The following is a 72,089-nucleotide window of genomic DNA, read 5'->3' as shown; positions in this document are numbered from 1 at the left end:
CGGCGGCGGCAGCGCACCCCTTTAATCCCAGCACTCCAGAGGCAGAGCCAGGTGGATCTCTGTGAGTTCGAGGCCAGCCTGGGCTACCAAGTGAGTTCCAGGAAAGGTGCAAAGCTACACAGGGAAACCCTGTCTCAAAAAACAAAAAAAAAAAAAGTATATACTTTTGTGTGTGGGTGAAATGTTATGTAAATATCTGAAAGGTTCATTTGATTTATGACATTATTTAACTCTAGCATTTCTCTGTTTAGTTTTTGCCTGGTGAAAGTTGGGTATTGAAGTCAGCCACTATCACTGTGTGAGAGTCAATATATAATATCTACCTGCCTCTGCCTCCCGAGTGCTGGGATTAAAGGTGTGTGCAACCACTGCCTGGCAGACTGTGTCTTTTTATTGGGGAATAGAGACCATTAATATTAAACTTTATTAATGAGCACTGTTTATTGATTCCTGTTATTTTGTTGTTATGTCATGAGTTTCCCCCCCCCCTTTAACTTACTGATTGGGATTATTTCCTTGTATTTTCTTGGGTATGGGTAACCTTTTCAGGTTGAAGTTTTCCTTCCAGTGCCTTTGGTAATGCTGGATTTGTAGAAAGATATTGCTTAAATTTGGTTTTATCGTGGAATTTTTTTGTCTATTGTGATTGGTACTTTTGCTGGATATAGTGGTCTGGGCTGGTATCTGTGGCTGAGAGGAAGAGAGGTGGGCTAGGAGATAAGGTTGAGAGGGGCTTTAGAAAAGAGCTAGGGGGATCCTGTCCACACCAAGAGGAGATTCTGAATGCATTGGTGGCGTACTGAGGAGAGAAGATCCTGCAAGTGGGTTGCAGTAAAACAAAGAACGATCTGCAAAGACTTGGATGAAAGGGCTAGGGGGACCCATGTGGTAGAGTCTTCGATGACAGAGTTGAGGTTGGAGGAGAGGCACCAATAAGCAGGCTGATGCCAGGCTGAGGAGGAGAATGAGGAGATCATAATGAAGAACAGGAAGGATAGTGTGACTCACCTACCTGAGTCCCTGACATGTGTGGCCACTGAGGATCTTGGGTAGGGAGTGTTTCTAGGTATTATATCTACAGTTGACACAATGGAGTGGGATGGGCTAGAAGAGAGGGCTGAGAGGGTCCCCAGAAAGGGGGAAAGCTGGGCCCCACATCAAGGTTTCAGGGAGTCTCCAGAAAGTGGGGGTAGCGGAACCTGCAAGCAGTCTGCTACAGGGCTTAGGATGAGACTGGAGAGGTTGTAATGGAGGTCAGGAGGGTGAGCAAAAATCGCCTACCTCATAAACAGTTATTTAGAAGGCAATTTGACAGGAACATCTTGTTCGTTTAGCAGAACAATAACCATAGCTCCCCCACTAGGGCCTCTCCAACTCTAAGCTTTCACCAGGCTTGCAGTACCAGGCATGAGTTCCCTCCTATGAAGGGGGCACCAAGTCCAAATGGACAACAGTTGGTTATCCCTATAACAGACTCGCCACCAATGCACCAATGGGCTGACCTTGCCTGGCCAGTCAGTATTCTTGCACATAGTAAGACCATTGATGACGATTTTCCTAAAGAAGCAGTGGGAAGGGGCTTGGACCTGCCTCTGCTCAGTGTGCTGGGCTCTGCTGACTCCCCATGGGAGACCTTGATTTAGGGGATGCGGGAATGCAGGGTGGTTTGGGAAAGAGGGCTAGGGATGGGAGGAGGGGGGATCTGTGGGTGGTATGTGAAGTGAGTAGAAAATTTCTTAATAAAGAAAAATGGGGAAAAAAAGGAAGCTTTTCTAGTACCTTTCAGCTCTAAGGGCTAGCCAGCAGGGAAGAACCTTCCAATCAAGTTCCATCTTAATTTCTTTCTCACGTGACAAAGACACGTTTCATATTTAGTAATAGTATCTTGCTGACTAGTGCTGGTGGGCCACTAAGAACAGCGGCAATTTTCCATATGGTTTTTAGTTTATGATAATCTGTTATCTAGTAAAAGCCAAGAAGGGTGAATTTGGGCTTTAAAGTTCAAGAAAATTAGTTGTCTCTTTAAAAGAAAGTGAGTCGATATTTCCCATGGTCTTAAATAATCCTTCAGAATGATGGGTTAGGAAACAAATGTGCTTCTATTTATCTATCTGTACTTCAACAGATTAAAAATGTAAACAAAATCTCCCTACATGTCTAAGACACTAATACATTCAATTGTTAATCCACCTAAAAGTGTAAGTAAATCCAAGAAATTTTTAAAAACAATCATGGTGTTCCAAAAGGAACACCAAAATTCTATGTGCTTTGTGATAGTGTCATAATTAAAAAAAAAAAAACATGCTTTCTTCAGTCATCCAATATTTTACATGGTATACCTATAATAACAAAATATTAAAAGTATCAGAAGGGGGTGTGATGCCGCACACCTATACTCCCAGCCTTGAGAGGCTGAAGCAGGAGAATTTAAATTCAAGGTCCATCTGGGCCACCCAGTAGGAATCTGTGCCATAAACCAAACAATAAGACTAAATATATATTAGGCCTCAGTTTACAAAATACTTTCATTCCACCACCATTTTTAAGAGAAACTGTGACTAATCTGGTGCATCATTACAGGTCATTAAGCTAGTTTTCAAAGAGTACACTTATTAGAACAAAGAGCAGCTTAGCTATACCTGACTTCTGCTGCAAGCTTTAGCCTTGGAATGGTTGTACATTGTCATTTGGTCTGGAAATCATCGGAGGCAGGTCACCCATTCTGGAAGCAATGGGCTGCTGCTCTGTGACTCTAGTTCCCGCGCTGGAGACAAAGGGTTATAATCTATTTCAATCATAGATTTGTTATGAAATTCCAGTGAGCTTCATCTCACATTGTTAGGCAGAGAAAATGAAATAGAAATTCCAATTGGTGTTAGGTATAAAATGTAACCTTAATAAAATGCCTCTCATAGCTGCATGATAAAATTCTATTCCTTCCTTGCAGGTTATTCAGATAACACCTCCTCCATTATGCCTTCTATTTGCCCATCAGATATGCTTGGTGATAATATCCTCCTTCCACTCAGCTCGATGCCTCCTCTGAGGTGAGATACTCTATACTCAGGCAGAAATTGAGGTCATATAGACAGGAACTTCCCAATTCATTTTTTTCTTGTTTTCTTCTATTTTTGAGATTAATATAATTACCACATTTCTCCCCTTTCCTGTATCCAAACTGTCCCATAATATTTCTCTCTTTTAAATTCATGGCCTCTTTTTTCATGAACATTACATGCATATATGTATATACATATATAATCTTAAATACAAGATGCTCAGTCTGCACACTGTTACTTGAACGTATGTTTTCAGGGATGACCATTTGGTACTGAATAACCAACTGGAATGTTCTTGCCTGGGGAAGACTATTTCTCCCTCTCAGCATTTCCTGGTTTCCTATAGTTCTTTGGGTAGGGTTGAGGCCTCATGGGCTTCTCCCTGTCTCTTTTGAAATGTCTATTGGTATCATGTTGATGAGACTTGGGTAGGAAAGAGGGTTTCTTTTTTTCAGGTATGTAGCCACTGGTAAGTTGCCCATGAGCCAATAAATAACCCCAAACAGTAAATATTCCCACACTCATGGGGGGAAAAAGCATCACTGACCTGCCTCACTAGCCTCACAGGCCTTCCAGGAGCCTCCAGATCATGGTTGCCCCTCCTCTGATTTCTTAACATCCAGGTGCAGCTCCTCATTCTCAAATATGGAACTTGATTGTGTGCCTGAATTCTAATAAATCAGACCCCAGAAATAACCCTTAGGGAAACTCAGAGACAGAAAGAAGAAAAGTGGAGGGGTAGTTCCTACACCAGATTTGCACACAATTGTGATTCATTCCGCAGCCCATATGAGGTATGTGTCACACTGTACTTCAGCTGAGGCTCAGAGAGATTAAGTTTTCCAAGACCTCACATATACTTGAGAACATAGCCTGGATTCTGAACATGTGTGAGGTGCTGGGGTTCAGGCTGTACAGTGTGTAATGTTAAAATGTAGCTCTAAACCAGGACAACCATGTTCCCCCTTTAGGGCACAACACTCTCCCTTAGGATGATCCCAATAACTGAACTTTCAAACTGCTTTATGAGCAATATACATATCTTGAGAAAGAATTAATACATTCCTTGGGTCTCCCATTTAGATATATTTGAGTTGCACACAAGAATAAAGAAAAAAAAAAAGATCAAAAGGGGAGAAAAGAAATGAGTTGACTAGAACAGATAACATTTGGGACTTTTTTTCCCACCAGACAAATTCAATAAAGATGTCTGCTTCTGTTACCTAAAATCAGCGTGAAAAGTTTGCCCCTCCCATTTCCAGCGCCTTTGTATAGAGCACATAATCGAACTTTATTTACTCTGGCAAAGACTTCTTTCAATGCTTTTATAATATTCAAAGCAAGCTTTATTTTATCCTTAGCAACCATGAGCAGAACTTCAACAATTCTCTACACATTTCGCTATTTTAGGGAGAAAGTTCCGTGAAATGCTAAAGACCTTGATTATTAGAGGGATAAAAGAGTCACGCTTTGCTCTGGTGAAGCAAAACCTTGGCAGGGTCAGAGCCATCTCCAAAGAGCAGCAGTGAAGTTTCCACTCCGCTGTCTCAGATGAATGGCTCTCATTTTGTCGTGTGCTTATCCTCAGTAAGGATGCCAGATTGATTCAAGTTATTTGTAATGCCTTGAAGGCAGAGGATGTTGTAGCATCAAGAGTTCCCACAACACACTATTGTTTTTCTAAGGGAGAATCTTGTCATGAAAACATAAATGTCAACAGAAAGTACACCTCTTCTTTTCACATATTAATACTGCTCAAAAATAAGTAAAGATATCTATCAGAAATGCCCAATGCCTGTGAGAATTTTCTTTTAAGATTTTTATTGTTATATATGTGTATATGTGGTGTGTGTGTGTGTGTGTGTGTGTGTGTGTGTGTGTGTGTGTGTGTAAGAGTGCAGTGTCATCAAAGGCCAGAAGAGGGAGTCAAAACCCCTGGAGCTAGAGTTATAGTTGTGAGTCACTTGACATGGATGCTAAGAATTCTTGGTCCTCTGGAAGATCAGCAAGCTCTTGTAACCATGGAGCCAGCTCTACAGCTCCCTTACATGTGTTTTCTTACCTGCAGGAGGACAGCAAAACCTCCTTCCATTCTTGATTCCAAGTCTCACAGCAGCAAACTATAAAAACATCTATCTGCAACTTTTGGAGTTGGAAATTACAATAAAAAAATATATTTTCTTCATCATCATAAAATAGCATCAAGAAATCAGTGAGGAGATACTTATGTTTGGCAGATGTGAGATTTTGGGATTCTTTTCTCTTTGTCTGTCTTGTTGGTGGCTAAATGAAGGTTTTTTAAAAAAGCACTTTGAGGGTAAGGAAGATAGTTCTGTCAATAAAATTCCTGCCATGAAAGCATGGGGACCCAAATTCAAATTCCCAATATCCATATTAAAAGAGCATGGCATGGTAGCATGTGTCTATATTCATAGTGTTTGGATGCAGAGGACAGAGTCGGGCAAATCCCCAGAGCTTACCGGCCAGCCAGTCTAGCCAATCCATGAGTCCCAGTTTCATTGAGAGATGCTGTCTCAAAATATAAAACAAAAAACTGGTGGAAAGAGAAAGAGGAAGAGTGACTGCCTTTGTCACTGTTCTATAGTCACCACAACCATCACAACTCTTATAAAAGAAAGCATTTAACTGGGGCTTGCTTATAGTTTCAAAGGATCAGTCCATGGTCATCAGGACAGGGAGCATGGCAGCGTGCAGGTGGTCATGGTAGCTGAAATTTCTACATATGGATCTGTAGGCAGCAGGAAGAAAGAGATTCTGGGTTTGGCAAGGGCTTCTGAAACCTCAAAGCCCATCCATCCCTAGTGACACACCTCCTAATCCTTTCAAATAGTGCCACTCCCTACACATTTAAATCTATGAGCCTATGGGGGGATCCTTCTTATTCAAGACACCATAAAAACACTTGATATCATCTTCTGGCCTCCACATTCTCATACATGGACTCATGTATAGAGATATGTGAGACCAAAGATACAACTTAATAGTAAAATGAGCATGCCTAACCTGTATGAGGTCTTGGGCTGAAGCCTTAGCACTGGGAAAAAATAAATGGAAATATGTGATAGAAGTTGGAGATTGGGATAAAAATTTTAATAATACTTTAGATCAATCAGAGTGTGGAAAAGTAAATAGAAAGAAAAAAGCAGTTTTGGCCAAGGCAAAAAAAAGGGGTTGATACGGAGGCACTGTGGGAAAAAAATGGGCTTTGCCAAAAAAAGAACACAATGTTAGAGCAAGGGGTCAGAAAGATTGTTAGTCCAAAACTATTTCACACGAGAGGAAGTGAAATGTCCATCCACACAGACCCTGTGTGTGGACTCTGTCTCGGGAAATACTGGCCAAGGTGGCACAGGGTGACTTCTCCAATAGAAGACACACTCATTTCTTTTGGCTAGTGCTGGAAGCCTGCATGGAGGTAGTCAGGACTGCTGAATTAATGTGATTGGGTGAAGATGGGACCTTCATGGATGTCATGCTCCTTTGTTAAAGGGGGTATGAGGAAGATGACTAGAACTGAGCACAGCTCAGGACTCAGGATCACAGGGGGAGATACAGTGGATGAAGCATAGGGGAGCTGTAGGTGATAAAGGGGAGCAGGGAACCTGACCTTCCATTGTTGATTTCAGCCTATATGTGAACGGGTTTTATCTTACTCCTAGGCAGAGTTCCACTATTTCCTCAAATCATTGAGTGCTCAACCCCAAGAAAGACATTTATATCACCCCTCTAGAATAGCATGGAAGACGAAGCGAAAGAATATAAGAAGCAGGAGACAGTAAGAAGGGTGGGCAAACGCTATCTTCTGAGCATGGCACAGCCGCTGCAATCATAAACTCACCGCAGCTGTGGTTGTCTGCACATGACTGGAATTTTCAGTGGCAAGTTATGAGTGGAGGAGGAGTTCATGGAGTCCTTCCCCTCTCTGCTGAACTCTTGGTGAGTAGGAGATTCTGAGGAGGGAGAAGGAGGAAGAGTGTAGATGTAACCAACCATCTTATTAAATAAGAAATACAGAACCAATGCAAAGAAGAAAACCAAGAGGTCAGAACTAAGAGCTAAAAACCTTATCCTTCCTCTCGTGGTAGTCCTACCTCTCCGAAAGAGACCTACTTCCTGTGTCTGTCTTTTTTTATAGAGTTTCTGTTCTGCCTTCTCATTGGGTTGTAAACCCAACCACATGACCTCCTAGTCACTGCCTGTCTGTACAGACCTCCAGGTCTTCTATGGTTGGTATTGCAATTAAAGGCATGTGTCTCCAATGCTGGCTGTATCCTTGAACACAGAGATCTACCTAGCTCTGCCTACCAAGTGCTGGGATTAAAGGTATGCACCACCAATACCCAGCTTCTGTGATGGCTTGCTATCAGCTCTGACCCCCGGGCAACTTTATTTATTAACATACAAATAACATTTTAATAGAAATAAAATATTACCATAGAAGAGTCATTATCTTTGGATGTGTATGGAATGGTGAGCCCAGCAAGCTTTATTAGGAATCTCTATACCCATGGTTACACTGATGACCCTGCTTGAACTTAGAGTGTCAGGAAACAAAACAAAAAGACATGAACATGGGAAAGGGACCAGTTGGGGGAGGAAGAGTTGTTGGCAGGATTGGGGGAAAGATAAGAAAGGACGCAGGTGAGAGTAATCAGAATGCATCATTTACGTGAAATAAACTGTCAGACAACCAATTTTACTGACAAAATTAAGGAATAGTCTTTGAAGTATTTCATAACCTCCCATAAATTTTAAGTCGTCTTGATTTCCTCAATGTTAGCTGAAGTTGAGGTATAGAAACATAAAGGAAGAAGTCAATCTGGCTAGATGAAAGGGAATGGTAAGTGGTCAAAAAAAAAAAAAAAGAAGCTTGGGAAGAGCAGCCCAAAGGCCCTGGCTGGCTGCGTGGGTGACCCTTGAGACCTGGGCCCCAGTGGGACCATTCACATGAGCACCTCTGACAGGAGTCCAAGCACCAAGCCAGGACAGCCAGGGCTATGTGCTGAAAACCTGTCTCAAGAAAAAAAAAAAAAGCAAATTATAACCTACACATTAAATTAAAGCTGAATAATAATCTACACATCAAATGCCATGTTTTGTTTATCCATTGTTTATTCATTTATCCATGAACGGATTTCTTCTTGGTTGCTTTCAACTACAGTGAGTAATGCAGCTGTTGTCTTTCCACAGAGAGACATGAGTATCTGAGGCCTGGCTTGAAATTCTTTGGGGAATAAATATAGATGTGAACTAAGTATAAATATGTATGAAGAAATCATATGGTAATTCCCCATTTAGCTTTGTGAGGAGGCGCCATACTGTATCCGGCAGCTGCTACATCTCTCCCCATCGCATCAGCAATGCACAAGGGTTACAATTTCTCCCCCACCCTGGCCAGCACTTGTTACTTTTTATATATAGTAGCTATCCTGATTGTTTTTGCAATGTCTTTTTCAGTGCTATTCCAGTGATGCCCGGTAAAATAAAACCTACTGAAGAGTTTTCGGTTGACTGAATGAGTGTCCCATAGAAGGCAATCAGCAAATATTGGTCCCTCTCTTACTCCCTTGGATTTTTACTGATGTTCCAAGAAAGAAGGGGGAACGTTAAGCTGTGGAGATGTGACACAGAACTGACCTGAACTTCTGTTTTGTTCTACGTCTAGATCACCAGCAGATGTCAAAGGTTTCCTCCATTAGGTCTAAATAGCACTACACCTGCATCCAGCTTGCCATTCACATTTACTACTCAGCATCTCGATTACTAAACAAACAAGGGCAGCTGTAATACCCAAGGAATCGGGAGAGATTATACTTAAAATTACATCTCTCCTAGCATTTGGTTTATTGAGTCACTCCAAAGTTTGGGGTTTGGTTTTTTTTTTTCAGTTAACTTAATAAAATGCTTTGATAGCCCTAAAATTCTGAATACTTGACAAGAGAGGTAACAGAATAATTCACAAACAGAATAAGCACACGATGCCTGAGAAATGCTTTCAGAGACAAATTTAAGAAGCATTTGCTCGTTTTCTTTCTCCTCACAGTTAAAAACCATGACTTAGTTCATCGTCTGAACCCTTGTATGTCCTTTGTAATGCTGGATGTCCTCAATGATTACTGAGCTGCTGACAGAATCCACGGATGGCCCCAGGATCCACAAACCAATCGTCAGCTATACAATGTCTAAGTGTTAGCAACAAAACACTGAACAATTGACTAGTAATGAAACAAATCAAACTACATTAAAGAATCAGTGCTCTTGCTAGACAATCTAAAATGCACCCCACAAACATAGATCAATGAAATATTGGAAAATCCAAACCAGTTGTGGCTCACAGCTGTGCATCTGTCCTATGGTATCATGATGTGGCAAATTAAAATGAACCAACTCTTAAAAACTGGTTTTCAGAAGAAACTCAAACATATTTGTGAAAGCAAACAAATCTTGTGATTTTCAATTTGCTTTAATCAAGCTATTTACAAGCATCATACACTCCTGTATACAACTGAAAAATTTCAATACCTTCAGGTTTAAGTAAAACTCTAAAAACCACTTGTGATTGTAGAGTTCACTGCCCTGTGTGGGCTTTGTTTTCTTTCCTTTCTGGTTGTCACAGATTCTGTGATTAAACCCATTAAGTAATTTTATGTGTATTGGCCAAGTGGGAAAGTTCTCTCTAAAGGACTGCCAAGTAGGCTGAGATCTACAGCAAAGCAGCATAAACTTTAAAATATACATGATCACCTGAGTTCCTCATTGAAGTGCTGATTCTGATTCATTAAGACCTCAGTTCTAACACACTCCCAGTAGTGCCCAGGCTGCTAGCCTTGTACTCAGGGGAGCAATAATGTACATGGATGCTAGCCAAATGCAAAGTAAACATAGCTGTGAATTAGGTCAATTCAAGGACTCAAGAAAAGGACAACATTGCTGAGATATACAAGTACCAATTTAATTGAAATATTTAAAAGATCTGCTCAGAGTCCCATAAAAAATGTATTGGGGGGCTAGAGGGATGACTCAGCAGCTAAAAGTCCTTGCTGCTCTTCCAGATGACCCAAATTTTCATCTCAAAATCTGTGTCAGACAATGTCCAACTACCTGCAACTCCAGCTCCGGGGGATCTGACACCTTCTTCTGGACTCCATCAGAATGCACACATACATGCTAATAAAAATAAATCTTTTTAAAGAATGTATTATGGCCAGTGATTGTGTAATATATTTATCTATAGTCCAGGATTTGGGATACTGATGTACGAGATTCACAAGTTTGGTTCTACATAGTATGAGTCAAAGAAGAAGAGAAGGAGGACAAGGAGGAGGAGCAGGAGGAGCAAAAGGAGGAGGAGGAGGAGAACAACACTAATACAAAAAACTTAGCAATGTCGATATTTAATCCAATACTTGAGAAGCAGGAGGATATCTGAGTTCCATGCCAGCCTGGGTCTACATAGCAAGTTTCAGGCTAGCCAGGGCTATATAGTGAGAATCCTAGCTCAAAAACAAAAGTCTTAGCAAAAGAAGAGTAGTTTAATTAATGGTCTTAGGCCAAGTGGAGATCATGTTGGCCTGAAGAAACAGGAAAGGAAAATGGGGATAATGGCATAGTGAGTGAAGAAAACACCTGGGAAGAGCTTGCCCGTGAAAGAAGACAGGTGGCATAGATGATAGAGAGGTTTACAGAATCCTGGGAAGAGTTTCTCCACGATACAAGGTAAGTTCCGTAAAAATGAAAGATTTGTGTTTAGACACCGACCAAGCATCAGGAGAGAGCTAGAGATGCCGAGAAGAAATAAAAAAGCAATGAAGGGAGTCTCTAAAGAGCCAGGAAAGGAAGGAGCCAGGGAATTACGAGTCCCGTTGATTATAAGAGAAAAGACCGGCTATACCTGCCGGGGTAGAGACTCTTGTGGGGACAGACAATGCCATGCCTAAGAGAGCTTTGCGCTTCCAGACGTGCTTTGTTGTACAGGACCTAACACGGTCACCCTGGTTACCCACATTTCACATAGGAGGAAAGGGCAGAAGAGAGAATACCGAAGCATGAGGTCACACAGAGGGATTCTACTCTGTCCATGCCACATCTCAGGCCTCCAAATTTATTCCACCAGAATTATAGATGAGATGTAACCAAATGCCAGTTAATACCTCTTGAGATCTTGAAAATAAGAATATCCTTAGTTACTTATTTTATTCATCAACAAACACAGCACAAATCAGGGGGTCTGCAGCACGAAGTATTTTGTTATATAAATCATTAGGCACATTAGAGAGTCTTCCACCTTTCTGCTTATTGCTAAGAATTAGAATGGCCTGGGTCAAGTCATTAGATGAAACTAAAATAGAGGATGGTGTTGTGATGTTAGGAGATTAGAGGTTGTACCACGGATGTAGTTCTAGCTCGGTGACAGACAGCCAGGTTCATAGTGAAAAGATTTTCCTTGCAGGTACCTGGGATTTGGTGAAGCAAAGGAAGTGACTAAAATGATTCAAAACCGAAGGGGAAGCCGTGTACGGTGCTGTGTACTTTAATCCCAGCACTCGGGAGGCAGAAGCAGGTGGAGCTATGAGTTCGAGGCCAGCCTGGGCTACAGAGTGCACTCCAGGACTACATAGAGGATTCCTGTGTTGAGGTACAAGGGGAAAAGGGGGTGGAGGGAGGTAAGAAGCATCATTATCAAGATCTTTGAATTCAAATGTACTATTCAAATTACCGAATCTCTGAGGCTAGACTTCCATCAGTGGAAATGGCCTCCTACTCCCGTGAGAGAACAAACATGATTTAAGTAAAAAGCTTTTAGTTTTATGGCTGGAGAGGTTGCAATAAAGCCAATGAACTTCCTGCCTGTGACTCTTTTTCAGACCCTGCCAATTCTTGTGTCTGGGGAAGCTATAAAGAATGTCCAGTCTCCTGTCAAAAGAACTGCTGTGGATCTCCAGCTTGCCTTCAGTCAAGCACCCAAGCATCCATAAGCCCGGAACAGAGGCGTAAGTGGGGCCATTCTGCTGTCTCCTGCTGCAGTTACACTAGCCATACCTCCGCGTAAGCAGGGCCATGAGCCGTAGGTGTTCGAGGAATACACTGAGCCGTCTGAACAGCTAATGAAAAGCAGAATCTTTCCTCTTTGGCAGCAATACCAATAGCATGAAGCACGTCTCCTTTGGAGCTTTCCAAACCACTTCAAAAGCATGTTTTCTGGTGTGGATCAACAAAGCTAAGCAAATTGCCCCTGAGTGAATAGCCCCACCAGCCAAGATATTGATGAGGGTGGGCAGCTCGGGACCAGGCACGAGCTCAGGTGAGGTCCTTTTCAGAGCTCTGTTGAACTCCAGGAGAGTGTGGACAGCACTGGAAGAAAGAGGAGCTGATTTTTGTGATCTTAGCCAGCCAACCTAAAGGGGACTAAGCCCTTGCCTCTTCGTGGTGTCTTGCCCAGGCTCACTTCACCCAGACTTGACCTTTGCTCCCATCAAAACCTACCAGTTTGGCGGGCAAGATGGCTTGACGGATAAATGTGTCTTTTGTCAAGCCTGGTGACCTGAGTTTAATCCTTCTGGGGACCCATGTAGTAGAAAGAAAGAATTGACTCCCAAAGTTGCCCTCTGGCCAGCCCTCTTGACAGGTGGTAGCGTAGCCATGACTGAGCACAAATACACACACACACACACACACACACACACACACACACACATACACACACACACACACAAAGTAAATAAATAAATAAATAAGTACATACATACATAATAAATAAATGAATGGGGCTAGCGAGATGGCTCAGTTCGGAACACTGGCTGCTGTGGCAGAGAATTCAGATTCAGTTCCCAGCGGCCACATGGCAGTTCACAACTGTCTGTAATTCCAGTTTCAGGGGATCCAACACCATTTTCTGACCTCCCTAGGTACCAGGCACACATACGATGCCATACACACACGCAGTCAAAAATCTATACACATAAAATACAAATAAAAATAAAGTCTTTTGTTCTATCTCTCACAGCGGAGGACTAAGCCCTTGTGCTTGCCAGGCAAGCGCTCGACCATTGAGCTAAACCCTCGGCCACGATGAAATCTTTTTAAGGGGGTTTTTGAACACTGGAACTTCTATAACCTTAATACATGAATGCAGTATGAAATGAACATGAGAACTGAAGGATCCAGGGTTCAATATTACAGTTTAAAGTGATGTGTTGGGTGTCAAAAGTGCGGACTTGTAATGGTTAATCTTTGTTGCCCACTTGCTAGGATTTTGCATCACCTAGGAGACAAAACTCTGGCGTGTCTGTAAAGATGGTTCCAGAGAGGCCTAACTAAAAAGAGAAAGTCCCCCTCAGTATGTGTGGCACTATCCCATAGACATAGGTTCTGGAGTGGGGACAGAGGGACGAGCTAAGGATCATCATTCATCTTTCTTTGCACCTTGACTGGGGAAGCAATGAGACCACCTTATACTCCCACCTCCACGCCTCACCACCGTGACGGCCGATATCCCCTCTTTAAACTGCCAATCAAAACGTGAAAAACGTGTCCTCTTTCGCTTCAGCTGCTTCCATTGGGTATTTTGTCAAAGCAATGAAAAGAGAAACCAATACAGACTAAGTAGTACAGAAATCAGTGAGGATTGAATGTGAAATATTCGAAATAGTCAATGTGCCCAGGAGTTCATGAAGTACTAGACAAGTACTCAAAAAGTAAATGGAGCCTTCACAGTTCACACCTCCAGAGAGTGTGATTTGGGGCCAGTGATTAATAAAAGATGCTTCCCAGCAGTCCTACATGCGGTCTAACTTGCCACAAACCAACCAATAAATTTGCCTTGGATCCAGTTACTATTCTTAGGTCTGAGGCTGGAATATGAGGAAGAACAAGAGGGAAACAATCAGTGTCCCTAAGAAGACACTACAAACTCACCTCTTGATGCAGTTCTCTCTACACTTGCTCTTTGAATCTCTGTTTAACTTTTAATTTGGCAAGAAAAGCAAACTGTGTGATAATGGGGTAACTGAGATGGTGTTTATCCAGGAGCAGACTTCCCCTTGTCTCTGTGAAGAATGTGCATACCAAAAATAAGATTCAGTAAAATAATGCTTTATTACAACCTGGAGAGTTTCACAAACAGAGAGAACTCTATTGAGCTGAGCCAGAACTCTAATACTAACTCAATCTGATGCCAAACTAGGCCAGAGATTACCACCACCACCACCCTGCCCAAGCCTCGACTCTATTTCTCTCCAACCCAACCCAGTCTTAGATATAAGAAAGAGCTAGACTACCTGGCAGGCAGGGAAGCAGAGGAAAGCAGCTAGCCACAGAGAAAGCTTAATGATGCCAAGGGAGCTTGTCGAGGATTTAGTGTGTTTTTCTTATTTGTCTCGGGGTGTGCTGTCTGTAAGAGGGTGGCTATGAAGGCTCCTGCCAGGGATTATTCTGCAGGCATGTCTCACTCAGCACTGGAGGAACAAGATCCCAGAAGGAGAGAGAAATGATTAGACTTTCTGCCAAAAGGAGAAGCCCCAGCCTTCTGTGATGCTCGCCCAAGAAAACCCACTTAGAGTCAAAGAAAGCTCTGGTTTTAGCTGTGGCTCTCCAAAGAGACCTAACCTTGGCTGCGGCAGGCAGTCCATCCCTGGAGATATACAGAAGGGGGTGTGAGTAGAATCTGGACACCTACTGTCCTCTCCAGGCCAGCATGTCATTTTATTGAGTCCATATGCAGAAAGCCTCAAAATACTGTTTCCTGATCGTGTGTGTGTGTGTGTGTGTGTGTGTGTGTGTGTGTGTGTGTCACAGAGCAGTTTCTTGTCCTATTGTCAAGATAAAATACTCTGATAAAAGCAACTTCAGGAAGAAAGGGTTAATTCAGCTCACAGTTCCAGGTTACAGTTCCGCCATGGCACAGAAGTCTGAATGGCAGGGGCTTGAAGCAACTGGTCACATAATGTCTGCAGTAGGAAGGAAAGAGCAACGGATTCATGCAATTGCTCAGTTTCCATTCTCCCAGCTTACACAGTCCAGAACCACCTACACAGGGAACGATCCTACCCACAATTAAGATGCGTCATCCCACAACAATTAGCATAATCAAGACAATCCTTCACAGGCATGCGCAGAGGCCCCAGTGATTCTAAGTTTTTGCAGGGTTGACACTAACCATCACACCCACCACGCACCTTGAGGCTTTCGAGAACTTGTTAGCAGGATATTCTGGTGAAAATCTAATAACGTACTGCTGGAAAAGAAGTGAGGTTTCTAAAGAATCAATATTAGCATTCCCAGAACTCAGGAAGTGCTTTAGGGGAACGGTTCTTAGGTCCCAGGACTCAGATAAGTTGGGATTCAAATGCTAGAGATTTTTACCCATGTGACAACTGACTGTTATCAGGTAAGGTGCTGTTGGCTATAAGTTCATGTGCCACACAAGCTCTGACAAAAGGATCTCTCTAGGAGGTGGAACCTTCGGGTGATGATCAGGCTTCAGAGAGGGCAGAGTCTCTCAGGATGGGATTGGCGCCCTCTGAAAAGACAAAGACATGACAGTAGATCTCTCTTTCTGCCACAAAAAGGCACAGCGAGAAGCTAGCCATCTGCTCAGAGAGTCTTCACTAGCCAGGTGTGCCGGGGCCTTGACCCTGAACCTCCTAGCTTCTGGAGCCGTGAGGAATTAAATCATAAATCTATGGTAATTGGTGAGAAACCCAAGCAGACTAAGACAGAGGATTAGCTTTTGTTCAGATATCTCATGAGTTCCAGTCACCAGGGACCATGAACTGCTAGTCTCTCCCTCTTCCCTTGAGACATAAGTTCAGTGACTAGGGGAGTGGGGAGTGTTGTGGGATTTTACTTTAACTACGTAAAGATGCGTTACATTTGTTTGTGTTGTGGAATATTACTACTGTAACTATGAAAAGATGCGTTATATTTGCTTATGCTGCATTTGTTTAAGGATGTAAAGATGTGCTGCTTTGCCTGCCTAAGGCATCTGATTGGTCTAATAAAAAGCTGAACAGCCAATAGCTAGGGTAGAGGGGTAGGCGGGGCTGGCAAATAAGTAAGAGGAGGAATCTAAGCTCAAGAGAGAAGAGAGAATGAGGGAGAAAGAGAGGGCGATGCCTGGGGCCAGCCAGCTAGCCAGGTAGCCGCCAGCATACCAGATATGAAGGAAGCAGGAAAAGTAGGACATATAGAATGAAAGGAAGGTTTAAAAAGAAAAAAAAAAGGCCCTGAGACAAATGGTAGATGAAGAGAAACAGGTTAAATTAAGTTATAAAAGTTAGTGGGACAAGCATAACTAATCAGAAGTCTCCGTGGAGCTAGTTGATGGCCCAAAAGAAAGCCTGCTACAGGGAGGTGCTTCTGTCTAGCCCCAAATCAGGGAGTGCTTGCTTTAGTCCAACTTTCTTTGGGCTGCCAGCTCCCAAATTATATTAATCTGAGTTCTTCCACGGGGTCTCGTTACCTCTGCTCCATACTATACGTCCCACTTCCTCTGTGTCTGGCTAGCAAATCCCGCCTCTTTTCTTCCCAGAGTTCCTATCTCTTCCCAGAAGTCCCACCTATCCTCTCCTGCCTAGCTATTGGCCATTCAGCTCTTTATTAAACCAATCAGAAGGTGCCTTGGCAGAGACAGGTCTTCACGGTGTACAAAAGGATTGTCCCACACCCACTTGCTGAATGAACTCAAACATCTTGACGATGCTTACTTTCAGGACCTGTAGAGCACACCAAAGTGGGTTATGTCAGCCTTGGATTAAGACTGCTTAACCTTGCCCTTCAGACAAGGGTATCAGATTCCAGCAGGAAGCTCAAATTCCAATGTCAATCTTGCACTCCAAATGTGCATCACTTTAGTCAGCACTAACACCGAGTGCTTAGTCAGTACTTCTGACTAGAGCTTTCCTTCCCTGGTCGGTCACCAGATGTGTGGCTCACACGCCGTCTCGGCATTTGGTGTCCGGCCTGCTTTGGCCACTCATAGCTCAGTCAAAATCAAGCATAGGTCTGCTGGCTTCCAATCCTCTTAATTTAGGGGTGCAAATAAATTTAAAACCAGGAAAGTAGACTTGCTTTATTTTCATTGTCTTCTCTCTCCACTTCTTAGAAAACCTGGGCTTCCAACAACCCGTAACCCTTCTGGAAATGATACAGCAAATACAGTGCATGCACAGAGCAAAGCCCAGCTGACTTGTTTTTTTCCATCACCTAAGAAGCGCATAAGGTAATTTCTAAACCGGCAGTAAAATCTATTTATAAAGAATGTTGATTTGTTTTTTGGCACTTCAGAGCACAGAGGTTCAATTCATTTCCTTACCATAAAAAGAACCATTACTTTTTTTTTGAAACAATCATAGTCAGTGCATTTTATAAATGTCTTAATTTATAAAAAAAAAAAATGTAAATTGGAATGTAAATAGCTTTCCTAAAATGTCTCCAGTTTATATGCAGTTTGCTGGTTGGTGATCTTGCTATTCTTTATAGCGAAAGATTTCACGGTCGCTGAGTGTATATTACAAAATTGTTTTTATAAAGCAGTTAGTTATCACTAAAACAATTATTATAAATTAAGTTGTGGGGCTTAAAGGGACATCTTTATTCGGACAATGCTAAATTATGAACTGAGTCATTAACAAAAACTATTTTTTCTACAAGAAAAACACCATACATTCCTTTTATGGAATAAATAAATCTACTACCATGCTGAAAATATAATAACTCTGGAGTGGGAACTATGGTGATTTTTTTTGTACTGTACATTGTGTTCTCTGGATCGCCTGCCTTGAATTATTAGAAGGGAAACACTCCCACCTAGTGGATCCATGAGAAAGTGGGTGGGCTTTGCTCAATAATCATTGACTTGTGCTAGAGGCCATGAATTTGAAAGAGAACAAGGAGAGGTAGATGGGAGGGCTTAGAGGAATGGAAGAGAAGGAACTCATGCAATTATGTTACAGTCTCAAAAAGAGAAATGTAAATACCATGTTTGTATCACTTCCTGTAAGGGCAGTGATCATTTTTAGATTTGGTTAACAGGGGGCTTCGAACATAGCTCAGTTGGGAGAGTGCTTGCCTAACAAGTACAAAGCCTTGAGTTCCAAGCCCAGAACCCCATGAACCAGGTGTGGTGTCCCACGCCTGTAATCCCAGCACTCTTGGCGGGGAGGGTAGAGTAATCCTGTATTTAAGGGACAGTATAGTACTTGTGGAGCTCTGTAAATGGTGCGGAGATGTCCTGTGTGGGGGGGGGGGTTACAGCATCTCAATACAGCTAGAGTCGTCTCTCTAAATTCCAAGTTTAGACGGGGAAGGGACGAATTAAATGAAACGTTAATCAAGTAATATCACGTATGTCCACTCATACCATTCCTAACTTAAAGGAGATCCAAGCAACAGGAGCCCAAAGGGAAAGTGAAGAAGTGACCAGGACAGGAAGACAAACACTCCCACATCCTGAACCCTCCTCCAACACCACTCAACAAGACTCATGCCACACCCTCTCTCCTGCGCTCGCCTTTTCCTTCCACTCCACAGGCACGTGGGGCCTAGGGAACCCTGGAAGGTCCCTGCAGCCCTTCTACAAAACTGAATTTAAAAAAAAAAAAATCACAGGTGCGACCTTGATTTTCCACACCTGATCCTCCTCGGTCTATCCCGGGCTAACCTAGAGGCCTCCTGACACAGGGAATCAATCTCTCTTCTGTGGAGCCAGGCATTAGAGAGGAATGCAAAAGGGTAAAGCAATGCCGTTCTTCTCGTCAAATCTATGGCTCGGAAAAGCAACTTTTAATAAAAATGTGATTTGCGTTAAAGTGTAATCCTGTAATATGTAGGAGCTGAAGAGATGGCTCAGCAGGAAGAGTGTGTACTGAGGTCGGGAGTTTGGCTCCCAGCACCCACACAGGGTGGTTCACAGCCACCAGGAACTCCAGCTCTAGTCGGACTGCCTTGGTTGGCCTCTGTTGGCTCTCTGCTTACAAGCACATACATACACATATCTTCTCTCTCTCTCTCTCTCTCTCTCTCTCTCTCTCTCTCTCTCTCTCTCTCTCTCTCTCTCCCTCTCTTTCTCTCTCTCTCTCTCTCTGTCTCTCTCTCTCTCTCTCTCTCTCACACACACACACACATACACAAGAAAGAATAAAATCTAAAACTAATGTGACAAGTATATTTTAATATTTAAGCTTTCCATTTTAATTTTAATATACTAAACATAGGTATAATCCACAGAAGCAAAAAGTGTCTGCTTGTCCTAATTAACTTGGTTTTTTTAAAAGATTTACCTATTTATTTATTATGCTTCTGCCTACATGTCTGCCTGCACATCAGGAGATGGCGCCAGATCTCATTATAAATGGTTGTGAGTCACCATGTGGTTGCTGGGAATTGAACTCAGAACCTCTGGAAGAGCCATCTCTCCAACTCCCCTAATTAACTTGTAATGAGAAAGAGTCTCAAAGTCCCCAAGCTCTGGACTGATAGATCACATACCCCTAAGGACAACACTGGGTCAGTCAACACCCTGTGCCTTTAACCCTGACCTGCCTCCTGCTGCCCATTTTGCAGTCTTCAGAGCCTACTCGTCTACTGCTGAGTTCAGAGTGTTGCAGGTATCAGACATTAGCATCCTCGCCGTTTAATGGCTTCATTGAGGTTTCACTGACAAAAAAAAAAAAAAAAAAAAAAAAAAATGAAGTTGTGTACCTTGATATTTTGGTATCCAGAAACATTGTGAAAGGGTTATATCCAGTGATTGAACATATCGATTATTGCTACATGACTGCCATTTTGTGCATACATATGTGAGTGCATGCATGCAAAGTGTGCATCACATCTATCCTCTTAGCAGGCTACAAGCGTGCATTATCTAAGACAGCCTGTGCTGCTTGACCATTATCTCATTCCTCTCATTAAGGGAACATGCCTGCAGCAACCCCACAAACTTGGGTTACCTTTCCTTTTATGTATCTACTCTAATTCCTTTTCCATGTATACCTCTTCCTCCTTCTTGGTTCCGTTTATTCCTAAGTATTTTAGTCTTTTGGATACTATTACAAATGGGAGTTTATTGGTTTCACTTTGGGGATAATTCAACAGTATTCAAAAATACCACTGATTTTTAAGTTGATTCTGTATCTTACAGCTTTGCTAAATATGTTAGCTTTAATTGTTTTATCATTGTCAGGTGTTGTTTCATTTTTCCATAGTTTTTATGATTACTTAGGTAGAAGATCATTTCTTCTTCAGCTGGGGCAACTTTTGATTCTCCCCTTCTGATTTGGAATGCTTTTAGTTGTTTCTTGTCCAATTATGTTGCGTTAACTTCCAGCTCCATCTTGAATAGAGGTGGTGAGATCATTTTGGGTCTTAGAGGAATAGATTTCAGCTTTTCACTAATGTGTTAGGGATGGCTTGTTCATACGTGGTATTACTTTGTTGAGGTGTCTGTCATATCGAGCATATTCAATGCTTTTGTTGTGAAATGCTACTGAATTTTGTCAATTATCTTTTCTGTTTACTGAGGCAATTGTCCATTCTTTATCTCTTTTATTAATATGGTGTATAATGTTGATTGACTTGCATGTACATTGAACCATCCTTGAATTGAAACCCATGTGTACATTCTTTGTCCTGGTGTCATTGAATTCCATTTGCTAATATTTTGTTCAGAACCTACTTTGTTTCCTACTATTTTTCACTAACAGTGCCTTATTTGGAGGTAGGGTTTGGATGTGCATCCATGCAGGTGTGTGTCCATGTGTGGATATATACATGTGGAGACTGGAGGTGAATGACAGGGGTAATTCCTTGGGAACCATCCACCTTAGTTTTTGAAGCAGAAGCGCTCATTGGGATCTACTGGTCAGCAAGCTCCCAGGAGCCTTCTGCCTCTGTCTTCCCAGTTCTGGGGTTACAAGTACAAACCACCATGCCCAGCACATTTTTTAGATTTATTCTGTTTTATATGTAAGAGTGATTTGCCTCTATGTCTGTATGTGTGTGTGCCTGGTACCTGCAGAGTTCAGAAGAGGATGTCAGATCTCCTTGAATTGGAGTTATGGAGGCACCACGTGGGGGCTGGGAATTGAACCCAAGTCCTCTATAAGAGCAACAAGAGCTCCTAACCACTAGCCAACTCTCCAGCCCCTATGTCCAGAATGTTTTACCTGGATGCTAGGGATCAAACTCAAGTCTTCACAGTTACCTGGCAAATACTTCTCTGTAACAGCCATTTCCCCAGGTCCCTTATTTGCCCTTTTTTTTTTTTTTTTTTTTTTCATGTTGATGCTAAACTGATCACTTTCCTTGGAATTGTTTTCTGTATTTACTTTAAAGCCTGAAAGACAATGCCAATGAAGACAACTTTAAATTCAATTTTCACCTTTAGATTTTGTTTTGTTTTCAGTTTAATCACATTATGAGTGTGATTTGAGATCATCTGAAGCCATCTGGTAGCTACAGCTCATGACATGGGTGATCATTTTCCTTCCCTCCAAGTCAACGGTAAATTACCTTTTATTACTGCCCCTTTGTTCAATGTGATTCATGTTTCACGCAATACATTGGAAATATAGCACTTTTTCTTTATAAGAGAGCCCCTTGTAGGGCAGTCCAGCCTCCAACTGCTTTTATCTCTGGCGCTCAACAAAGTAGAAGTTCTCAGTCTCCAGGATATGGCAGATGCTTGGTCAAGAGCTAGCTTTTGTACTAATTCATCCAAGTGTTCTTGCTTTCTTGATGTTTAGTTTCTATAGAGACTTGCTTTGTGCCAAATGACTGGTGCTTTAAAAATATCTAGTGGAATGAGGTTTTTAGTATTCATTAAATATTAAACAAATGATGTATTACAACTTTATTAGGCACAGACATGGTGCAATATATACATGCATGAAAAACACTCAAACAGGGTTGGGGATTTAGCTCAGGTAGGTGGGGGGGGGGGGGGGACCTTGAACTTGCCGGGCGGCGGTGGTGCACGCCTTTAATCCCAGCACTCGGGATGCAGAGGCAAGTGGCTTTCTGTGAGTTCGAGGCCAGCCTGGACTACAGAGTGAGTTCCAGGAAAGACACAAAGCTACACAGAGAAACCCTGTCTTGAGAAACCAAAAAAAAAAAAAAAAAAGAAAAAAAAAGAAAAAAAAAAAAGAAAAACACTCATACAGATAAAAATTTAACTTTATTGTAAAGAGCTTGTAAATAAAACATCATGCAGTGAAATTAATCAAACCATCATACATTTAAGTGAACTTCTATACAATTAGAGACATTCTGAAGGTGTGAAATTTCACATTGGATTTTATACTTTCACTATCAAATATATTTTAAGCACTTACCCACACCAAAAAGAAAAATCAATAATGGAGTTAAAACTAGAAAAATAATTATCATCTTTCATTAATATTTTTTAAATAATAAAGGTCCTTCACTGTATTTGCTATCCTGTTGAAAATGGAAGCCATATTTTCTTCTAAATCAAGGGAAAACCCTCTTCTTCCTCCTCCTCCTCTTGGGTTTGATGTGAGGTGAGCTCTCTGGAAAGTGAGAAAGGCCTGTGACATCCTGTAAGTAAATGGTAGGTCTGTAATCACCATTGCCCCTCAGCTCCTGGGTCGGAGTTACAACAATGAGGTACAAAACATAACAGAAGAAAGAATAAAAGTAAGATGATGGTTTATAGTTTGTGTCTTACTTATACTAGTAAAGCCATCAGTAATTTTCCAATGTCAAAGAAAAACCTGAGAGTCCTTTGCAATTAGGACTTGGAAAGATACGGGATTTCTTAGAGATTTTGTATTTGTTACATAAAAAATAGGGCTTATATTGAGAAATATTACTTTATAGACTATGATTTTTTTTTTCTTTTTCCCCCTTTTTCTTTTCTTTTTAGTTTTTTTTGTTTTGTTTTGTTTTTTTAAGACAGGGATTATTTGGGTAACAGCCTTGACTGTCTGGGAACTCACTAGGTAGACCAGGCTGACCTCAAATTCAGAGATCCACCTGCCTCTGCCTCCCAGGTGCCAGGATTAAAGGTGTGAGTCACCACCGCCTGGCTGACTATAATCTTTTATAACTACTAAATAATATTACATATTAAAATCTAATGACTTATTACGTTCAGAGATAAAATGCACACTTCCAATAAAACTAAATATGGCAATCAAATAATAAAGTCAATTGGGAGCTGAATCAATGTATTTTATCATTTTATATGTATTTATTATTTTAGTGAAAAATTCACTTGGTACAGAAGTAAACATACTCCAGAAGAGTTATCCAGTTATAGATGAAGATTCCCAAACCTAGAGGGAAAAAAAATGGCGAAACAAATGTAAAAATGTATACCCACACTAGCCTATAACTAATTTTAGACCAGCTGAGATGAGGACACAGAATTTTTCAGGCAAATAAATATAAGATTACAGTAAAGTCTCTGGAATTGAAGATGCAAGTCTGTGAAGAGAAAAACAGTGACCCACTGTTCAGATGGGTTTGTGACGTTAATGAAGACCATCACAGAGTGGCTATGGTGATGAGAATGCATGGTACATGCTTCAAAACCGGAATTGAGGGATGTGTAAAGATGTGTTCCAGCACTAGTACTGGGCCATGGTATGATTTGCCAAGTCTGGGAACAATAGAATGGGAGCTGAATTGGGGTTGGAAGAAAAGTCAGAAGGAGAATTTTCATGGAACAATCAAGAGGACATTAGTCTATCAGAAACTTTTATTTACCCTTCTGTTAGATGTTCAAATCCTTGTCATTTTTGGGGGGTTGTTGTTGTTGTTGTAGAAGATGGAACACCATGGCATGCAATGAACCTAAGGTAATAACGGGAATATTTATAAAGTAAGTCATGGTGGGTGAGGATGTGTAAGAAGTTGAAGGAGCCATGACAGTATGATAGGAGAAAAGAGGGTTAGGCCAAACGTGAAGATCGAGGGATGTGCAAGGCTCTGGGGAAAAAAATCAGGGCAACTATTTTCCTAGATATTAGGAAGGGCCACAGTTCCCATGAGTCTGCTTGAAAGCTGAGCGGCAGTACGGCCCAGGGTCTGAAGAGCTACCAAACAGCCTAGCTTGATCAAAGGTCAACTGGCCACTTCCAAGCACTTCGCATCTTAGACAGCAGTTTTACTGAGGCAGGAAGGCTCACACACTAAAGGAGCACTTGTGGTCCGCTGCACTATTGACTTTAAGTTCTCCTGTCTTTCCTTGGGTTTGTTTTTTGTTTGTTTGTTTACTAGTTTATTTGGGATTATCATTTTGTTTCTGGTTGGTGTTTTTTATAGGGAAAAAATATTTAGTAACAAAATAAGAAAGTAGGGAGTAATAGCAGCTTAAACATTAGAAACCATAAAGAATAAGAATGTCAAATTCCAAACTTAAACTATTGTACTTTTTCTATGTGGCCGACTGCAGGTATTGTCATGGTTGCAGTCAAAACAATTTTATCAGGTGGCAGTTAGAGACCTAAGGTTAGGAGTCAAAAGTCTACTTATATTTAAATTTCCCTGGTGTTTGTTGTGGTGATATTTTGTGTGTGGTCTAACAAGTAAAGCTTGCCTGAAGATCAGAGGGCAAAACCAGTCACTAATCACCATAGAGGCCAGGCAGTGGTGACACACACCTTTAATCCCAGCACTTGGGATATCATGCCTTTGCTTCCAGTACTTGGGAGGCTCACACACCTTTAATCCCAACACTAGGGAGGTTGAGACAGGAAATTGTATGACTGGGCGGAAAAAGGAATATAAGGCGGGAGGAGACAGGAGCTCAGTCCTTTCCTCTGAGGAGTTGGTGAGGTGAGAGGTGGCTGTGGCTTCTTCCTTGTCTCTCTGATTTTTCAGCATTTACCCCAATATCTGACTTCAGGTTTTTATTATTAAGACCAATTAGAATTTGTGCTACAGTTTGTTTTCTTTATTCTCTTATATATACATCCTCTTAGTAACCAATAAGCAGACAGGAGTGATAGAAATGTAAACACACAAGCAAAGGAGAACCAGTAAGAACCGCTACAGCCTTTCTCCTCAGGCAACAGAACCCAGAACAGGCTCACAGAGCCTTGTTGGATTAGCTGAACACTAAGGAAGGAAGCACCTGTAGATTCTACTCTGTAAATCCCCACTAGACTCTGAAAATACAGTTCGGTTTTTATGAGCTATGGGGCAGTGTTGAACACCAGGCTAAATGAAAGGAAGATACATGTTCTCTCCACCATGGTAAATAAAGCCAGTAGAATCTAAGAGCAGCCTCCCACCGGCACATGAAGCTACGAAACAGCATTAGAGATTTCACTTCAGTGTAGAATGCAGAAGACATAGCTAAGGGAAATGACCCCTTATAGCCACCAGATTTGTTTAAATGTTTAAGTCTGAGAAGAGATGGAAGAGGAAAGAATCAGTAAAGGTATGCAATTGTTCTTTTCATTTTCCTTCTAATCTTTCCATTAGAGGGCATGGGTTTCATATTTGCAGCCTCGTGGTAGATTGGAGCTTATCTGCACTGAATTCCACATTTGGATAGTGCTAATTATGTTGACATCACAAAAAGAACAATATCATGGAATATCTATGCCATAATAATTTGTCTAGCAAAAACAGGACTGGGCTAGAATGTTCTAGTATTTTTTTTTAAGTTACAAAATATAAGAAAATTAGAACAACCCGGCAAACATAATTCCTGCAATATTGAATTGAAGATAAGTTGTAAGCCATGGACTAACCAGAGTCCCTGCAGAGTTGACCTGGGAACTCTGCATTGCATTTGGGTAGATACTGAGTCATCTACATCCATGGGTCCATTTAATAATCCTAATGCATTTAAAAAACATATGAATTTTTTATTTTAATGATTTCTTTATTTACTTCTTCATTAGGATGTCATAGTTTTACATCTATTTAAGAAACCTCAGATCTTCCATTTGTGGAGGACACAGAAAGACATCAGTAGGAATTTGAACAGATCCTGGTAGGATAACTATAACTAGGCTAACCCTTGTGCATAAAACGGATTAATCTCAAAAACAACTGCTTTTTAATTATCTTAAAGAACGGAGAGTGACCAAAAGCAAGCTGAAAGCAGGGGGGATTTCTCCTACTAAGAAGGGGATTGCATTTTTATTTCTTAGGGTAGGCCCCAGACAGTGCCACTCAGAGTCATGACAACTCACAAAGAAGCTAAACCTTTACACACTAAGGAATCAAAGTTCAGGGTGGCACAACAAAATTAAAAAAATAAAATAAAATAAAATAAAAACAAAAACATGAAGCCCGAGGAGGAAGTCCTGACCATGAGAAAGCAATAAAAGAGAAACTACCCAGTTCTCACACAGATTCCCATGCAAGGTCCCTGCTGGTACCTGCTGTGGTGGCCTAAACTCAATCCTGGCAGTCAGGAAGCTCTGACGGCAGATTCCTGTGCATTTTAGGCCAGCCTGGGCTACATATTGAGTTCCAGGTAAGTTGAGCTACACAGTGAGATCAAACAAAACAAAACAAAATTTTTTTTTTTTTAAAAAGCCAAACTAAACAGAACTGAAAAGAAACTTCACTGAGGCCCACAACAAAAAGACTGAATTTGGAGACAGAGGTTAATCAAACCAACTGCCTACTAAATAAAACAATTACAGTTCTCCAGCAGAGGGCTAGGAGGAAACGATTTAAAAAGTGCGTGTTGCTCTTGCAGAGGACCTGGGTTCGGTTCCCAGCCCTGTACGGTGGCTCACAACCATCTGTAACTCCAGGTACTGGGGATCCCACCCTCTCCTGACCTCCACAGACACCAGGCACATGCACTGTGCACATATATGCATGCAGGCAAAACACTCATACACATAAAAAGGTCTAATTTTAATTTTCCAGCAGAACAAAACAAAATTCAGGATGCAATCCAGTTACATCCTAGACATGAAGAAACATTCTCAAGATAAAGCAGCCAATGAAAACTAACTCCAAAGTGACCCTGATACTGGAAGCCAATACGGATTTTTGTTTCTTTGTTTTTGTTCTGTTCTGTTTCTCTAGCCAGGGTTTCTTTGTGTAGTCCTGGTTGTCCTGGACCTCACTCTGTAGACCAGGCTGGCCTTGAACTCACAGAGATTCGCCTGCCTCTATCTCCTGAGTGCTGGGATTAAAGGCAAGGAGAGTGCCACCACCGCCACCACCACCACACAGCTTTTGATTGTTTTTGTTTTTCTTTTTCTTTTTGTTTGGGGAGGACTTTTTTAAGTTGTTATAACTCTTTCCAAAACAAAACAACATAAGAACAGGAAAAACCTAATACAGATGGAAATCAAAGAAAAAAGAAGTTGGAATCAAAAAGATCTAATAAAAATTCTTAAAGGCACATATATGAATTTTTAATTGCCAGATATACTTAACAGCAATTAGAGATGATGAAAGTAAGACAATGAATCTAAACATAAACATTGAAACTATCTACTCTGAAAAATATGGGCAGTCATAATATATTGGTTTTTCCCATGGATTCATGCTTTTGTGTAATCTTGTATTTTGCATTTTTTTCATTTTATTAATTTTACTAATATCTTACTAATTCTTTGAGAATTTCATATAATATATTTGATCATATTCATTCTCCTTCCCCAACTTCTCTCAGATCCACTCCCACTTCCCAATCCACCCAACTTCATGTTCTCTCTTTTAAAAAAAAAAAAAAAAACAACTATTGATTCCAATTTGTACCACCCAAATACTTTTGGGTGTGTGTTGCACAAATCCTAAATGGTCTTATAACAAAAACCCGGAGCCAGATATTGGGGTAAATGCTGAAAGATCAGAGGAAACAAGCCACAGCCACTTCTCACCTCGCCAGCTCCTCAGTCGATAAGAGAAGATCCTGTCTCCAGGAATCCTCAGACTGAATGCCCATGAGTCCTCAGCTGAAAAAGCCTAATACCTGTCTCCTCCTGCCTTATATTCCTCTCTCTGCCCAGCTGTATAACTTCCTGTCTCAACCTTTCTAGTGCTGGGACTAAAGGTGTGTGACTCTCAAGTGTTAGAATTAAAGGTGTGTGCCACCACTGCCTGGCTGTTTCTCTTTTAAACTGGAGATTAATCTCATGTAGCCCAGCGTGACCTTGAATTTACAGAGATCCAGGTGGATCTCCACCTCTGTCTCCCAAGTGCTAGGATTAAAGGTGTGTGTCACCACTGCCTGACCTCTGTGGCTAACTCTGGCTGGCTCTGTCCTCTGATCTTCAGGCGAGCTTTATTTCTCAGATTACAAATATCACCACAGATGTGGGTAATCCTATTTTTGATAAGGTCACTATTACAGACTGGTCCATTAGAAGAACACTTAGCCAGAATGTGTCTTTATTTCATTACTGCTTAAAACAGAATTTCTCATAACTTCTTCATATGCAAGATGGAAAATGTAGACCACATGGCAATATTTACACGCATTTACTCTGCACCTGCTTGTCTCCCAGTGTAACACCAGTGATCTAACAGCCTTGGTAGGAAAGCATGCTGGGCCAGGTGTAGTGGAATGTGTTTGTATCCAAGAACTCCAGAGGCAGAAGCATGTGGACTTCAGTGAATTCATGTCCAGCCTGGTCTACATAGTGAGTTCCAAAGCACCTAACCTACACGGTAAGACCCTGTCTCGACAATTCATTAATTATTATTAATTGGAAAAATAGATTAAAACCACTACTTATTATGTCTACATGTCTTCCTCCACTGTTGTAAATTACAGACCCAGGCTGTGTGTGTGTGTGTGTGTGTGTGTGTGTGTTGGGTGCCTGCCTGCCTTGTCTAAGAGAGCGAATGCAGCATTGCAGATCAAACCCAAGGATTTGCACATTTGAGGAGCAGGAAGGACTCTTTCCCAGCTTTAGTGCATTTTTTTTTTTTTTTTTTTTTTTTTTTTTTTTTTTTTTTGAGATAGGGTCTCACTATGTAGCCCTGCCTGGCCTGGGACTCTTGTTGCCTCAAACTCAAAGCTATCTGCCTGCCTCAGCCTCTGGGTTTAAAGATGTGCATAGCCACACCCAGCCCATGGTCATTTTTAATGTATACCATTTTTATCGTGATCTAAGTTAATTCTGCACAGTGAAATAAAGGTGAGAAGCAGGGGATTTTGAATCAGGGTAAAGTGACAGAAAGCCAGGAATACATCCTATATACAAAGCCATGCAAGAAAACAGAATATTTGTTCCAGTAATATCAGTCATCCAGCAGATCATCTCATATACCAAGTAAGTGTTTTGGGATTGGAATCAAAATTCAATCACTTCGGGGCAGCGTTTGTCAGAGGGCAATTCATATTACTTTCTTCAGAATTACCTAGAGCACTGGTCACAATGCAAACTCTAGGCTCGAGAGTCCCAGACTCGCTAAGATTCCATTTCCAAGGATGGATCTTGGAAATCTTCGCTTCGAATCTGCAAGTAACTAGGTGATTTTTACAGACAGGAATTCGAGCTACTGCTTGTTCTGGCAGACTGGGAGCTGGCAAAAGAAAGTTGTAGGTGAAGGCTGAGGGCAAGTTTCACACCCTTGGCACTATGGGCAATTCTTCAGTGGGGAGGAGCCGTCCTGCACGTGGTGGGATACTAAGATGCCTCCCTACACTCTTCCCCTGCCTCCCAGTTGCTTCAAATAAACTCATCTGGGCACTGGAAAATTTACCTTGGGAAGTGGAGAAGTCCCCAGAACATAAGAAGAGCCACTGCTTTGGGAGGACAGTGGAGTAAGGATGTTGTTGCCAGCCCAAGAACTGGAAGATAGAGGAGCTTCCAAATATTGGAACTGTCAGCCCAGGCTAGGCTTGGACCTCCAGCAAGAGTCTATCATAAGCTTGCAGTTTGTTGCTTGTAGAGGGCCTATTTAAAGTTAGATTTTGTGACAGACACAATAGAAAAGCTAGAACTATATAGGGTCTGGAAGAACAGGCCAGACCTGTATCCTCACTAACATCAAATTTTAAAAACTTTGTTGGTCACAGCCAACTTCAGCCCTGAATCACAATTAAATTTTGAAATTTCTCATGTATTTTATTTCATACATGCGCATGCACGTGTGTGTGTGTGTGTGTGTGTGTGTGTGTGTGTACACGCACACACACTCACTCACACAGACACACTGATGTACATGTGGAGGTTAGAGAACATCTTTCAAGAGACCTCTCTCCTTCCGTGTGGGTCTCGAGCACTTAACTCAGGTCATCAAGCTTCACAGCAAGCCGCTGTACCCGCTGAGCCACCTCTGAACCAGGATTTCCAGTGATAAAATCTAATCATCTGACCCAAAACCAGAAAGTGGTACACTCACTGAAATTAACATAAAACTGTGTCCAGAACTCAGTCAAGATAGGCTTGAGCCAAGTAGACCTCAAAAACCCTCAGTGTCTGAGCCTCTGGTAGCTCTCATTCCAAGCTCCAAGTGAGGATGAGAGCATCACACACACACACACATCTGTATGGGTCCAACCAAGGATTTCTCCAATGCTATGCCCCTACCCTCTTTCTAAGTGGACCCTTGCTCTTCAGTATCGTTCTCACTGCTTCAAAGACAATTTCCTACTCTCAATCCAGCCCCCATGTTCTATAGTTACTTGAATTGTCTGTGATTTGGGAACAATTAAGGAGAGAATCAAAACCCTTATTAATTGATTGGAATAAGAGTTCCTGACTTCCTTCTAGAGGTACTTCAGAAGACTGAGCATCAATTGTAGCAATAGAGAGGGTGCTGCAGTAAGATAGATGCCATGAGGAGCACAGGAAGCAGCAGTTCTTAGAGTAGGTCTTCGTGCTTTATGACATACACACACATACACATACTCTCACACACACACAAAGACACACACACACATACTCACAAACACACACTCACACACACATACACTCACATACACTCACACACACATCCACACACTCACGCACAAAGAAGAGAGGATTGAAGAAATTCGTTGTGGCTTTTCCATAGGGCTGACTTGCCCTCCTGCTGAGTCTCCAATAAGTGAGTGTTTTATGAGTCACAGCATGAAATGACTCAGTCCTCTAGAGGTACTTGCCCATACTTGCGGAGGAGCATGTACTCCCTAGGGCAAGCAGAGCTGGCTCACTCCTGGCTGCCTAAAGGATAGCTGGCTCCACAGAGCCATGGTGTTGAGCAACTTCACCAGGCATTGCAATTCCACAATTGTCTGTTGTATTGTTTCACCGGGAAGACATGAGTAACGAACAGGAAACCATTATCGAAGACTATAAACTACAGTTAACTAGACACCACAAGTGCTATAGTAACATTGGTGGCAATTCACCTTGAAAATTAATTCATGCAGTCTTTCTGCATAGGGTGTGTCCTGCATAAAATGTATCAGAGACATGAATGAATGTGTTGTGTCTTTTCATGATGTCAGAATTTATCACATAACAAATTCACAAGCTGTAACAGTTCCATTGCCAGCAATTTGCAAAGTAACCCCAATCTTCTTTAATAGCTGTCAGCAAGCACAAGTTCTTTTTTTTAAGTATAGCAAAAGTAAAATACAATAAGATAAAACAAAAGCTATTACATTGAAGTTAGACAGAATGAACAAACAGAAGAGGAAGAGTCCAAGAGGAGGCACGAGACTCAGAGATCTATACATTGACACACTCAAAAATCCCATAAAAAACACTAAACTGGAAGCCATAATATAAATACAGAAGACCTGGTGTGGACTCATGCATGTCCTGAAACAGATTCTTTTTAGCCTTAATAACTGATATAGCCTCGGGTTATATATATAGTCTCAGGGACTCTGTGTGTGTGTGTGTGTGTGTGTGTGTGTGTGATTCAGAATAGCTACAAACAGGTTAAAGAGGCCACAACAGAATTCAGGGAGGTCAAAGAAGCCTTACTGTAGACATAAGCAGGCAGCTGATAGAGATGCCATGAATCACCACCACAGTGGAGAGTAGCTGTGGAGGAATGGGACCAAGCTGCAAGGCTGCCATGTTGAAATGAACCTCAGGATTTAACAGCTGTTTTCATCAGTGTTATGTATACATTTCCTGGCCCAACTACCTGGTCCCAAATAACCAACTCAAAGGCTGAATATGAATTATAAATGCTCGGTCAATAGCTCAGGCTTGTTAATAGCTAACTCTTTCACTTAAATTAACCCCATATTTCTATTTATGCTTTGCCATTTGGCTCATGGCTCATTACCTCAATTTTACAAGTCCTGTTTGCTCGGCAGCTGGCTGGCCTCTCTCAACTCCACCCTTCTCCTTCCCATCATCCTTAGTTTGGTTGTCCCACCTATACTTCCTGCCTGGTTACTGGCCAATCAGCACTATATTAAAGCCATAGGCCAAAGCAGCTTATTTATTGACCAATGGGAACAACATATATTCACAGAGTACAGAAAGACATCCTCCAGCAAGCTTGTGTATCATGGATAGCGCTGGACAGGTGGAAGTGCCTACATGTATAACAAGGTGCAAAGTCATTCTGCCTCTGTGTTCACACTCAAAAATGGAGCCAAATATTGCTTGTAAAATGGAAAAAAAAGCATAGCCTGAAAGCCATTGTTTTACACAGTTCAGACCAACTTAGAGCAGGGCACAGCCTGATCGCAACAAGAGTCTTGAGAGACACTATTCTAGAGTAAGACACCTGATAACTGAAAGTCAGAGAATGAGTGGACATGCTTATAAAGCTTTTGTACCTTACAGGTGCTACTTGCAACCTTACTCTGTATAATTTGGCCTTTAAACTTGTAGCAGAAGTATTCACAATTTTCCCCCACTACTGCCCACTCCTCCTCTTATTTAATATGTGGTTGTTCTGATAGCACTCTGGCCTTTTTCCAGCATGTATTGATATTGTAGTTAGTCATGCAACTCTCCTTTTAAAATACATTTTTATTCTAAACAGGAAACATGAAAGCTACCTTTAGCTGTCCATCATAAAAATAGAACTTCTCTGTACTTGCTTGAATGTAAGCATCTTGTGATTTTTATCAAAACCACATGCGCCCCAGTGCCTTCTGTGAAGTAGATACTCTCTAGGTGAGGGGCTTAGGACTTTATCTTAAACTAGTGTCTACCATGATTCCTATGATCAGCAAGCATTGGAAACTACAATTGGATCCTTGTCACCAACAACCTTAGAAACTCAGAAGTGTAACCTGAGGGGTGGGGGCGGCGGCGGCGGCGGGATAAAGATAAGGAACAGTATTCTAGGCAGAAAAAGCAAAACAGGGCATTAAAATTTTTCCCAATAACTCAGCGTAGTGTCAAAGATTAAGTATAGGGGGAGGTCACCAATACAGGCTGGAGAAATGGATCAACAGCTATAAACATGACAGCTCACAGCCACCTGTAACTCCAGATCCAGGAGATCCAACACAATCTTCCCTGTCCTGATTTCTCCAAGCACCAGGCACATGATGAACAGACATACAGGTAGGCAAAACACCTACACACATGAAAATATTTTTTTTGAAAATTAAAAGATCACAAGCCGGGTGGCAGTGGTACATGCCTTTAATCTCAGCACTCGGGAGGCAGAGCCAGGAGGATCTCTGTGAGTTTGAGGCCAGCCTGGTCTACAGAGCAAGATCCAGGACAAGTACCAAAACTACACAGAGAAAGCCTGTCTCAGAAAAAAATTAATAGATACAATAAAAGATCACAATATTTATTAACTAGTAATAGGATTCCCTCCATATGTATGTCCAAAAAAAAATGAGCTGCCTTGTATAAATAGGTAGGAGAATGTCAATCTAGGGGGAAGAATTAAGATGCTTCAAAGCATTTTCACAGCATAGTGTAACATAACTATGGGTATTCTCAAGGAGGCTGAGATGAGGGACAATTTTTAAAAACAAAGAGGACAGGAGCCAGGGATTTAGCTCAGGAGTAGAACACTGGTGTTACCAGAAATTTTGGGATGCTGCGCAGTGAGTACCATAAGTTACAGGGTTCTTAGTCTCCATGATAAAAAGAATTTAGGAACAAACAAACAAAAACTCAAGGACCATTTTATTAGTGTTCAAAAGAAAAACCCCAGGGCAAGAAACATTACACTTCTTCATACATAGTCACATCATCTCAGGAGAAGAGAGAAAACTATGTTGTCTGTAAGAAGCTACAGTGGAAGTTTTAGAGAAAAACAGTAAAAGATAAAATTAAACACACACACACACACACACACACACACACACACACACACACACACAGTGCCTGAAAAAGAACACCCAGGATTTTGGCCAGTAGCTCAAAGAAATGTGAAAGAAGGAAATGTAAAGTCCCCCTTTTCTGAGTCCTAACTCAGAAAATCAGGCAGACCTTAGAATAGCCTCAGCTGAGGCTGTTAGTTTTCTGGCTGCGTTGTGTTCTTACCCTGCAAGGAACGTCACGAAACACGACAGAATCCGCTTATAGAGTTTATTAGAAACAAAGGATAGAAAGTGCGCAGGCCTGTGGGAGAGACCACGTGCGTGGAGAAGGGGAGTGGGGAATATGGCGCCGGACTTTTAAAACCGGCTGGGGGCGTGTCCAGGTCACGTCACTACTCTACGTGTGTACGTAGAGCACATGGTGGTGCTGCGCGCTTGCATCACCATGCAACGTCACGGGACTCTGATCACGCGAGACCCCTTGGCCCAGAACTTGCTGGGTGGAGACATCCGGGCCCACCGGTATCCTAGCTACGGGACGCTTTTGATGCGGAAGTGGCTGGACGGAAGTGTCCGCCCTGTAAATGGAACCGCGTTGTGAACCCTTCATTCCCGACTCTTTTACTTTTAAAAAGGAAAAAATTGTGGCTGACTGGGTGCGGGGGCGACGTTTCTCTTAAAGACTGCTTCCAGCTGAATAGTGGGCGTCGGTTGGCTCTTGCGGGGAGGGTGAAGGGTATCTTGTGAAGTCCGGGAATGATGATGCGGGGTCCTGGAACGGCGTTCTGCCTTCTCCTGGTTCCGCGGCTGTCGGCTGTCCATCCGTACTGGTGCTGGGGCCTCCCATTTAGCAAGATACTGTTGACATAAAAAGAGCTTAGAAAGAAAGAATCATTATTATTTTGTTTTGGAGTTGGCATTTGTCTGAGGTAGATTTGGCCTGCCCAGATAGAGGCATGTGACATTTACCTGAGGTAGATCTGGTCTTAGTACTTTGTTTAATTTCTATCTGAGACAAGCCTCATTAGAGGTGATTCATGTAAGGCACCTGTTTTCCTCAGGCAAGCCTTGCTGGAGGTAGTTTATTTAAGATACCTGTTTCCCTTACTAGGTTAACACTTGGGAACCACAGGTGATCAGTTGCTGAGTATTGAACAATGATAAATACTGTATTACATTATTCCTTACCGCCTGGATATTTTTGATGGTCCTTTTTGCCTCCGGCTCTGTGTGGCCCTGGTTGGAAAAGGAAGGGGTGGTACCTTATTCCTCTGGAATTGGCGGCAAAGCAGGGGATCCTGATGTCCTCTGGAGCTTGAGAGTGAGAGGCCCTTTTGTTTCACTGTATATGAAGAGAGATTCTTCTGGGATGGAGGTGAGATAAAAGGTTTTAGGTGAGACAGGTGGACCCAGTGAGGAAAGCCCTCGAGTTTAGCAGCTGTAGGGGTTACAAGAATTACTTTGAAGGGTCCCTGCCACTTAGGGGAAAGGGGAGAAAGGCGCTGACCCGGAGGGGAAAGAAGAACCTGATCCCCAATGTGTATTGGAGCTGGGCAAGGATTGTCACATGGCTGAGGCAGTGAACAGTCCGCATAGCTCCATAGAATAGACCTTAGATGACATAAGAGAGGGGTTAACAGACTGTCTGGAACAGCTGGAGGCTTGGAAAAAAGACCTGGTGTTAGAACTGGCCTTCCATACATTAGTTCAAACGGAGAGACTGAAAGAGGCTTTTTAGGAAGAGCCCTGAGCCTGAGGAGAGCTAGAGGCAATAATCTTACCCAGTCGAGATGAAGTTCCTGTGACATCTTGGTGAGAATAGTTTTTAAAGACCGGTTGGTACGCTCCACCTTTCCTGAGGACTGGGGGCGGTATGGAATATGGAAATTCCATGAGATATTAAGGGCCTTAGCCACTGTCTGAGAAACCTGGGAAGTGAACTCTGGACCATTATCAGACTGGAGAGAAGCAGGGACTCCAAACCGAGGAATAATTTCTCGGAGAAGGAGGTCTGCAACTGTCTGGGCCCGCTTATTAGACACAGGAAACCCCTCCACCCAGTTCGAAAATGAGTCCACCATCACCAGGAGATATTTAGCTTTCCTAACAGTGGGCATATGAGTAAAATCAAGCTGCCAGTCAGCCCCTGGAAGGGAACCTCTAGCCTGGTGGGTGGGAAAAGGCTGACTCCTGTACCTGGTATTGGGATCTGTTTTTTGGCAGATCTCACACGAGGCAGTAATTGTTCTTAAAAACTGTAGGTCCTCAGAGGTGGGCTGCAGGTGAGCTTTTACGAATTGAGACAGAGCAAGATTATTAGGATGAAAGAGTTGGTGTAGATAGGAAAGAATTTGTCTGGTGTCCGGAGTTTCCTGTGAGGGTGTAGGCTGTACTGTATGGATTCCCTGTGGTGGGTGAGGTGAGACTTGGCCCTGGAGGGCCGCTGCTCTGGCTGCCTGGTCAGCCGGCACCAAAAATGTTAGTTTTCTGGCTGCGTTGTGTTCTTACCCTGCAAGGAACGTCACAAAACACGACAGAATCCGCTTATAGAGTTTATTAGAAACGAAGGATAGAAAGTGCGCAGGCCTGTGGGAGAGACACGTGCGTGGAGAAGGGGAGTGGGGAATATGGCGCCGGACTTTTAAAACCGGCTGGGGGCGTGTCCAGGTCACGTCACTACTCTACGTGTGTACGTAGGGCACATGGTGGTACCGCGCACTTGCATCACCATGCAACGTCACGGGACTCTGATCACGCGAGACCCCTTGGCCCGGAACTTGATGGGTGGAGACTTCCGGGCCCACCGGTATCCTAGCTACGGGACGCTCTTGATGCGGAAGTGGCTGGACGGAAGTGTCCGCCCTGTAAATGGAACCGCGTTGTGAACCCTTCAGAGGCTCCATTAGCCAACTGCAGTTTGGGTGGGGTTTCCAGGAAGAAAAAATATAGCCAGCTTCTATAGAGCTTCTACTCAAGACTACTGGGGCATTTTCCTCTCTGAAGCGATAACCCAAACATCATTTAGGAGATGGGCTAAAATCGGGAATGAGATAAAAATCCTATTTTCACCATGAAAATCCAGTTCCAAAAGAGATAAATCAGTGTCTACAGCTTTGATCACACCCTCAGGATGTCTCCAGGTAAGGGTGCTCTTTTAGGAGGTGGTAAGAAACCAGAGTTCCCCTTCTGGTATTCTTGAGAAAACCAAGGACATTCCTGGTTGTGTGACTTTCCAGGTCCCTGCCCTAAGCTGCATGTCCAGTTCCTATCTCCCCTTCTTATCACAAGACCAGGTCCCCAGCACAAGAAAAAAAAAGACAAAGAGGTTTTTAAACACAGATAATTTTAAACACTAATCCTTGGCTGGGTTAGTAATAATAGACCCCATATTTGCTGAATAGGGAGAACTTCTTGCAGAAAGAAGTGTTTCCTGTATGAGGCGATGGCAGCCTCTGGGCAAGTTTGGGGTTCAGATACTGTCTTTTGTGATAGATACTTGCAAGCCACAACAGGTAAGAACCATTCCTTCATAAATGTACGGTTTTGTGTTTGTAAGCGTTGACAAAGCCATTCCATTTTGAGTATGATGACATCCATGTTTCTTTCACAGGACTAAAGGAGGGTTGTTTTCTTTTTTGTTGTTGTTGTTTTGGGTTTTGTTTTTTGTTTTTTGTTGTTGTTTTTCCGGAGCTGAGGACCGAACCCAGGGCCTTGAGCTTGCTAGGCAAGTGCTCTACCACTGAGCTAAATCCTCAACCCCTGTTTTTGTTTTTGTTTTTTTGTTGTTGTTTTGAAAAAAACAAAGGTCATACAGACGTTGTGTCTACGGTGGGTGATTTGGAATGGGGAAAAGTTATGACATCATGGGAAAGATTGGAGGAGGCAAAAGAAATAATGTTCGTTGCTAGATCAAGAACCTGCACAGAAAGACGGACTAAGTCTTCCATGGCAAAACCACAGCGCTTGCAGTAGGCGACAGCATTTAACAACTATACACTACCTCGTTCCCTATTGTTTCCTCCGCATTACTCAGGGCTCCAATTGAGTACTCATTACTCAATACGATTAACAGCCATGGAACTGAAGCCTTCGACAAAGCCGCCCCGAGGCCAAGGCGCTGACCCACGCCTCCATAGAACTCAGATCCCGGTTCCGCCACGCAGGCTCAGCTGCTTGGAGCATCGGGCTTTGTGTCCGCTGCAAAAAGTGTGGGCGGGCAGATGTGATCGCTTCAGTATTTGCCCCATCCAACCCCAGCCCTCTCTTGGCAGCCTCCGCGACAGGAAGCAGAGACCTTCTCGTCCACCAGGGGGCCGCCTCTGTCCGCTTCGCCTGCTGGGGAGGGGAAAAGAAAAAAAAAAAAAGCCCTAACATCCGGGACTTCGCCGCGGGAACCGCAAGCACGCTGGCGCGGCCGGACCCTCCGCGGCCGCCGTAGCGGCTCGGCCACGGTAAACAGGAAGTGGGGGCTTCCGTAGCGCAGAGCTGGAGGAGGCGGAGGGTCGGTGAGGGACTCCCTCCTCTCCCGCCGTTAGAGCCCGCTCTCCGTCCTTCGCTACGTCCTCCCGCCGGTCTACAGGGACTCGGCTGCCACCTCTGAGTGCCGAGCCATGGCCGAATACTCCTATGTCAAGTCCACCAAACTCGTGCTCAAGGGTGCGAAGGCCAAGAGGTGAGGCGGAGCTCGGGCGGGAGTCTGGGTTCTCGGCGCGTCCCAGGCAGGACCGGGGCGGCCGACCCCCCCCCGAGATGACGCTGCCTGACAGGGGAGCCCCCGAAACAGGGAGGGCCAGTTGCCCGTGGAGCTCCATGCTTGGGGACCCCCCCCATCCCCAAGGCCTGGCTCCCTGCAGCGATTTCTTGCTTTGGGACCTTAGACGTGGGTGTAGGGCTCAGATGCCAACCGCACCAGCGACCAAGGCGGGCGGCTCGTTTGCTCATTCATTAAGAGCTCAGCTTTTTTTTTTTTTTTTTTTTTTTTTTTTATGTTCCTTGCATCTCGAGATTGTCAAAAGAGTTGACGAGAATTGCAAGAGACAGCCAGCGCAGACTTGTAACAGCCAAGTGAGGGGCGTGCGGGCGGTGACTTACATAGTTCGCTCTTTGAGAGAAGCATACCCTGCCCATTGGTCTCTCCGTCCTCTTGTGAAAGATTTGGCCAAAGCTGTGCACCTCTCTCCTGGATCACTGGTAACGCAGTTTCAGGAGGTACTTGTTAGGGAGCCCCGTGCCTCTGAGAACTGCTGCTGGAGTGTGGCATCGTGAAGAATGTATCCTGACCGGATCTGAAACTGTGTGAAGTAGCTGCAGGGAGAACAGAATTGGCTTCTGGAAACTTTGTAGTTAAGATGCAAAGAAGACAGACATTATTAAAACCAGTATAGCATCTCCATGTTTCAGAATTTGTTCTTGTTTGTTTGTTTGAGATAAGGTTTCTCTGTGTAGTCCTGGTTGTCCTGGATCTCTCTGTGTAGACCAGGCTGACCTCGAACTCAGAGATCTGCCTTCCTCTACCTCTAGAATGCTGGGATTAAAGGTGTGATCCGGGATTAAAGGTGTGAGCCACCACGGCCGGCTCAGGATTTGTTCTAAGCACTTTGGATAATCACTTTTCCTCTAAGATCTCTGTGTTTTTCGTTTATGGAGCTGTAATTCATATACCATAAACTCCTCCTTTTAAAATATACAGCTAATGGGTTTTAGTATATTTATGAGTTCACCACTATGTATGTGTTTTTACCACTCTAAAGTAAAACCCTTAACCATTAAACAATCATACCCGTCGGCCCCTCCTTCCAGTTTCTGTCAACTGCTTTCAGTCTATAAGGATTTGCTGATTAATATTTATGTCAGTGGAATTTTACAATACATAACCTTCTGTGTTTGCCTTCTTTCACTTAGGTTGTTGTTGAGACAGTGTCTTACTCTGTAGCTCCGACTAGCCTAAACTCACAGAGATCCACCTGCCTCAGCATCCCACATGCTGGAGTTGAAGGCATAAGTCACTATACCTCACTTATTTCACTTGGTTTTGAGGAACATCCATATTGCAGAGCAGTGTATTTGTTTTGTTTTGTGGCTGAATGATTTCCTTTTGTATATCATTAATATGTTTTGTTCTTTCTTCATTTAATGAGCGTTTTACACTAGTGATAATGCTATCAATATTCTATTTTTTTTGTGGCCACGCTTTTTTCATTTTTCTTGGAGATATATGGGAGTAGAGTCACCTCGGTAACTCGGTGTTTAGCTTTTTGAGAAATATTTTCCAAAGAGGCTGTCTTACTTTAGCGGTTCTATTGCTGTGATAAAACGCCCTGACCAAAGGTGTGGTGGGGGGTGGAGAGAGGGTTTGTTTCAGCTTACCTCTTGTAGTCTGTCATCCAGGAAAGAGAAGGCAGGAACCAGTGTAGAAGCCTTGGAGAAATGCTGCTTACTGGCTTGTTCAGCCTGCTTTCTTACACAACCTGGACCACCAGGCCAAAATGAGCTAGGCCCACCTATATCAATCATTAATCAAGGAAATACCCCCATAGGTTTGCCCACAGGCCAAATCTGGTGGGGATATTTGTTCAGTTTAGGTTCCGTGTGCCCAAATGACTCTGGCTTGTGTTAAGTTGACCAAAACACTAGCCAGAGCAGAGACTGGACCACTTCATTCTTCAGCAATAGAAGGTTCAAAGTCACTCATAATCCTCATAGGAACTCTAAGAATTTGTCTTCATTATTATCCTCCTGAGTGGGGAAAGTGATTGATAGATTAGTTTTTGTTGGTTGTTGGTTGATTGTTTTGGGGTTTTTGTTTTTGTTTTGTTTTGTTTTTATCACAGAGTAACAGGGACTGTAGATTATTATTTTAAATGTAGCAACATGGACACAGGGCCAGAAGCAACTTCTCAGTATTTTAAATATAATATATCTGTAAATTTTTAAAAATCATTTGTCTATAAATCAGTATATATATTGCACGACTCCTCTGAATGTTTATCTCATAATTTTCAACACATATATCAATATGTCCAAACTCATGTATGTATCTTTTTTTTCCTTCAGTAAAAAGAAGAAGAACAAGGATAAGAGGAAACGGGAAGAAGATGAGGAAACTCAACTTGATATTGTGGGTGAGCCACTTCAGTTCTTTATTGGGTGAAATGCTGGCATCTGTTGATGGTGGATGTTCCATTTGAAGTGTTTACCTCATTAGAACTGAGGACTTGCTTGTCAGAGCCTTCGGTTTGAAAGCTCACTAGATGTCACTGTTGTTCTTATCATTAGAACAGCTAAGTAGAACTTATGCCTGTCACACCAAAGTATTGCTTGCCCAAGTACGTTTTACACATGATTTTCTTTGGAAGTGCATGAATTTCAGTGAAAAGTCTGCAATTTCTTTGTTTCCAGTGGAAGTATAATATGGTAAATTAATTATTTTGTACCCTGAAGTGAATGAAAATCCTAAACACAATAGAACATCAAGGTATCCTATAAATGGTACTAGAAATAGCCTCTCCCAAATCCATAACCAAATATGTTTTGGGTTTTTGTTTTTTGTTTTTGTCTTTTCTATATCTAGCTATATGTTAAATCAAATTTCTATATTTTGTATAATATTTAAGGGTCCAACCTTAAATTTATACAGTTCCAGGGCCCCAGGAGAGACGCTACCATCAGTGCAGGAATGAATCCAGTTGCTCAGAGCTCTTTCATTCAGTTCATTTATTCGTCAGTCACCATCATTCAGTCTCCAGTTCAACTCTCTCCAATTTCTTCATTTCCTTGGTTCCTTTCATTCTTTCTAACCTCCTTCTCCCAGGACTAGCCTATATCTTATCCCAAGCAGTAACATCTCATGTTTTGTATACAACACAAGATTGTAGGGGTCCAGCTAGAGGTTTCCTGGCAATTATATTTGCAACCCCAAAGGGGAGAGATAAGAGTGGAGTCAGTTAGCAGTTGAAAAAATCAGAAAAGGAATTTATGTGCTAGAAATGTATCCTTATTGTGGTTAGGTGAAGGCATTACGAGTCTATCATAAATGTGTTCAACTATAAACTTACAGACGATAGGGTAGGGAAAGTCTGTAGGTCACTAAAAGTTAAAACTGTCACTTTTTTCCTCTGCCTCCAGTTTCCTGACAGGGTGGGGGAAGAGTACTGATAGCTAGTCAATCTGCATCACAGCTTGAAACACCTGGTAAGAGGAAAGCCCTTTTTGATCTAAGAGGTTCTCTGGGGTGGTGAGAGAGGGGGGAGGCTTTGATTTGCACAAGAAACAAAGCTTGTTCATCTAGTGGGCAGCATTTGGCCTGTGAGACAGGTAGTCTCAGAAAGGATATTTTATCTTGGGGGGAGGGTGGTGTTCAAGGCATCTAACAGATGACCTGGTAGCTCTCTGTTCCTTGCTTGTCTTTTAAGGCTTTGTTTGGGGTTGACTCTATCTTTGGAAGTAGCTCAAGGAGGGTATTTGCAAAAGGCAGATACCCAAATAAATGCTAAAAGGGGGAGCTGGAGATCAGAGGCAGAAGGTTCTGTCTACATGACTATCCAGGTGCTTTGGAACGGAGATTCACACACATACACATTTTAGGAGAATTATGAGCACAAGGAATTCATAGCAAGGCACAACTGAATATTATGCTACATAACACCAATAGTCCCTGCTGATTGGCTTCCCACTCAACTGACCCTTGGTCTTGTCGAGGTATAGCTTATAATATACAGCTGGACTTCTATTTCATATTCCTATGGCTTGCCACATCTATAAAATGTCTATTAAAAACTTGGCAAGTTAAATTTTGAAACTTTGGCAAAATAAAACAGCAGGTAAAGGTGTAGCTTGAGTTTTCCTGGTCCTGCCTGGCCCATGGTCAGGGCAAATCTCTCTCACCCGCCAGTCCTGTAGCCACTTAGACCCAACCAAGTAAACACACAGAGACTTATATTGCTTTCAAACTGTATGGCCACAGCAGGCTTCTTGCTAACTGTTCTTATATCTTAAATCAACCCATTTCTCTTAATCTATAAGTTGCCATGTGGCTCATGGCTTACTGGTATCTTAACATCTTCTCATGGCAGTGGCTGGCAGTGTCTCTGTGACTCAGCCTTCCACATCCCAGAATTCTCCTCTCTCCTTTTCCCGCCTATACTTCCTGCCTGGCTACTGGCCAATCAGCATTTTATTTACACAGAGCAATAGCCACAGCATAAACGTGCTTGTGGCCAAGTCTGACAACCTGGTATAGGTCCATGGAGAGCAGTGACTCACACAGATTGTCCACTGACCTCTGCATGACACACACACACACACACACACACACACACACACACACACACACACACCATGAATAGATGTAGTAAAGGATTTAAAGAAGATAGGCAATGGTGTAGAAATTATATGGGAAACCTTGTATCATTTGAAAAAAGTGATTCTAAAATAACAAAATTCTATAATTAGGGTCAGAATCAAGAGTAGATACATGAGTGTTGATTTGCAAAGTTTTAGGATAGGTGAGTATTTAACAATATTAGAATGTACCAAAATTTCCTAAATGGTTTTGCTGTTGCACGTCCTTGATAGCAAGTAGTCCTTTCTCCCACCTGGTGCCCTTTGTTTTCTTTATAGTGCTTTTCTGGTGAGCTGATCACTAGTTCTCAAGCCTGTTAATTGTTTCTCACATGGTTACTACCTTTGAGATCTTTATTTAGCTTATCCCAGCATCATGACAAACTTGTACTTGTACTTGTTTAGAATTGTCTTTTTTCCTGGTTTTATCATCCACATAGGTTGATTGTATAGTATAAGATAGGACTCAGGGGTTGGGTTTGCTTTTGTTTTTCCTGTTTACAACCAGTTCCAGCCTCCTCTTGAATAGTTAGTTACCTTTCGCCATGAAACGGCTATTTGAAAATCAGTTGAGTTTCTGTCTGTTGGTCAGTTTCTTGACTCCCGTTCCATGTAAACGTTTTTCTGTTATATATTTGTCTTTATTACTTTCACTTCATGAAGTTTCCAGGTCCAATAGTTGAGTCCTTCTACTTTATATTTCCTTTGATAAAATTAGCTCTTCTGAGTTTTTTTATATCCAGATAAATTTCTGAGTTAACTTACCATTTCATTTAATAAAGCCTATTGGATTATCTGAGAGTATTGTATTGCTTCTAGGTTATTTGGGATTCAGTATCTTAATTGTATATCATTTATATTTCTGTATCGACCTTGCTCTTTGAGGTATTAAACTCCTCATTATCATTGCTATTTTTGTTTATATAAACATCTGGGGTCATGTTTCCTTTGACAATTGTTTTAATTTTCCTTTCTTCCTGTGTCTTTTCTTTCATTTACTAGTCAGGACTTTGGAATGTTGAACAGATATGATGAGAATAACCATAGTTATTTCTCGTCTTCAGCAGAAAGTCTTGAGTAGTCCCCCATATAGTATGATTTTATGTTAGGATCTTCATAGGTGTTCTACCAAAGTAATGAATATAGTTGACTATCTTAAAAAGAATTCTTAGTAAGTTGTAGAATTAGTCAAAGAGCAACAAAGATTTAACGTGTACCCCACCTGCCAATTGTTTTGACATACAAAAAACAGTAACTGACGACTGCAGAATACATGTTTTTTTTTTAATGTCCATAAAAATAAACCAAGAAAGTATGTTCTCAGTAATACTGTAAATGAGACTGCTCAACACCACCTTTTGAAGGTGGAAAAGCGTAGAATTTCCTGTCCCTTCGTAAACAGAAATAACAGTGTTGGAGTGAGTGGATCTCAGATCCCGCTCCAGTGTGTGCAGCACTAGACAGCGTTAAGCTTCGAGGTGCTGAGTTGGGTCCCCCCACCACCCAAACAAAACAAAACTGTGATTGACTTAGTGAGCTCCGTTCATAGCACCTGCTGCTTTCTGACAGCTCAGCCCTGGGGTGATCCTGCAGCCATGAAACATGTAAACATGCCTCTGGCCTTCGAGTGGAGGCAACTTGAATTCCCAAGAAGAAAACACAACTGCTGTGGATAACTTTTTAGGCAGTGGAGATTTCTAAAAGTAATGTATAGTTTTCTCTACTTTGGCAGAGACTGAAAATTTTGAGTGTCAGAAATGTATTTTTCTGAAATTCACTATTGAGATGCTGTGTTAAAATGATTTCTTTACTATTAAATGTTGGCTTGGGGGTGGCTCAGTGGTAAGCTAGTTAGTTGCCTAGCATGCATGAAGCTTTATCATGGATGTGGGGGAAAGCGTTGGCATATATAGGATTTGGCATCCTCGGAGGAAAGGAGAGGCTGTTGGCTGGAGAGCACCTCTCCCTGTGGGACACATTGCCACTGGAAAGCATGTGGGATGGGGTCCACAATCAGAGAAATTATTCTCTTATCACTTTGTTTCGGTTTGGTTTTTGGTTCTTTGGTGTGGGTTTTTGTTTGTTTGGGTTTTGGGTTGTTGGGTTTTTTTTTGTTGTTGTTGTTGTTGTTGTTTGGGTTTTTTTTTTTTTAATGGTTTCTCTGTGTATCCCTGAAAGTCGTGGAACTCACTCTGGTAGACCAGGCTGGCATTGAACTCAGAGATCTGCCTGCCTCTGCCTCCTGAGTGCTGGGATTAAAGGCATGCGCCACCACCACCCACCTTCTTCCTCTTTGGTATCTCTGCATGTGTGAGAGTGTGACATCAGTCACAGGAATCTACCTGTGTAAACAAACAAGTGCATGCGGAACTGGTAAACTGTGAGTGAGGTTTGGGATTATGTCGATGTCAAGTGCTAACGGTTGTACAGGCTTTATGCAAGGTGGTATAATTAGGAGGAAGTCAGGGGAGGGTAAACCAGGTCTCTCTGCATTGATTCTTATGATTGTCAAATACAGGCTTTTAGAAGTAAGTTATAGTAAAAACAACAGAAAACCTCAAGTAACCCTAAAATAAAATGGTTAAACCTTGATTTTTGTTTTGTAGGAATCTGGTGGACTGTATCCAACTTTGGGGAGATTTCAGGAACCATTGCCATTGAAATGGATAAAGGAGCCTATATCCATGCCCTGGACAATGGCCTTTTTACACTGGGAGCTCCGCACAGAGAAGGTTTGTGTGGGACAAACACTGATGGGAAGGCCCTGCCAAGTGAAACATTACAAAGCTGGTGGATGAGTCGGAGGCGTGTTCCTGAGCACGGCTGCCATCCCACTGAGCTCCTCCCCATTTTTCCTTCCTCACGCCTGCTATTGGGAACTGTCTTTTTCCAGAGTAAGCATTTGAAACATTCTGACTACTGTCAGAAGAACCCTGTGGGAATTAAAAATAGCATTAAAATCACATTAAAAATTGCACTTATGCCGGGCAGTGGTGGCACACACCTTTAATCGCAGCACTCAGGAGACAGAGGCAAGCAGATCTCTGTGAGTTCAAGGCCAGCCTGATCTACAGAGTGAGATCCAGGACAGGCACCAAAACTACACAGGGAAACCCTGTTTTGAAAAACCACCACCAACAACAACAACCAAAAAAAAAAATTGTACTTATAAATGAAAAGAAAGAAGAAAATCTAATTGAACCAGAAGTTTGAAGTTTTGTTGGTTTGGTTTCTTTTCTCTTCAGAATTGGGTATAGTTAACAGACATTTAGGCATTTCTCCTTATTGTGGAAGCACCACAGGAAATGAAGTAATTGGAAAGTAAGAAGGTGTATGATTTGGCCAGAGTGGATGTTCCTTGAGTAAATAAGAGCATTTAGTATTTCACATACTGTTACTCATGTACTGTGTTTGAAAAACGGGAGATTATAGTAGAAGTGACTGAACAAGTCATGCCAGCCTGTCTTACAAAGTCCATGAAGTCACCATGTAACAGTGTCTTGCTAGTATAGATAGTGTGTAGCATGAATCTTAAAAGTTCTTATTCATAAAATCAAACCCGAGGCCAGTTATTGGGGTCAATGCTGGTAGATCAGAGAGACAGAACAAGCCACAGCTATCTCACCTCGCCGGATCCTCAGCTGGTCCTATTTCCTCAGACTGGAAGCGTCTGAGTCCTCATCCAGAATGAATCTCAGCTGAACTGTGCTGCTCGAAAGCCTGAAGCTTAACCAGCCAAATGCTGAACCAGCCAAATGCTTAAACAGCCAAATGCCTCTAGTTTCTGGTCCTCGCGCCTTATATACCTTTCTACTTTCTACCACCACTCCCTGGGATTAAAAGGCTTGCTTTCTGGGATTAAAGGCATGTGTCACCATGCTTGGCTATTTCCAATGTGGCCTTGAACTCACAGAGATCCAGAGGGATTTCTATCTCTGGAATGCTAGGATTAAAGGTGTGAGTGCCACCATTTTCTAGCCTTTGTATCTAGTGGCTGTCTGTTCTCTGACTCCAGATAAATTTATTAGAGTACACAATATTTTGGGGAACACAATACCACCACACAGTTGTGTTTGGATTGCAGAATCATTATAGTCTTCTGAAGGTTTGAATGTGAGATGTGAAAGAAACTGAGGAATAATATGAAAAACTGAGGTCGTTCTGCTTATTCAAGAAACACACCTCTCATCAAGGACAGAGATCTTCTCAGGGTCAGGGTCAAAGGATAGAAATAGGTATTCCAAGCAAATGCACCCAAGACCAAGCAGAAGTAGCTATGCTAATATCTGACAAAATAGACTTCAAACAAAACTAACCAGAAGAGACAGGGAGATATTACATAGTCATGCAGAAGATGGCCACTAAGTAGGCTATTGTTTTTTGTGGCCCCAAAGTAGAAGCAATAATAGTACTTTCTGTGTATCTCTAGAGAACTCTGAGGATTATGCTATAGAAAAATTCCATCATTACTGTGGGGCGTTTACCCACCACCCCCACAGCTTCCCAGAGTTTTCTTGAGTGCGATCAGCAGGAAATATTAGATAGAAGGATTTATAGCAGAGAATCTTGCCGAGATAAACAGATAGAAAATAAAGGATAGCCTCGAGAGGGCCTGGAACCTATTCCAACGGGCCCCGACTGTCTCTGGCCCAGGGTTTTTATAGAGACGCCAAGGGGGTGGAGCAAAAGACCTCCTCCCCCAGCACAGCCAAGTGCAGGCCATCTCAGACACCTGAACTCAGGCCCGTGGTCCTGATCATCCTCTATTCAGACCTGCTAGGTAAAGCCACGAGGAACCCAAGAACGGGCTCCCACAATAGTGTATTATTACAGTGTGTCCAAATATCTCAATATCCTTACCTGTAACTAACTTTAGGGGAAAAACTAGTTTTCAAAGCATAAAATAGTGTTATGTATATATTTACAGCAAATGTTGTATATTTCCATTTTTGTTTTCCTGTAGTGGATGAGGGCCCCAGTCCTCCAGAGCAGTTTACTGCCGTCAAATTGTCTGATTCCAGGTAAGCTTTCCTTGAACTGTATTTAAAAGCCTTAAAATGTAACTTCACTTAACCATGCATGGTGATGCATGCCTTTCATACCTGTCTCATATCATAGGAGACAGAATCAGAAGGATCAGGAGTTCAAGGCCATATTGGCTGTATAATGAGTTTGGGGCCAGCCTTGGCTACATGTAACCCTGTCTCAAAAAATAATAATAATAATTTCACTTAAGTTTAAAAAAAAAAACTACACTATTAGTGAATACAAGATCAGAGAATAATTTTAATTGAATATTTTGAAAAGGAGGGGTTTTTTTTTCCTTTTTTTTTTTTTCTTTTCCTTTTCTTTTTGAGACAGGATCTCTCTACAGAGCCCTGGCTGTATTGGAACTCAATCTGTAGACCAGGCTGGCCTCAAACTCACTGAGATCACTCCACCTCTGCCTCCTGATTGCTGGGACCAAAGGTGTGCACATGATGTTTCATTAGGGCACAAAATGTTTTATTTACATGACATATACTTTGTCTCGAGATAATTTTGCAAAGTGTGTCACTGTTCCTGAATTTGGCTGTGACTAATCACAGGCAGCCATCTGACATTATCCACATGTGGCCTGGTGTCTTCGCTCAGAAATTTGGGATTTTGGAGGTTTGGGGATTAGAGATATTTAGCCTGTACTATGTATGTAGATATTCTCAATATATACTACTCGTCTAAAAAAAAATAAGAGCTTAAAGATGAAAATTAATAATGTTAAAGACCAATTAAATAGATGAGAAAGAGCATGAGAAGAAAATACTATGATGTATAGATTTGCAATCAGAAGAGACATAGTCATGGTGGCAGATACCTGTCATCCCAACACTTGAGAGGCTCAGGAATGAGATTACAAGTTCAGGCCAGCTAGGGTATATAGTGACACCCTATCCCAGAAAACAGTCAGGAGCTAGAAGGGCAAAAGAAAAGAATATTCCTGAAACTCAATAGAGTGTTCCATGATCACACAAAAAAATTGACCATTTTTGTTCTGAGAAGAGTGCAAAAGTGCAGAATGATACTTTTGAGTAGTAGATGGGAAATTGAGTGTCAATGTTCTAGTAGTAGTTACAGCAACAAAATAATGATTTATATTATCATCAATCCCCAACTGAGTATGAGGTCAGTTCGGCCTCCCCAGAGATTGGTTGGCAAATAAAAATCAGAAATCATTATTTTTAAAATCAAATTTAAATAATAGCGTTTATATTTCTTTGAAAGACTTAGGAGTAAAGCAAAGGAACAGAATGTCAGTCAGTAAACTTCTTTATAGTTACAAACAAAACTATTATGAGCAATAAAAAATGAGGAAAGTATTTGCACCAATCTCTATATGCAGTGAGTGGTTCCTTGGAGGTATCTCTGCATAGCAGTCATGATCCTGATGATATCCGTAGAAAATGAGCACACACCAGGTAGTTTTGAAGTGGAAAAGAAAATAAAAACATGCTGGTGTCATTCTCTCTAATAACTATCATGCAAAGAATATACAGTACTATTTTTCCCATATTGTGTTTTTCATCATTTTTAAAGTAGTTTAGTTCCTTTTCTTGTCTGAGACCTGACAAGAAACAACTTAAGGGAAAACACTTTGGGTTTTGTTTAAGACGGTAAAGTTGGTCTTGGCAGGGAATGTGTCTGGGACTCCATATCTCCAGGTATCATCACAGTGAGGGGAGTGGCAGCCTTCCGCTGCCTTCCTTCTTTTCTCAATTTTATATACTCTGGAATCCAGGCTCATAAAACGGTCTCGCTCACACTTAGAGTGTGTATTGCCTCCTTAGTTAAACCTCGCTGGAACCACCCCCAAAGATACCCAAATCAGTCAATCTAACAATGAAGACATACATCAGTTTTCTTTTTCTCTCTTTCTTTTCTCTTTTTTTATAGATATATAGGGTTTCACTATGTAGCTCTGGCTGGCCTGGAGCTTGTTAAGTAGACCAAGGTGGCCTCTAACTCAACAGAGATTCACCTTCCTTTGCCTCCTGAGCGCTAGGACTAAAGGCACATGCCACCATACCCAGGGTATGCTTTTTCAAAAGTACAAGATTAAAATAATTTATTGGCTAGATGCATAGCTTAGAACAGTGGTTTTCAACTTGGGGGTGAACAACCCTTTCGCAGGGGTCACACCACATAGCCTGCATATTATTACAACTCAAAACAATAGCAAAATTGCCGTTATGAAGTAGCAACAAAATAATTTTATGGTTGAGGGTCACCACGACATGAGGAACTAAATTAAAGGGTTACAGTGTCAGGAAGGTCGAGAACTTCTGCCTCAGAGCACACCCCTTCTCCAATAAAATCTTAATTTGAGGTGAGAACCTAAGTTGTCAGAGCCTTTTCTTGAAAACAAGTTAACAACCTGTAAAGTTTTAATATCTGGTGGGAGTCAGCCTGGGCTCCTAAAAAAGACTCTGTTTTATAACCAGAAGTTGATAACCTTCAATCCAGTGGCTTCCTCTTCTAAAGACAAATCAACAGTTTTACATATAAAACAGAAATCAGTAAGACTGTATAATAGCATAAAAGGTGATTTTTATACATCTATGATAGGACAATAATGCATTTGGAAAATGATTGCTGTATAATGTAAGATATTGTATAATAATTATATTAGAAAGCAAAAATAAGATTATAGAGAATATGGTGTCCATTGTAAACATGTCTGGATTTATTAATGTATATGCATATATATACACACAGATACATAAGTATACATAATATACTCTATATTTCATAATTAAAGTCTTACTCTTAGTTTTTAACATTTATCTTTTTTATTCAACCAAAGAATTGCCCTGAAATCTGGCTATGGAAAATACCTTGGTATAAATTCAGACGGACTTGTTGTTGGGCGTTCAGATGCAATTGGGCCCAGAGAACAGTGGGAACCAGTATTTCAAGATGTAAGTAATGGCCGGGCGGTGGTGGTGCACGCCTTTAATCCCAGCACTCGGGAGGCAGAGGCAGGCGGATCTCTGTGAGTTCGAGGCCAGCCTGGGCTACCAAGTGAGTTCCAGGAAAGGCGCAAAGCTACACAAGAGAAACCCTGTCTTGGAAAACCAAAAAAAAAAAAAAAAAAAAAAAAAGATGTAAGTACTGTCACTTAGAAGGGTGCTCCACCAGTTTAAGAAAACGTCATTATCAGTAAAAGCACATTCTCTAAAATTAATAATAAAACAATAAAGTGTAGATTGTAATAGTGTTATATGTTAAATTGAAAACGTTTAGAAGAACCTATAACCCTGTAATGATGTCAGAACAGTGCAACAGGAAGGAATACCTTCCTTCTTCTGGTCTCATCCACCATTGAGGCCTTGTTGTCTTGTTTTCCATGAAAAGATTAGGACTCTTGCATTTAAGTGTTGGGGTTTCAAAAAAGAAGCAAATCCTCGGGTGTTTCAGGAGCATCTTCTTCACATGAGTTGGTTCAGAGCCCTTAGAGACTGACAAGAGGGCAGTGAGGAAGCAGCTAATGCTGCATTAGGACAGTTTGTGCATAGACTAGTAAATCATGGTCCATTGAGATAAACACCCTCTGGACAGCTCTGAGTTTCAGATTGTGAAAGGCAGTATAAACAAGTTTCATTAAAGATAAATCAACTTTAGTAAATACTCAGTTGTATCAAAAACTGTAAAGAAAAGCCAGAAGAAAAGTTCAGTAGCTGTCCAGCAACAGTGGTGTGTACATTTCAGCATAGCGAGCATCAGGGCTGGAGAGGTGGCAAGAACACCTGCAGCATCAGCATGAGGACCTCAGTTCAAATTGCAGCAACCACAGAACAGCTGGATGAAGCTGCATGTGCCTGTAACCGCAGTGCTGCCACAGAGACAGGAGGGTCGCTTGGGCCTGCTGGCTGCCAGCCTGACTCCAGGTTCACTGAGCCCCTTTCCAAAGGAATAAGACAGTGTAATGAGTAGGACACCTGGTCTGTTGTTTTTAACAAATCCTCAATCATTTGATTTTACCAATAAAGACTTGGGAGCCAGATGCTGGGATGAAAGCCTGCTAGCTGAGAGAGGCAGAGAAAGCACCCAGCTGACCTTCCTCTTCTATTGATGTTCCAGAAACCTCCCTCTTCTCCTTTCTCTCTCAAACTGCATGCCCCTCCCTTCTACTCCCTGTGTCTCTCTATCCGTCCTCCTGAGTCCCTCCTACTCTATGGTTTTTTCTTTTTTTTTTTTTTTTTTTTTTTTTTGGTTTTTCGAGACAGGGTTTCTCTGTGTAGCTTTGCGCCTTTCCTGGAGCTCACTTGGTAGCCCAGGCTGGCCTTGAACTCACAGAGATCCGCCTGGCTCTGCCTCCCGAGTGCTGGGATTAAAGGCGTGCGCCACCAACGCCCGGCACTGGTTTTTTCTTAATAATCCTATGTTCACTTCCTATCAACTGGTGGCTTGCTCTGCCTCTTGACCTGTGGTTGACTTTAACCCTGTTTACAATATTCAAGCAGGAAACTCTTGGATTAAAGGTGTGTGCTAGGGCTGAGCTATACCACAGCTAGAAACAGGTTTTTCATAGTAAATAATGAAATCTTGGGGTTCACCATGTGATCAGATACCCTACAGCAGGTGTCCTCCAGCCTTCACATGTACAGGAGCATGCACCCTCACACACACACACACACACACACACACACACACACACACACACACGTGCATACACATGCACTACATTTAAGCCCAAAGAGACCAAAAATGATGATATAATAATAATAATGCGATGCCTTGGTGTACTCTATTCTCCCAAGATGAGGTAATTGATCCTTTCCTTCATCCCCTAGGATAAAATCTTGAGTCAGTGACTGGCAAGCAATCATGGCCATATTGTTGTGAGAAACACATTTTGACATCTCATGAGCAAGAACTGTACTCAACAATACTTATTTATTGTTTTGGTTTCTTTCTTTTATTGAAAGTAGTTTTTTTTCTCATACAATATATTCTGATTATGGCTTCCCCTCCCCCTACTCCTCACAGTTTCTCTCTATCTCCCCTTCCATCAGAATCCACACTCTTTCTGTCTCTCCTTAGTAGAAAACAAACAAGCATCTTAGGAGCAATAATAAGATAAAATATAATATAATAAAATTAAAAAGAACACTGGAATAGGACAAAACAAACAAAAGAACAGAGCCAAAAAAAAAAAAAGCACAAGAAACACATAATAGAGACACACATGTTCACACACATAGGAATCCCATGAAAACATGAAACCAGAAGCCATAATATATAAGCATTGGACTTGTAAGGTTAAAAAAAAAATGCTCTAACTCAACATCTACTGCTGGCATGTTCAATCCCTTAAGAACGGATTGTTTCCCCCAGTGAGACTCCCTTAGAGAAAACTAATTTTTCATTGCCAAGTGGCTACCAGTTAGAGATAGCTTTTGGTTTAGGGATGGGGGCTTGTGCCCACTTATTGGTGAAATTATTAAGGCCACTCCACATCGTTAAAAGGGAGGTTTATTTTGTGGCGTAACTTACAAATGAAGGGATAGGTAGGTTGTAGGGTCTAGGAAAGGCATGGCGCAGTCTGGTGGTGTTCTCTGGAGAACTCTGCTCGGTCTACCTCCAGCGTCCAGGGTCCAGGAACCAAGAGAGCCAGCGCATCCAAATCTCTGGTCTTCAGGGACCTCTCTTGGCCCCACTTTGTAGGGGGGACAGTTACCGAAGTCTCAATGGGGGTTGGAACTTCCAGATCAAAGCTAGAATGGCTACCCACTACACCCACTCCACCTTTTAGCTCTAGGACCCCATCTGGTGCAGACCTCTGCAGGCCCTGTGCATGCTGCCAGTCTCTCTCAGTTCATATGTGCCTCAGTCATGCTATGTTCAGAAAGCCTTGTTTAGTTGGTGTCCTCTGTCAGGCTCTTACCTGCTTTCCACCTCCTCTTCCATAGGGTTCACTGAGCCCTGAGGGGAGGGATTTGATGGAGATACCCCATTTAGGACTGGGTGTGTCAAGGTGTCTCACTCTCTACCTATTTTCTGGCTGTGGGTCTCTGTATTTTTTCCCATCTGCTTCAGGAGGAAGCTTTCTCTGATGATGGCTGAACAAGGCACTGATCCATGATTATAGTGGAAGACCATTAGGCATCATTATATTGCTACATCCCTTTAGCAGAACAGTAGTATTCGGTTTTCCGATAGGTCCCTGGCCTATCTACTCTCAGGTTCTTGGCCACCAAACAGCATTGATTTCCATCTCATGGAGTAGGCCTTAAATTAAACCTGATGTTGGTTGCTTACTACTCCCACAAGCTTTGTGCCACAGTTACACCGGTGTATTTCGCAGGCAGGTCATCATCAGATAAAGGATTTGTAGCTGGGTTGGTGTTTACTTTTCTCCTTTGGTAGCATGCAGACTACCTTCCAGTACCATGAACACTGATCCACGGGAGATAAAGCTCTAGATAGGTACCAGCTCGACTCCTCCGTGTTCGGTGAGTTATGTAGGTGTTGTCTTCAGTAATAAAGGCCTTGCCATCATTTTGTCAAGAGCAACCAATAACCCTGGTGCTAGCCTGAGTTGTTGTTGGCCAACACCTTTATTATATGTAACCCATTCCCAGTCCTGGAAGCTTTCTTTGATGATGAAAGGTGTCCAGTTGGGGTTCTGCCTCCCCTGTTTTTCGATGATTTTGTTTAGGTCACCTTCATATATGTGTATATTTTAGGAAGCTTCTACTGTAGTGGGCCTCCATACGACCCCTTAAAATGGCCGTTAGTTTTAGCTGTTTCTCCCTGTATTCCCTCCTGTTCCCCATTCTAGTCTCCCACCCCTCAGAACTAAATATTCTGTTCTTAGAGAATAGAATAATTATCATAACTATCCTCCCTGGGGAGAGCTGTCTCTCCTCCCAGTCTCTTACTCTATACCTACCCTCTGGGGTTACATGGATCATAGCTTGCTTATCAGTGAATTAATAGCTAACATCCACATATAAGTGAATACTGTATTTTTCTTTCTAGGTCCGAGTTACCTCACTCGGATGGTAGGATGATTTTTGTCTAGTTCTATCCATTTACCTGCAATTTTCATGATTTCATTTTTTTAATGGCTTCATGATTTCATTTTTTTATGATTTTTTTATGATTTTTCATGATTTCATTTTTTTAATTCTATTGTGTACATGTACCACATTCTTCTGTTGAGGGACATCTAGACTGTTTTCAGTTTCTGACTGTTATAAATAGAACAGCAATGAACATGGTTAAATAAGTGTGTCTGTACTAGCATGAAGCATCCCTTTGGGTTTGTACCCAAGAGTGATCTAGCTTATCTTGAGTTAGATTGATTTCTACCTTCCTGAAGAACTGCCACACTGATTTCCATAGTGGCTGTACAAGTTTGCAGTCCTACCAGCAATGGGTGTTTCCCTTGCTCCACATCCTCCCCAGCATGAGCTGTCACTTGTTTTACTGATCGTGGCCATTCTGACTGGTGTAAGATGAAATCTCAAAGGAGTTTTGATTTGCATTTTCCTGATGACTAAGGTTGCTGAACATTTCTTCTAAGTGCTCCTCAGCCATTTGAGTTTCTTTTATTGAGAATTTTCTGTTTAGATCTGTACCCCATTTTTTAATTGAGTTGTTTTCTTGATGACCAGATTCTTGAGTTCTTTATATATTTTAGACATTAGCTCTCTATCAGATGTCTAGTTGGTAAAAGTCTTTTCCCATTCTGTCAGCTGCCACTTTGTCCAAATAATGGTGTCCTTTGCCTTACAAAAGCTTTTCAGTTTTGTGAGGTATCATTTATTAACTGTTAATCTTGGTGCCTGTGCTAATGGTGTTCTATTCAGAAAGTCTTCTCTGCCAGTGAGTTCTAAGCTATTCTCCACTTACTCCTCTGTCAGACTTGGTGTGTCTGGTTTTATGTTGAGGTGTTTGGACTTGAGTTGAGTTTTGTGCAGGGTGATAAATATGGATCTATTTGTATTCTTCTACATGCAGCTGTCCAATTTGACTAGCACTATTTGTTGAAAATGCTTTTTTTTTCCAGTTTGTAATTCTGGCTTTTTTTTTTTTTTATGAAAAATCAGGTGTCCATATATATGTGGATTAAGTCTGAGTCTTCAGTTCTATTATATTGATGAACAAATCTGTTTTTGTGTACAATTGTGATCAGGGATGGTACTACTTTCAGGAGTTCATTTATTATTCAGGATTGTTTTCACTATCTTGGGTTTTTGTGTTTCCACATGAAGCCATGTGGACCTGTGAACATGGGAGATCTTTCCATCTTCCAATATCTTTTTCAGTTTTTTTCTTCAATGTCTTATTAAAGTTTTTTTCATACAGGTCTTTACTTGGTTATACTCCCCCAAGATATTTAATATTATTTGAGGCTATTGTGGAAGGTGTTGTTTCCCTGATTTCTTTCTCACACTGTCATTTGTAAATAGGACTACTGATTTTCCTGAATTAATTTTGTATCCTGCTACTTTGCTGAAAGTGTTTACCAGTTGTAGGAGTTTCCTGTTGGAATTTTTAGGGCCATTTAAATATACTATCATACCATCTGCAAATATAAAAATACTTTGACTTCTTCCCTTGCTATTTGTATCCACTTGGTCTCCTTCAGTTGTCTTATTGCTCTAGCTAAGATTTCAAGTACTATATTTAATAGATTTGTAGAGCGTGGGCAACCTTATCTTGTCATTTTAGTGGAAATGCTTTGAGTTTCTCTCCATTAGTTGATGTTGCCTTTGGGCTTGCTGTAAACTGCCTTTATTATTTTAAAGCATGTCCCTTGTATCCCCAATCTCTCCAGGACTTTTATCATGAAAGGGTATTAGATTTTGTCAAAGTCCTTTTCTGCATCTAATGAGATGATCATGTGGCTTGCTTTTCAGTCTGTTTATATGGTAGATTCCATTTATCAATTTACCTATGTTGAACCATTCCTGTATCTCTCAGATAGTGCCTACTTGATCATGATGCATGATCTGGTTGCTGTGTTCTTGGATTTGGTTTGCAAGTATTTGGCTGAGAATTTTTACATCTGTGTTCATAAGAGAAATTGGTCTGTAACTCTCTTTGTTGAGTCTTTATGTTATTTAGGCTCACAGTAAACTGTGGCCTCATAAAAAGAATAGGACAGTGTTTCTTTTGTTTCTATTTTGTGGAATGATTTGAGGGGTACTGGTATTGACTCATCTTTGACTGGTAGAATTAAAACCATTTGGCCCAGGGTTTTTTTTTTTTTTTTTTTTTTTTTTTTTTTTTTTTTTTTTTTTTTTTTTTTTTTTTTTTTTTTGTGGTTGTTGTTGTTGTTTTGTTTTTGCTGTTGGTTGGTTGGTTTTGATTGGGAGGATTAATGGGTGCTTCTATTTCACTAGAGGTTCTAGGTCTGTTTACATTGGTTTGTTTTGGAGTTTTTTGGTTTTTGGGTTTTTTGGTTTTTGGGGTTTTTTTTTGGTTTTTTGTTTTTGTTTTTTGTTTTTCTTTTTCAAGACAGGGTTTCTCTGTGTAGTTTTGTGCCTTTCATGGACTCCCTCTGTAGTCCAGGCTGGCCTCGAACTCACAGAGATCTGTCTGCCTTTGCCTCCCTACATTGGATTTTTTTTACCCTAATTTAACCTTAGTAGGTGGTCTATATTGAGAAAATTATTCCAATTTGGTGGAGTACAGGTTCTTAAAGTATGTGCTTACGGGTCTCTGAATTTCTTTGGTGTTTGTTTTCTTCTTTAATCTTCTAAGTTGGATATTCTCTCTGCCTTTTAGTCAGTTTAGCTAAGGGTTAATCATTCTTACTAATTTTCTCAGAGAACCAACTATTTGTTTTATTAATACTTTGTATTTGTTTGTTTTTATTGATGTCAGCTCTGAGTTTAATTGTTTCTTGCATCTACTTTTTTGGGGTATCATTTCTTCTTTTTGTTCTAGAGGTTTTATTTAATAGAAATCAGTATAATCATAAACATTCAACCCCTAAAAGTATGCCATTCTACATAAAATTCCCTCCAGATCAAAGGCCAGCTTTTTTGTTTGGTTGGTTGGGTTTTTTTGTTTGTTTGTTTGTTTTGTTTTAATTTTTTCGAGGCAGGGTTTCTCTGTGTAGCTTTGGAGCCTGTCTTAGAACTCACTCTGTAGCCCAGGGTGACCTCGAACTCACAGAGATTATTGCATATTATCCATAAGTTTTATTTTCTTTAAAGATAATTTTTAACTTAACTAATGAGTTGTATCTTCAGAGATAGGAATTAAAGAAAGAAATTAATTTTGTGTAGGTAGAATGCTGTCCTGGTAGAAGAAAGTAAGAGACTATGTAAATGCTCCACTGAACTGTAGTCTCCAACCCAATAGAAAGACACACTAACAACGTTTATTGTGATAATGTTGAATATCAAGACAATGTAAATGCTCTACACTGAGCTGCAGTCTCCAACCCAATAGAAAGACACACTAACAACGTTTATTGTGATAATGTTGAGTATCAAGATTTGGGATGATTTTGATTTCCCTTCTATATGCTTTTGTATTTTCCAGGATTTCTCTAAATTCTTTTTGATTTTAGAATTGGGGAGAAAATTTTAAATTACCATAATGACTTAAGATTTCTAAAAGTATTCATAGCTTGTTTTTTTCTTTTTTCTTTGTTTTATTTAGGGGAAAATGGCTTTATTGGCCTCAAATAGCTGCTTTATTAGGTGTAATGAAGCAGGCGACATAGAAGCAAAGAATAAAACAGCAGGAGAAGAAGAGATGATAAAGGTAAACACCTACAGGCTAGTAGTGACGTCTGAGAAACGTTGGGCAGCCGCTGACCATCTTTCCAGACCTAACACCCTCTTCTGTGCTGATCCACATGTGTTTAACTATCACAAGTCCAGTGATCACGTCTTAGTTGTTCAAAGTAATTGAGAAATTACTGATCAAAGCTTCTCTGCTGCTCTGCTAATACGTCCTTTTTAAGATAGATAATCTGTTCGAAAGCATGAAAGTGTCAAAGTAAAAGCCTCCGAGGCTGGTGTCTCCCACCTGCACTGCTTACCCAGTTGCCATCCTGCTTGATTTGGATTTGCTGTTGCTTGCTTGCTTTATTGTCTTATATAAACCCCTTTCTCACTTTGCTTTGCTGTTGTATCTTGGAGATCCCTGTCCATGTAAATCTATATCAAAAGTCTTCTCCTTCCTCCTTTTTATCACCTACGTAGTGTTCCTTTTTAGGGATATCCCTACCTTTATTGAGTTAGTCCTGTATAAACTGAAATGTAGATTGTTTCCTGGCTTTTGTCCTTAGAAACACTGCTGCAACACATGCCTGAATCTGCAAAATCAAAATTATAGGGCCTGTGTGATTTTGTTAGCTACTGTGAAATTGCCTGACAGGAAGGCTGTACTCTTGTCCACAGCTACTTTAGCACCCATGATGGAGTCACTAAATAAACACAAACAAATGTCTTAGAGCTTTTGGTCTGTGGCCCTCGGAGTTTGCTCTCTTTGGGAATACACATGCAGCCCATAAAACGATGGTTTGTTTTACCTTGATGCAAGTCACTAACTGGAAGGGAAAGCTCCTTCTTCCCTAATGCTACTCTTTGCTTTTACTTCATTATAAATGTTATACAGGTACCTTTATATCACACTAAAATTCTCAATAAACTCCCAGGATCATCAGGTGGATGATGATCACCTGGAATCTGATGAAGTCTTGTTTCAGCTTACATATAATTCCAGCTGTTTCTGTAAATGATACATGTGTACAAAATCAAAAACACATCACATACCTTGAGCTTGTCTTCATAAATTTTATTGCTGAGTTACTGTTTTCTTGACTTGAATAAGAAGTCACGTAGAGTGCTCTTGCTTAGCAAGTGGGGAAAGGGAGATAAATGTGTAACCTGTTGGGTTCTCATCAATATCCAGATTAGATCCTGTGCTGAAAGAGAAACCAAGAAGAAAGATGACATCCCAGAAGAAGACAAAGGGAATGTGAAGCAGTGTGAAATCAACTATGTGTATGTATTCTCCCTTCAGACTCCACTGTGACGGGAGGGTTTCTCAGGATACCTGCTAGGAAAGTACCTGAAGGACCAGAAAGGCCTATAATGGGAACTCAAGGACAGAGCCATGAGCTGAGTGCGTAAAGCTAAAGACCTTCGGTTAGTCAGATCTCCCTTTCTTTAGCAGAGTTGCTATCTCGCCAACCAGAGGTCATTCATGTTCCAAACATGAGCATTGCAGCCAGCCAGCATCCCTAGAAGGAGGCTTTTCAGGGCTACCCAAGCAACAGCCCTCTTGATGGATCATAAGAAATAACACTTGTAGTAGAAAAACTGTCAATTTTTAAAGAAATACAATTAGGTTTGTTCAATGAATGGGTGGGAAAAACTTTTAATAGTATTTGGAATTTGGTAAGAGAACACAATAAAAGTTAGAGATTTGTTTATTTCAATGAGAAATCTTTCTTAACAGAAAGAAATTTCAGAGCTTCCAAGACCACAAACTCAAAATAAGCAAAGAAGATAGTAAAATTCTTAAAAAGGCTCGGAAAGATGGATTTTTGCATGAGACACTTCTGGACAGGTAATTGTATATTTACATAATTACAGCAGTTTTCAAAAGTGTGTTCTTAAATTACTGTTGTGTTAGGGTTTTTGTCTTCTTTAATCTATGTGGTAATATTATCAAAGAAGACATAAGTCAGGGGAAAGCATGCTAAAAACAAACTTCCAAATTATAACCAGAATGTAAATACTTACATTCTTTTAGCTTTTCAGGTTTGATTGAAACAATTTCATAATTTTTCTGAACCACCAGGTCATTTCCCTGGTGTAGTGATTACCATGCAACTGCCAGGCCATTTCCATGGTGCAGCAGTTACCATGCAACCACCAGGCCATTTCTATGGTGCAGCAGTTACCATGCTTGCTTCTCATAAATTTGCTTCCCATCATCTTGCCTTAAGAATTAGGAACAGAGCTAGAAATTTGCTTGAGTAATATCAAGATTCTGTGTGTTCTGTTTGAGTAGTAGAGGTTCCTAAAACTCAGATAAAAATTACGAATTTGTATCCAGACTAAAAATTCAGTGAGGGAAATTGAACCTGTTTTAGAAAGGTTTGATTCAGCAGTATGCAAAATATTTATCATAACACATTATTGATATTGTTCCAATTCATTTTTATTTAAATAAGTAACAGCCTACAGTTAGCACCAAACTGAAAAAGAATCTGATAATCTCCTGTCAGTCATAAATAAGAGTGCTGTAAATCACTCTTAATCCTTCCCACTATCTGATAAAATAATACTTAATCATATGCTTCCAGTTAACTGGTTGGTAAAGGTAAATCAGTTAATGGGAGAATTTTTTTCAACCCAGAAAATTAATGTGTGTGTGTAGTTCTGAGAAGTCAGAAAGGACATAAAATATAGTCAGACTGTGAACTCTGAAATAGAATAAACTGTTTGTCTAGCAACTTGAAAACCAGTTTAAAAAAAATACACCATTGCCGCCCAGTAGAAACTTAGGGCAGGCTTAAACTCATGAGTGACTAACATTTCTCTTGTGACCTGAAAAAGCTCTTAAGCCACCTCTGTTAAATATTACAAAGCAAGTTTCATAAGACCAGAATCCATTTTACATAAAAAAAGTTGAAAGGTAAAGTTTTAATAAAATCTTTTTAATATGAATATTTAATACAGTAATGAAAATAGAACAATTTCCAAGCATGAGTTTTCTATTTAGTAGCAATTGACTCTATATGGTATGTTTTATATTGATCCTTCTTTGTGTCTTAAACAGGAGAGCCAAATTGAAAGCTGACCGATACTGCAAATGACGGAGATGTTTTTGTGTTGCTTTGGTTTTTTTGTTGTTGGGGGGGGGGGTGTTGTCTGTCTGTTTTCATCCTGAATAAAAATATTCAGTACAACTCTGCTTTTACAGAGTTCTTGAGTCCTTTTGAAATTACTGCTTAATTTAGTATCTAGTTTGACCAAGATTGATCAAGTTTAATCTGGGTCCTTCGTGGGATTTACTTTTCAGACAAGTGTACCCACTTAAAGGACTATAGAACTTTTTACACTGAATTCCCTGTCATGTTACTTCAGAAAACAGGTTCCCTGCTGCTGTGGACTCTTCCTGTTACTGTACTGCCTTTCTTTATATTGGTCCAAGCTTGATCTGTACATTGAGAGGGATTTAGATAGTAAGTAAATGTAAGTAAAGCTTTGATACTCTTCCCTTCCTTTTCTTTCTTTCTTCTTCTTTTTTTTTTTTCTTCGTTGTTGGTTGGTTGGTTGGTTGGTTTTTTTGTTTATTTGTTTGATTGTTTGCCTGCTTGTTTTGTGGTCCATTAACATAATAGGGATTGTCCTGTTGTGTAGAAGGACATTTCAAGGCCAGCCTGGATTGCATGAGACCCTGTCTCAAGGGGGGGGCGGTAGTTGAGCTTTAAAATAATGATAGCCATATCACACCTGAGACACTAAGAACCCAGTACTCAGTTCTTGAGACTGGATACCGAAATATTTGGAATAGTCCCAGAATATCCGAGAATAGCTGTCTTTCACTATGGGGATGATGTCGCTTCATAGGTTGGGGTACCTTGGTAGTCCCCAGGTCAGGCACTGGAAGCCCAGGGAATTCCCAGAGAGCCTGTGGTCCCTGTTGTACAGTGAAAACTTGGAAATGCTGCTTCTGCTAGTAGTGAGGAACTAGCAATGTGAATCAGCTCATCACAAGGGGAAAGCCAAGTGCAAAGGAGACAGCCGACAGTCAGGGTGGGCCTTCCCACATCTAGGAAATCAGGACAGTTCTTCAGGTGGGGCTCTCCACTTACTTAGCTGGTTATAATTTGTGGCAAGGTGACACTAAAATCAACCGTAATAGAAAAGAAAAACGTTTGCTAACCTGCCAAACCCTGCCTGCTTTTGGTCTTTGTGTTCCATGCCTCTCCAGGTCAAGTCTTAGTGTCCCTCTGGAAGCACAGTACTAGTGTCCGCATCACCTAGAAGCTCTTGCAGGTGACTTAGCTCACCTTATCCCTGTCCCTGCAGCTGAGCCTTGCCACACACTGTTCTCCAGCATCTGATCCTTGGACTGGGAACCTATTCTTAATCCCAGTCCAGGCCGTTGGGCTTTGTACGGGACATATTTCAGTGGCTCAGCAGGAAAAGGGTAGGGGCACTAGTAAACATACTTCCACACGGCAGCAGTCTGCCACAACCTGAAATCATCTAACCTAAAATGCCAACATTTCAAGGCTGTAAAAAACTGAAAACTGGCTCGATCGCCTGGGCTTTTTCTCCCTCCCAGGGCCACAAAGTAATAGCACAAAGTTATAGAATAAAACGACAGCCCATCTGTAGTCTTGAGTATAGATTTACAGGAACCATCCTTAGATGCAAGGCTTAACAAATAGAGCATTAGACTCAAAGTTTGCATTTTTAAGAAAACCTCCAAGAAAATCTGAAGCAAGTGATAGAAACCACATGGGGGGCAGGGGCTGGGGGGACACCAAAAGATGGAAAGATATGTTGAAGAATTGGCAGAATTAGTACTATAAAAAAAATGGCTGTATTACCCAATGCAATCTGAAGATTCAGTGCAATCCCCATAAAAATCCCTGTGATGTTCTTCACAAAATTAGAAAACAGCAATACAAATTTGTATGAGAGCAGAAAAGACTGGATAATGCAGTCTTGAGCAGTATCATGAAACCCAGCCTCATACTATGGAGCCATAGTAACAAGAACAACATGGTACAGATGAAATAAACACCACCAACAGAGAAGAAGAGAGCACTCACTCATGATGAATCTGGTACATTGACAAAGTTGTCAAAAACACATTGGATAAAATACTGCCTCTTTAATAAACCATTCTGGGAAAACAGGATCTCCACACACATGAGAATGAAATTAGATTCACATCATTCATCTTGCATAAAGATCAAAATGAATTAAGATCTCTGTGTAAGACCTGAAACTGAAACCACTGGCGGAAACAAAGGATTTTCTGGAAAGGATTCCAGTATCACAGGAGATAATCCTAAGAATTGATAATGGGATTACATGAAACATAAAATTTTGCACAGCAAAGGAACAATCACCAGTGAAGAGAAAGTCTACTGAATGGGGGGAAAGAAAAAAAAAAAAAACAGCCCATTACACCTCAGACAGGATTAATACCTAGAATAATGTACTTCAAAAATTATCCAAGTCATATATTCAGTAAATAGAATGATGGTCTAAATAGACAGTTCTCAGAAGAAGACATATAAGTGGCCAATAAGTACTTGGAAAACATTCGACATCCTGAGCTAATAGGAAAATGCAAATTAAAACTACTTTGAGATTCCATCACCTCCAGTAGAGCTTATCATTAAGAAAGCATGCTACAGAAGATGTGTAGAAAGAGGAACCCTTATTCACTGCCGATGGGAATGCAGACTGATGCAACCACTTTAAAAAGTCTCACAGAGGGGCTGGAGAGGGATCAGTGGTTAAATGCACTTGTTGCCCTTGCAGAGGACCTGGAGTTTCCAGCAGATACATGTTGGCTAACAATCTGTAACTCCAGTTACAGAAGATCTGACATCTGGCCTCTGGCCACTGCACACACCTATATACAGACAGACATGCAGACAAAACACCCATACACATAAAGACACACCATGCCAGGTGTGGTGGCACACACCTTTAATGCCAGCAAATGCAGAGGCTGGTGGATCTCTGAGTTCAATGCCATCCTGGTTTACAGAGTGAGTTACAGGACACTCAACGCCACAGAGAGAAACTCTGTCTCAAAAAACCAATAATAGTAATAATAAACTTGTTTTACAAACCAGTATGGAGGTTCCTCAAAACACTGAAAATAGAACTGCTGTATGATTTAGCCATAGCACTTGAGTATATACACCAACAACTAAGCAACATGCCACAGAGATACCTTCCCACCCCTGCTCATTGCTTCACTATTCACAAGAGCCAGGAAACTGAACCAGCCTATGTACTCATCTACAGATCAATAGATAAATGTAGTGCAAAAACACTATGGAATTTTAAACAGCCTACAGGAAAGTGCAGTCATGACATTTGCAAGAACACGGATCCAACTGGAAGTCATTAAGTGTGGAAATAGGCCAGACTCCCAAGTACCACATGTTTTATAATTCTAAATTTAATTTAGAATTGTATGGGTTTATATTTTGAGGGGGGTGTATCATTGAAACAGGAGAAAGAGACCAAAAGGGAGATGGACTGGGTCTTTGACAGCCTCATATTCTCTCATTTCCTGCCCTGTACAAAAAGTAGACCTAATTGCAGGTTCTGAGAAGATAAAACTCTGTATTGTATTATGGAGTAAATGAAGGCGGACGATAAATGTAGATAACAGGTCTGCCCAGTTATCTGCATCAAGGCTGCCAGAATATCAAAGTCAGTCTGGGAGAGTGGCAGGGGTTAAGTCAAGTGTTATAGAGCAGTAGCCTATCATGCCCAAGGCCTGGGGTTCAACCCCTACGTGGTGGCATGGAATAAAGGCATCAAAATGTTCCCCTCTTTACATCTCATACCTCAGGTTATTATGAGGAATCCTTTTTAAAGCATCACAGAAATCCCTGACTACATGTTGCCCTGATGGAGCAATCTAGTAGACTTACCAAAAATAAGATTATACAAGGTAAAAACAACACTGACCTGAGAAAAAGTGCCCACATTTTTCAGATTAGGTCATGTCTAACTCTATAGAAGTTCACTGGGGTATATAGACTTATTTCTTAGAGGAACTATATTTATAATATATAATATTTCCATTGAAAATAATATTTTATGTACTCTGAAATCTTTACAACTAATAAATACCACATTTTTAAAAATTAATAACTTGCCAGGTACAGTGGTGCATACCTATAGTCCCAGGACTTGAGAGGTGGAGCCAGGAGGCTCAGGAATTCAGTCTAGGATACCTGATACTCTTATCTCAAACAAAACCAAACCAACAAAAAAGTTAGTAAGTTATCAGGATTGTTTTATTTTTAACCTTTGAGGGTTTGTTTGTTTGTTTGTTTTTTACAATGTTTCAAGTAGCTCAGGCTGGCCTCAAACTTGCTATGTGGCTGAGGCTGCTCTTTAACTCCTGATCTTCCTGCTTCTGCTTTCCAAGTACTGGGATTGCAAGTGTATGCCACCATGCCTGGCTTACAGCATCTAAATATTAAAATCACAGTAATGTAGAAAATGAAGTCACCCAAACTGAAGATGTGAGCTAGTGAGAAGGAAAAGAATTAGGGTTCAGGTTTGGTGTGGGGTGCTGTTGAAGATCATTGCCGAGATGCTGTGTTGATAAGTCTGGATGGTATCCATACAGTAGGGCATTTCAAAACTAGTATCTGGCATCCTACATGATTCTCCAACTTTGAGTACATAGGAATGAAAGTTGAGCTCCCATTGGAATAAATCAAAGGGGGCATTACATGGGGAAATCCAAGTATTTCTTTTGGAAATTTGTGACTTTCTATTTGTTCCCTGAGCTAGCTTTGAACTCCTGGAGATAAAAGGTTCCTCCTGCCTGTTTTCCATGTAGCTGGCATTAGAGATCTAAGAGCATATTTATTCTTTCTTCTGTGGCTCTGTCCCCAGCCTGCTGTGACTGTACTCAGAAACCAAGAGAAATCATATCTGTAGTGTCAAAAACTACAGTGACATTGTAGTGACATTTTCTTTTCTGGGATTCTCATGTCAAATCAAACTCTAGAGATAATGTTTCACAACCAGTTCTTCCATGCCTAGCAATGTGGTAGATTTTATACCATGTATGACACTGTCTTAGCTAGTTTTATGTCAACTTGATTCTGGAAAGGAGGGAAACTTGATTGAGAAAATGCCTCTATAAGATTCAGCTGTAGCCTTTAATCCCAGCACTCGGGAGGCAGAGCCAGGCGGATCTCTGTGAGTTCGAGGCCAGCCTGGGCTACCAAGTGAGTTCCAGGAAAGGCGCAAAGCTACACAGAGAAACCCTGTCTCAAAAAACCAAAAAAAAAAAAAAAAAAAAAAAAAAAAAGATTCAGCTGTAAGGCATTTTCTTAATTAGTGATTTATTGGGGAGTGCCTAGCCCAGTGTGGGTGGTGCCACCCTTGGGCTGGTGGTCCTGGGTTCTATAAGAAAGCAGGCTAAAGCCAGGTAGTAGTGGCACACGCCTTTAATCCCAGCACTCAGGAGGCAAGGGCAGGAGGGTCTCTGAGTTTGAGACCAGGCTGGTCTACAGAATGAGTTCCAGTTCCTGTCTCAAAAAAAAAAAAAAAGAAGAAGAAAAGAGGAAGGAAGGAAGGAAGGAAGGAAGGAAGGAAGGAAGGAAGGAAGGAAGGAAGGAAGGAAGGAAGGAAGGAAGGGAAAGAAAAAGAAAAGCAGGCTTATCAAGCTAGTAAGCAGCTCCCCTCCATGGCCTCTTCATCAGCTCCTGCCTCCAGTTCCTGCCATGTTTGAGTTCCTGTCCTGACTTCCTTCAATGATGAACAGTGATGAGGAGCTGTAAGCCAAATGAACCTTTTCCTTCCCAAGGAAAAGGTCATGATGTTTCATCACAGCAATAATAGCCCTAACTAAGACACACTCTTTATTGAAACAACTATTGGATGAAGTGTTTAAATCTGTCTGGCCCCAAAGCATAGAATGTGTAGAAGCCAAAGAGAAAGCAGGAACCCTTAGGGATGGGTGAATACAAAGCTAGGTCGCACCTGAAAGCCTCTACCAAAGCTAGAAGCCTTGACGCTTCAAAAAAAAAAAAAAAAAAAAAAAAAACAGAATTATTTCAAAAGAGAGTCTGTGAGTACAATGGCGACATTTCTGGGAAACAGTGAATAGGACATAAACTGAAATAGGAATCCTAAGAAATTCAAATACGGAAAAACAGCCAGGCTATTTTTACTATGTATTTTAAAAATATATAGTCCCAGTACTTGAGAGGCTGAGGCAGAAAGAGTTCATGAACTACAACATGAGCCTGAGCAACATAGTGATATAGTCTTTAAAAAAGGGAGGGAAGGAGGGAGGGAGGGAGGGAGGGAGAGAGAGAGAGAGGGAGGGAGAGGGAGGGAGGGAGGGAGGGAGAGAGAGAGAGAGAGAGAGAGAGAGAGAGAGAGAGAGAGAGAGAGAGAGAGAGAAAGAGAGAGAGAAATTTAATTTCCTGGCTTGAGCTAGGAATATGGCTCAGTGGTACAGCATGTGCAAAGTCCAAGGTTCAATTCCAAGCACTTAAGAGAAAAATTAATAAACCAGAAGATACATGAATATATGACCCCACATGCATCCAAAAGAGACAAGGAAGATGTGATGAATTCCAACTCAAAGAAGTATGGAGAGCATGAGAATGTCTAGTAGGCACTCAGTTGAAGTATGAGGTGATAAGACAACTAAAAGAATCAACAGAGACAGCAACTAAGAATTTTTCAGACAATAAAGCTTGGCATACCAGAGAAATCCAAATATGAACATCACATACACACATTAAAGAGAAACTATTTAATTGATTTTTTTTAAAAAGCCAGAAAAGTGGTAATCTAGGAAAATTCAGCATTTTAGGTGATTGCTGGATTTTTACCAAGAACCATGAATCCAAAAGACAGCAAAGGGCCGCCTCCTGTTAGCTGAGAGGAAACAACCATCAGTCCAACACAACGTTCTCTGTGAGGCTGACGTGAGATGGCTCCTGACAACCACACGAATTAAACTTCTGAGTCCTTTGTCAATGGCCAGACCAAGAGCAGGCTCACATCTCAGGAAAGTCTCTCCGTGCCCAAGCTCAGGGGCACAGTGTTTTTAAGGACAAAACCATAATTACATCAGTGCTTGTGGAGCCGTCCATAGTGGGGATTTAGAGTTGCCTAGTCACAGCTGCTTTCTTTGCAAGGCTCAGCGGTATCTTCCAGACACAGCAGAATATGTTTGGACCATGGTCAAGACCATGGAAAGTCCCAGATGTGTTGTCAAGGTGATTGTGGCTGTTAGGGTGGAAGTCTGAGATGGGATCAGGTAAGCACAAAATGACGTCGGGATGGGATGCCGTTACCTTAGTCATTTCAAGAGTTAAAGCAAAGAAAAATTAAATTCATTATCAGTCATCAGTTATGTTATAGATTAGGAGTGTGCTGGGGGGTTGGGCAAAGCCAGGAAAGTTGTGAGCAGAAGACCAGCCAGACCCACAATTTGAGTTCTGGGTCAGCTGTTACATAGCAAAACCCCCATCTCAAAATTCCAAAAAGGAAAGAGAGAAGAAATTATAAGTAAAGTCTAGGCAGAAAGAAAATGATCCCAGAGGTGAGGGGTCAGAGATGGAGGGGGGGGGGAGAAAGACAGGTAAAGATACTTTTAAAATAATGGTAAAGCTAAGCAAAATTGATTAGATATAACAGACTAATAATGCTTCATTTATAGAAGGATTTTAACATACTGTATGATAAAATAAGCTTGTAAAGTACTTGCTTTGTGAGATTAGGATTTCCCAGAACCCTCATGAGAACAGTTAGGCATGATGGGGTGGACTCATGATTCCAGAACTGGGGGTGTGGAGACAGGCAGGTCCCTGGGGCCCCCTGATGAACCACCCTAGCCTACTTGTTGGGTAACCAGCCAATGGGAGACCCTGTCTCAAAGTGGCTTCTGAGGAATGAATGACACTCCAGATTGCCCCATGGTTTCTACATGCATGTGCACACATGTATGTGCACCAGTATGTACACATGCATCCCCCCACAAAAATTCAATGCTTTACCTAAAGAATTGAAAAAAAAATAAACACTGCCAGACTTATTAGGCAGTATCACTCAATTGAAAACTGGACAAAAATACAAGAAAACGGCAGACCAATATCCCTAATGAACATAGATTCAAAAATCATCAAAATAATATCAAATCAAATTTTAACAGTGTATTAAGAGAAGTGCACATAATAACCAAGTAGGATTTATGCATGAGATGAAAGAATGCTTCAACATGCAAGCCAACTAGTGCATATCTATATTAAAAATTAGTTAAAATGAAGAAAGATTACATCATAATCCAATATATAAATTTTTTTTTTTTTTTTTTTTTTGGCTTTTTTCAAGACAGGGTTTCTCTGAGTAGTTTTGGTTCCTGTCCTGGAGCTCGCTCTGTAGACCAGGCTGGCCTCGAACTCACAGAGATCTGCCTGGTTCCACCTCCCGAGTGCTGGGATTAAAGGCGTGCGCCACCACTGCCTGGCTTAAAAAAAAAAGCATTTGACAAGCACCTTCTCATGATGAAAATACTCAGCAAACAGGAACTCCCTCCACAGCAGGTCGTGTATGATGCCCCACGGGTAACAGCTTACTCGAAGGACCAGAAAACGTTTACACTCACCACTTTTATTCAGCGTAGCGGTAGCCTTGCCCAGAACAATTAGGAAAATCAAACAAGAGCTACCCAACTCAGAAAGGAAGAAGAAAAAATGGCAGGGGAGGTGTCACGGCCACAACCACCGATGCTGACACATCTTCAGCTGCTGCAGCAAAAGGGAGATGCCCGCCACTTTCCCTTCCCCCCTCAGTCGAAAGGGCGGTTCCCACACCACAGCCACCTGAGGAGGGAGAGCAAGCAGGAGGCCTGCACTTCAAAGGCGCGACTCGGTGGTCCTTGAGGAGTTCACGCCAAGATCACTAACCTCATTAACCCCCACCACCACCATAATTACCCAGGACCCAAAGGGACTTAGAGCAGCTTAGAATATTGTAAAAGGCAATCTGTTCTTATTTTGAGGTCTTTACTTAACAAAGTAGTAATGATGCCCATCAATTATGTAGTTAGAGACAAGGCAGTTTTAGAAATCATGGCACTTGTGGGCATAGCTACCAGCCTCTTCTTGCAGTTAAGACTTGGTCTTTTAAATTGGCCATGGTCTTGTCCATAAATTACCAGCAGGTGGGACGGCAGAGGTGGCTGATGGGATTAAAACCATTTGCTGCAATGGATGGAACTAGAAAATATCATCCTGAGTGAGGTAACCCGGACTCAGAAGGACAAACATGGCATGTACTCACTCATAAGTGGATACTAGGTGTAAAGCAAAGGATAACCAGACTACAACCAACAGCTCTAGAGAAGCTAGCTAACAAGCAGAACCTTAGGGGACGTATGGATTGCCCTGGGAAGGGGAAATAAATGAGATCTCCATGAGTAAACTGGGGCTCAGCAGGGGGCAATGGAGGGTAGGGAACAGGGGATGAGAACATAAGCCAATTGGATGGTTGAGCTGGAACAGGGACGGAGTGGGAGAGCAAGGAGAGTGATACCATGATAGAGGGAGACATCATGAGGATCGGGAGAAATGGAGCTAGGGAAGTTCCCAGGAGTCCACAAGGATGACCCCACCTTAGACCACTAGCAATAGTGGAGAGGGTTGATTACCCTTCTGGGATCTAGGTACCCCAATGTTGGTTAAATCGGCGATGCTCGTGGCTGGCCGCCGCCTGCGGCAGCCATGCCATTGGAGGAGAGTGCTGATCAGAAGAATCATA

At 41.5% G+C, this 72,089-nt stretch overlaps 1 protein-coding gene across 1 annotated transcript; it reads left to right on the top strand.

Annotated features, from left to right (window-relative positions):
- The first annotated feature begins 38,637 nt into the window (after nt 1-38,637).
- On the top strand, nt 38,638-62,488 carry Frg1 (FSHD region gene 1). Its single transcript, XM_028872324.2, has 9 exons — nt 38,638-38,890; nt 41,272-41,339; nt 46,164-46,289; nt 48,521-48,578; nt 51,398-51,512; nt 59,221-59,325; nt 60,481-60,572; nt 61,030-61,140; nt 62,359-62,488. Exons 1-9 carry the CDS (start codon nt 38,829-38,831, stop codon nt 62,393-62,395), a joined length of 774 nt encoding a protein of 257 aa, XP_028728157.1. The 5' UTR covers nt 38,638-38,828; the 3' UTR covers nt 62,396-62,488.
- Nucleotides 62,489-72,089: the final 9,601 nt, after the last annotated feature.

The sequence above is a fragment of the Peromyscus leucopus genome, chromosome 17 (genome assembly GCF_004664715.2).
Source record: "Peromyscus leucopus breed LL Stock chromosome 17, UCI_PerLeu_2.1, whole genome shotgun sequence".
Classification (NCBI taxonomy): domain Eukaryota; kingdom Metazoa; phylum Chordata; class Mammalia; order Rodentia; family Cricetidae; genus Peromyscus; species Peromyscus leucopus.
This window is presented reverse-complemented; position numbering and strand designations above follow the sequence as displayed.

Coding starts and splice junctions, on each gene's coding strand:
- Frg1 (XM_028872324.2), top strand. CDS start 38,829: ATGGCCGAATACTCCTATGTCAAGTCCACCAAACTCGTGCTCAAGGGT. Junction 46,290..48,520: donor GGGAGCTCCGCACAGAGAAG/GTTTGTGTGGGA, acceptor GTTTTCCTGTAG/TGGATGAGGGCCCCAGTCCT. Junction 60,573..61,029: donor CAGTGTGAAATCAACTATGT/GTATGTATTCTC, acceptor CTTTCTTAACAG/AAAGAAATTTCAGAGCTTCC.